Source organism: Gastrolobium bilobum, unplaced genomic scaffold (genome assembly GCF_033153095.1).
Source record: "Gastrolobium bilobum isolate Gb01-03AN ecotype WA unplaced genomic scaffold, APGP_CSIRO_Gbil_v1 utg4377, whole genome shotgun sequence".
Lineage (NCBI taxonomy): Eukaryota > Viridiplantae > Streptophyta > Magnoliopsida > Fabales > Fabaceae > Gastrolobium > Gastrolobium bilobum.
Window position 1 is genome coordinate 854,715 of NW_026895684.1, and position 71,138 is coordinate 925,852.

A 71,138-nucleotide genomic window follows, 5' to 3' on the forward strand; every position below is an offset into this window, starting at 1 on the left:
CTTGCATGGGTAACCGTCAATGGGTAGAGCAAAACATGCTAGCGGACACGTAAGCGTAAAGCGTCCAAACACCTTCCACGTAAGCCAAGAGCTTCTGCGGCTCAGTTCAACTCGCTAAACTCCAGAACCAATCAAAATCTCTGAAATCCTTCACGGCTCATCTTTTATTAGCCACGTGTCCTCTTTATCTCCACCCATTCGCATCCTTTCTTCTACTGTTTGTCTTTGTGTGTCTTCTACTTCCTCCGTTTCACTCTTTCACTGTCTCATTCGAATCCAACTCCATTTCCTTCTCATGCGCCATGAAAACTAGGGTTCGAGTTTGATCCCCTCTCTCTCTCTCTCTCTCTCTTTAGAAAGCACTGATCGATGGCTTCGTCTTCTCTACTCTTACCCGAACTCAAATTTCTTGCTCCCCAAATTACCCCCAAGCGTCGTATTTCTCTCTCTAGATTTTGCTCTTGCTGTTCCGTTTCTAGGAACTCGAGGTACAATGTTACTCTACGCACGCGAATCCGTGCCGTTAAGGAAGAAGGTGCCTTGATTGAAGAGACGCGGAGGAGCGAGTTGGACGAAAGAGTGAGTGATGTGAAATGGAGTGGCAATGGAGTTGCTGCAAGTGTTGTGAGCGAAAACGGTAGCAATGGTTCGGTTAAAGGTTACGTGAATGGCAGCTTGGGCGTTGGGGAGAGTGAGAATGGAGTTGTCAATGGAAGCTTGGTGAAGTATGTTAATGGCAATGGCGTAGCAGCGGAAGAATTTGGTGAAGCTTCGAAACGGAGGGAGGATGGGAGGAAGAAGAGGTTGGAGGAGATTGGCAAAGAAGAAGCGTGGTTCAAACAAAGTGGGGAAGCTCAGGTTGAGGTATGATTGTTCCATGTTGATTGGTGTTTTGGGCTCTGATTGTAAACAAAAATATTAATAAAAAATAGTATGGTGTTCAAGATTGAACGAGGGTGATGAAAGTGTGTTTTTTCGCAGGTGGCGGCTGCGCCTGGAGGTCGTTGGAGCAGATTCAAGACTTACTCGACGATCCAGAGAACGTTGGAAATTTGGGGATTTGTTATAACATTTATCTTCAAGGCTTGGCTGAATAATCAGAAGTTCTCTTACAGAGGTTTGTCGTTTGTCATCCCTAGATTATAATAGTTGTTCTTGTTCCAAACCATTGGAATCATGTGGTCCTTCTAAGCTTGAAGAAGCCTTTTTAGTTTTGTCTAGTAAACAGATTTCCTCCTTTAATCATGCGGATGAGATGCGCGTGAATCTGCTGAGATTGCTGAGTTAGAGTTCTTATTCTGGGGGCACTTGGGCTCCATTGTATTCCAATTTTATGAAGAACAAAAAGTTTATTCAATGTGTTAATTGTAGGAGTGTTTTCTATCAATAGTGGAAACTGAAGTTAGTAATTCTAAAACTGATACGATTTAGCATCATACGTTACATACCCCTGGGATTTCTAATATTATGTTAATCGAGTCTGCACTTGAGTAATCGCAGTCATAAACCATCTAGAAGCATCTGGGAAAGTTTACTCTTAGCCGTGAGTGTTCTCCAGCTGGTTCTGCCCTTGTGGACGACTGTAGCTTTTTTGATATTCTGGTGTATTTATTCTTACTCATTGCCACTTATTACTTATATGTTATGGACATAATTTTTGTAGAATATTCTAGAGTCTTTTTTAAAGTCTAGTCTCTTTGATTAGTGTGATGCCTCTTCGTTTGTTTTTTTTTTGGTATTTTTGTACCGTCTAATATAGTGTTGAAAGCACGAAAACCTGGAGATAACTTTTCATATGAAATGTGATGAGAAATAGGATGAGCAGTGCAAGATCTAGTACCTTTTCGAAGGGCAATAGGCATATCTAGGTTAGCTGTACCAGTGTTCTCAAGTGGATTGCTGGAACTAGGACTCGGGTCAGAATCCTGGCAGTCTAGAGGATCTTGAGGAGACTTACGCCTGCTGTAGAATTTCCCCCATTTACCGGGAGGATCTCCAGTCTCTGGTACAGTTGCTGTCCTTGTCTCCTGTACATTAACTCCCCCTGTCTTCAAAGGTAGAGGAACAACAGATGTTTCCAAGGGTAAAGGTAAGACAGTAGAATTATTTGGAATCCAAGACTTGTCTTCATTTACACTAATAGACTCCCCCTGAAGAGAAGTCAAGGGAAAAAATGATTGTGTTTCATAAAAAGTAACATCCATAGAAACAAATACCTTTCGAAGAGAAGGTGAGTAGCACTTGTAACCTTTTTGATTAGGAGGATATCCTATGAAGACACATCTAACAGACTTAGGATCAAGTTTGGACCTTTGATGTGGAGGAATATGAACAAAAACCACACAGCCAAACAATTTTGGAGGAAGGTAAGATAGAGCCCGAAAGGAGGGAAAAGAGCGGGTAAGGTAAGATATGGGAGAATGAAAATTCAGGACACGAGAGGGCATTCGATTGATGAGATATGAGGCAGTCAAGACAGCCTCCCCCCACAGGTATTTAGGGACATGCATTGTAAACAAGAGGGCTCTAGCAACTTCAATGAGATGTCTATTTTTTCTTTCAGCCACCCCATTTTGTTGAGGGGTGTTAGGACAAGAACTTTGATGGATAATACCTTGCTTGGTTAGGAAATCACCAAGAACAGAATTGAAATATTCAGTACCGTTGTCAGTTCGCAGGATTTGGATAGAAGTCTGGAATTGAGTTTGTACCATAGCATGAAAGTTTTTAAAAGTGGCTGCAGCTTCAGACTTATCCTTTAGAAGATATACCCAGCATACCCTGGAATGATCATCAATGAAGGTAATAAACCAACGAGCTCCAGATATATTTTTTTCACGAGCTGGTCCCCAAATATCACCATGAATCAATGTAAATGGAGATGAAACATGATAATCTCTGGGGGAATAAGAAACACGAGAGTGTTTTGCAAATTGACAATCATCACAACAAAAGGAACTTGGTTTTTTATTGATAAATAAGTTTGGAAGCAGCTTTTGAAGATAAAAGAAATTTGGATGTCCTAAACGACGATGCCACAACAAAACATCATTACAATCATCTGATAAACATAAAGAGTGATTTGCAAAAAATCTCTTTTCATGAGAATCTTCTTCAAAATAGTAAAGCCCTTCATCCTCTCTAGCACTGCCAATCATCAGCCCCGAATCCTGTTCTTGAAAAACACAGGTTTTGGCGGAGAATTTAGCAATACAATGCAATTCAGAGGAAAGTTTACTAATAGAAATAAGGTTGCAAGTAAGAGAAGGGACATGAAGGACAGAATTCAGAGTAATATGTTCAGAGAGCTTAATGGATCCCTTTCCCGCAATATTAGAGAAACTACCATCAGCAGTCCTTATTCGTGACTGATGATAATAAGGGGTATAAGAACAGAACAAGGTTGCATTACCTGTCATATGATCAGAAGCTCCGTAATCAAGAATCCAACGACTACAATTTTATTATTCACATATATTTTTCTTGAGCTTTTGAAGCCTGGAGGGTCACTATCTTCCTTTGAAACTGTAAAGAACCTTGGGATACACCACCCCAAAAGCTAGCTCAAAGGGTGGGAGTGCCCAAGGCTTTATAAACTCCACATTAGTTGCACATACAACCAATGTGAGACTATATATCTCAACACGCCCCCTCACACAAGAGCCCATTGGGCTTGAAGAGTGGATAATGCAACAGGCCCAACCTCCTGTGCTAAGAAATTTCACAAAGAGAAAGTGGAGGGCGGCGAGGATCGAACCCAGGACACGAGGCTCTGAACTTTTCCCAAGTAAGCAGACATAGAGACATCAAGTTGTTGAGCAGCAATAGTAGTGATCAAATTTTGACAAACGCCATAGAGTCGCTGAGTGTCATTGGTATAAAGTGACTTGGCCTGACGCCAAACAGACTCACAAGTGACGTGAGCACGGAAAATCTGCTTCAAGGACGAGTGGATGGTAGACTTGATGATGCTACATAACTGAGCATCAACCTTTTTCCAATGAGGGCGTACATCTACCGAGATGGACTCAGCCTTAGTAATGAGATGGTCAGTGTAGTCCTGTCCATCAAGCCAAAGTCGGAGATCAGAAGCCCAAGAATCATAATTGGAGCCATCCAACTTGTCGACGTGCAGCGGAACATTAACATAATTAGAAAAAACAGGCGGGTCAGCCTTTTGAGAACCCTTGGATGCATCGTGGGGTGACAAATCAGCCATGGGTCACCTGAAACCAAAAAGAACAGCAACAAAAAGCAAAGAGACACCTGTGAACAGTAACCAACAAGGGAAAGGACACCGTAGGAAACCGGAACGATGTCAAAACCACAAATCGAGGACAGATCCAGGGATGCAAGGTTACGGCGAGATGGACGGTGGTGGTAGGACCGGAAGAAACAGCCTCACGCGCCTCCACGCGCGGCTGCAAAATAACTGGACGCAGCCCCTTTGTGACGCGCGTGAGAGCGAGTGGAGAAGGATCTTCGAACGGGTCCAAGACAAACAAGACCGCCGTGTTTGGACGATCAGAACCGTGTATGGTTCGCCGGAAAAATCGCCGGAGAATTCGTCGGAGACGGCGGTCAACGGCGGTTCCGGACAGCGACAGTGATCAGAGAGGTCCTTTGACGATGTATGGACGCCGGAAATTGACAGATATGATTGTTTCCGAAAAAAAAAAAAAAAAAAATTTACTCAGCGGACAGTGGTCCACCGAAAAAAAACGCGGATTAGGATACCTCTTGTTAGGCTCTAGATACCATGTAAAGAACCTTGGGATACACCACCCCAAAAGCTAGCTCAAAGGGTGGGAGTGCCCAAGGCCTTATAAACTCCACATTAGTTGCACATACAACCAATGTGGGACTATATATCTCAACAGAAACTAATTTACTTCCTATTATACATCATATGAACTTGAAGTTTAGAAGTTGGGAAAGTTATGACACGTTGGTTATACTAGCCAGAGTTGATCCTTACTACACCATCAATGCCCAAGTTCATGCTTTAGCTTCAAGAGTTAATCTCGTTGTTGTCATGATTTTATGATATTTATCAATTTTGCCTGTTTTAAATCCCATTCCTAACAATAACAAATAAACCTATCAACATATAAATTATGAAGAGCTTTTTATTGAATTTTGAAGAATCTCAACAATGTGTCTGCTTGTTTTTTATTTGACTCAAAGATATCATTTGCAGGAGGAATGACTGAGGAAAAGAAAACCATAAGGCGAAAGGCCCTTGCAAAATGGCTGAAAGAAAGCATTCTGAGATTAGGTCCTACATTTATCAAAATTGGTCAGCAATTCTCCACGAGGGTGGACATTCTTCCTCAAGAATATGTTGACCAGTTGTCAGAACTTCAGGTTAAATTGAAGTTTTGAACAGCATTTATAAGATTATTTCCTTGCATGGAGATATTAACTTGCTTCTGTTGTGTTGCCTTTCTTATCGAATTTGGTATTGATGGTATATATTTTCCTTGGAAAAAATGAAAATTTAAACTCGCTTTTATATTTGTTCTTCTTATATTTTATTTGTTTATTGTTTGGCTTTCTATTATTGATATTCTCTTAGTTGCTTTGTAATCTACTATTCATTTATAATTTTATGGTTTGGGTTTGGGTTCAGGATCAAGTTCCTCCGTTTCCCTCGGAGACTGCTATAGCTATTGTTGAAGAAGAGCTTGGAGCTCCTGTAGGTGACATCTTTGATCAATTTGAGTATGAACCAATAGCTGCTGCAAGTCTTGGTAATCAATGTTTTATTTTGCATGTATTTGTAATAGGAAATGTGCAATCAGAGAAGGAAATGAGATTAAATGTACCTACTGTAATATTTGATTAGAAGAAAAGAATCGTGAAATATCTTGTTCTCCCAATGCAGGTCAGGTTCATCGTGCGAGATTAAAGGGAAAGGATGTTGTTGTTAAAGTACAAAGGCCTGGTCTCAAGGGTCTTTTTGATATCGACCTTAAAAACCTGAGGGTGAGTGTTACGAGTATTTAATATAACATTTACTCTTTAGTGCTGCATGCAAATTAGATATTACTTTTTGATAATTCTACATTTTCTCCTTAATTTATCTTCTTAGTAATCTGCCAAGATTGACAAGTCGTCTTCAAAATTTGAACTTTCTTATTGCTATATATTTTTCCATGCATGGTGTGTTTTTAATAATTGGATTTCCAGCCTGTGAAGATTTGCAGCATAGAATAAAACAATGATACTTGGGCCTTTTTTTTTTCCATCCAGGTTATTGCTGAATATCTTCAAAAAGTTGATCCTAAATCAGATGGTGCAAAGAGGGATTGGGTTGCTATTTATGATGAGTGTGCCTCCGTGTTATATCAGGTGATGATATTCTGGAAAGTTGCTGCTTTCTTAGGTTATTGGAGATCAACTGAAAAAATTCATATGTCTAGCTCTCCATCATATTGGTGTAACTCCATCGTAGAAAATTCAAACACTAAGATTAGATAGGAACACTACTGACTACTCATTTAGAGTTTGATTAGGTTCAGGTGCATGGGATAAGTCAAGAGGCTGGCTCTGCTCTTTGGAATTGCATATGGGGAAACTAAGGAAGTTCCTTTAGTTCATGGAAGACTTTTATAACAAAATTCTAGTAAAGATTTCTGAAGGTTATTTAAGAGACTCTTTATTCAAACAGAAATGAGATACCTGAGAATGTTACTTGAGTTATTTTGACAGAAGGGATAAGGTGGCCTGCAGTTTTACAAGTGTTAGAACCTAGCAAATATATAAATAAAGTGACTCTTACATTAATTGTGGATCCTGTTCTTGTTTCAGTATGATGTTTGCATGTGTCTTCTGTGCATCCTCAACTTTAGCTGATGCCATAACTGTAACATGAATTAACAATTTTCAGGAGATTGATTACACCAAGGAAGCTGCTAATGCAGAACTATTTGCAAGTAACTTTAAGAACTTGGATTATGTGAAAGTCCCTACAATATTCTGGGATTATACCACACCACAGGTTTAACCTTCATTTATCATAGATATATAGCAATTGTACATCTTTCCCATTTTCTTCTGATATTTTTCTAATTTATCTCTAATATAACTAATTTTCCAATGCAGATTCTGACAATGGAATATGTTCCAGGGATTAAAATAAACAAAATACAAGCAATAGATCAGCTGGGTGTTGACCGGCAAAGGTTAATAGAATTTGTTTTTTTGTCGACAAAACCACTATTGGCATGTTACCTTTTACTTCTGTGCATCTCAACAACTGATGCTTGCCTCTAAAATTCAAATTAATATAACATTCACTTTATCTTGTACAGGTTAGGGCGATATGCTGTTGAGTCGTACTTGGAGCAGATTCTATCGCATGGCTTCTTCCATGCTGACCCGGTGCGTTCTTGGTTTTAGAATTGCTAAGTAGTTATTGAGTTCTCTCGCTTTTATGGATTGTCTAGCTGATGAACTGTGTAGTGAAGCCAACATGTTATATTTACTGTCTTTGTATATGCTCTTATACTGCAATCCTCAAGCATCTATTGCCTGAGGTACAAGAAGTGTGCTACTTCTGTCATATAGATTATCATCTATTGCCTCAGGAAGCTTCTGGTGCCCAAGACTTCATCCTCCCTAGGGGTTGGTCACATGGGCATTAAAGTAACTTCATTCCCATGATGAAGAATAGTGACTGCCAAACATCCAAAACTATGCTAGAGACTCATTGAGATCTTGCCTTGCCATGTCCTCTTTCCTTTTTCTGGGGAAGAAACTGTGTGTTAAATAAGGAATTCTCATATTTCATGATTATCATTCAGGAAGTTCAATTTAATGCTTCTTCTTCTTGTGTGTAACTAATGTATACATTGTTCATGCAGCATCCTGGAAATATTGCGGTTGATGATGTCAATGGTGGAAGATTGATCTTTTATGATTTTGGAATGATGGGAAGGTATGTTCTCTATCTTTTCTGTATATTTAAAATATGGATTTAAAAACAAAATATATGGATTACAAGACAAATATCTTAAGCTTGGTAAGATGATTGCCTTATGCAATTACGATTGGTGTTGCACCTTTCAGTATCAGTCCAAATATCCGAGAAGGTTTACTCGAAGCTTTTTATGGAATTTATGAGAAGAATCCCGATAAGGTAAAGTAACTGTTTTTTTGTTGGTGGTGTCCCATAATGCCATGATTACTCTAGCTTGATATTCCATTCTTGACTCTAATTTACTTACCAAATGAAGCTTGTGCACTGATGTAGGTCCTTCAATCAATGATTCAAATGGGTGTTCTTGTCCCAACTGGAGATATGACTGCTGTTAGACGAACAGCACAGTTCTTCCTCAATAGGTAGTTTATTGAACCCATCACAAGTAGAAACACCTCCAGAGACTCAGAAGTTGTATTTCTATAAGTCAATATCATTATATGGATTGTAAATTATTGATTGCAGTACCTGCAGAATCTGCTTAAAATCATGTAAAAAGTGTTCTAGATTGGAGAATCTAAACCTTTTGGAAAAGGAAAATTTTGTTCATGATTAGGGTTTGTGCTGAAGCACCTGACTGTCCTGATTAGTTATGTTAGGAATATAGTGATATATAAGTAGGATCGGATTGCGTCCTCTCAAAGGTCTTAGGTTTGATTCTTGTTCGCGATCCTTCATTGGTAGGTCATCTGTATGTACCACTGTGAGCCCTTGTCAAGGCTTGTGTGGTATGCCCTGACATTGAAATGAGGCAACTTGCCATCCCTCTAAACTTTTTCTCACCAAAAGAAAAAGAAAGTGATATTTTTTTGAAAATTGTTACTGCACATTTGTGATTAGTTGTCGATATTTTAGGTTTATATTTTCTTCCCTTGCTAATATTTTAGGGTTTAGGGTTAGTTTTCTGTACTGATTATTTATGTCGCAATCTATTGCAATCTCTGACCTCGAGCTCTTCAATTTAATTTTCTTCAGTTTTGAAGAGCGTCTGGCTGCACAAAGGAGAGAGAGAGAGATAGCAACAGCTGAACTTGGATTCAAAAAGCCATTAAGCAAGGAGGAAAAAGTAAATAAGAAGAAAGAACGCCTGGCTGCTATTGGTAATGCACCTGGTCTAATTGTGTGTGTCTTTAGGTTTAGATTATTCGGATGTATGCATACAACAATTATTGCTGATAAAGTTGGCCATATGAGAAGATGAAAATAGGTAAGTTCTTGGAAGAATATATCGTTCCAGCTATTGACTAAAAGATACTGGTTGGTTATTATTTTATCCAGTAACTTTCATGTAGGTGGAAAGCTGTATACAATTCCATATACTATGATTTTTGACCTTACGTTGGTTTTCCTGATTGGTTAAAATGGTAACATCCATGAAGTTTGACATGACCTGCCTCAACTATGAAAATCATGCTCTGCATCATAACTTCCTTTACTTCAACTAATTGGGCGATGTGTTCTATTAGCACATGTTTGGCCGAATGGAATCTGCATCATAACTTCCTTTACTTCAACTAATTGGGCGATGTGTTCTATTAGCGCATGTTTGGCCGAATGGAATGGATCATTCCATTCGGCCATTCACATGTTTGGTTAGGTCATTGGAATGGGAATGAGCATTCCTACAATCATAGGTATAGGTACTCCATTATAAAAGTGATGAAATCCCCATTCCATTTCATCAATATGTGTTAAAAATGGCCCAGCCCAACTGGCTTACCTCATCAAGCCCAAAGTCTTTTTTGGACCTGTCTGTGTTTGCTTGGGCCCCGAAATAATGAGCTTGGGCCCTGCTGATTCCAAAAATTTGGTTGGCTAACATCAGGGCGAGCCAAGCCTATTTTACCTAAATGAATTAATTTTTCTTGTATTTTTTTAAAATCAATTATAGCATATTAAACTTAAAAATGGAATGAAGTTATCATTCCATTCCTATTTATAGTAAATTAAACATAGGAATAAACATTGCATTCCCACCCCCACCCCAATTCCCATTCCCATTTTATAAAATATCATACCATCAAACCAAACATGACTTAGTTCAATAACATTATGCAACCCATAGGCTTATCACTTACTCGTAGCATTTATCCTTTAAACAGGTGAAGATTTACTATCCATTGCAGGAGACCAGCCCTTCCGATTTCCTGCTACATTCACATTTGTTGTTAGAGCCTTCTCAGGTAAATATTAACGAGTTTAATGTGTTACTTTGCATGTGACTGCAAGGTAACAAATAAACTTTTCTGCAGTGTTGGATGGCATTGGAAAGGGCCTTGACCCCCGTTTTGATATTACTGAGATTGCCAAACCGTGAGTACTGTCTCCATAGTTTCAATTTTTTTAAATTCTTTTTCAACATTATAAGTTTTAGGTTATATGTTTTGCATACCTAACACAACTAGTCTTCCTGGCCTTGTAGTTATGCTATGGAGTTGTTAAGATTCCGTGAGGCAGGAGTTGAAGTTATCCTAAAGGCAGCCCCACACTTGTTACCATGCTTGAATTCAGTCTAAGAATTGTGACTTCCTGTCTCATATCCTTCTTCTCAATGTACAGGACTTCAGAAAGAGATGGGACAGACAATCTCAAGCATTTTACAACTTATTTAGACAGGCTGATAGGGTTGAAAAGCTTGCTGAAATCATCCAAAGATTGGTCTGAATTGGATTTTCTTTGATATAATTTGAGTTTTTTATTTGATTTGTATTATTTGTTTGTTCTGGATTTTTGGTATTCTAGATCACAGCTCGCTACACTATATTTTTCCACAGGAGCAAGGTGATCTGAAGCTCCGAGTCCGAACTTTGGAATCTGAGAGGGCATTCCAACGAATTGCCACTTTTCAGAAGACAATAGGGAATGTGAGTGAAGCCAGCCTATAGTTTAGTGGAATTATAAGCTTACTTGTTTCTTGGGATTTGGTTTGAGTCTATTTAACAATCTGTAAATGTTCATAATTTGTCATTTTTTTTTAGCTTTGCAAGGCCTTCAAATTTATTGTCTACCGTAAGCAAATGTTAGCTGTTGTGTGATCACACATGCAATGGCAACAACTCATTAAATTATGTAAATGACAATGAATTCATGTGCTTGCAATATACTTACCTGCTTATACATGATTGTAGTTATCTTTTTATCACCTTTTAAAGAAAATAAAATAAAATGGGGACATTTGTGAATGCCCTTGCATGCAGGTGTGTGTTCATATGTTGCAAAGGCATGAATCAACATTTTTTAACATACATTTAAACAATCTCATATTTTTAATTTCTCCCAAGATATTTTAAGTGAATGATGGATGTATATAGTTGACTCTTGACACAAGTATATTACATGTATGTATGTATTGTAAAACATGTTTTTGTATCAACTCTTCTGGTAAATGTATGATATTTTTATATGACCAAGGGCAATAAAAACTGTTGGGATGATGCATATTCATGTTGCCTTTTTGTCGATTAACAGGCAGTAGCTGCTGGTAGCCTAATAAATCTTGCAACAGTTCTGTATCTTAATTCAATTAGGGTAATCTTTTCTCATCCTACCTGTCTTTTTCGTTGTGATTACCCAGTCAATTAATTGGTCGTCTAGTGGTACATTCTCATTCCTCACTTGCATGTTATCTTTTTCAGGTGCCTGCCGTCATAGCATATGTTTTTTGTGCAATCTTTGGTTTTCAAGTTCTTTTGGGCATTGTGAAGATCAAGAAGTTAGATGAACGGGAACGATTGATTACAGGAACTGCATAAGCAACTACTAGGTGAATGATGCTCTATTTTTAAATTTTTTTTTTATGATACGTAGTATATTCGTCCTAAGATAATATGCAAAGATGTCAATTAGGTAGTCAAGAAGATTATTCCGCAAATTTTTTACATGAAGGTTTTTGGCCTCATTATGGTGTGTGTTTATGCCTGGTGACCAGGTGGCTATGGGTTCTATTTGGAGAAACAGCCTCTCCTTCACAGGGATAAGGTTGTTCACATCTTACCCATCCCAAACACAATGACGGGAGAGCCTTGTGCAATGGGCTGCCCTTTTTATGGTGTTGTTTTATGCTTTCCCCGCCCATACTAGTTAGGCAGCACACATATGAGCCTCCTCAGATTGGATCCCACGGGAACCTCGTGAATTGGGCCACCCTTTTATTTTGTTTGGTTCTTAATTTGAAAATTGATTTATGGAGTACGAGAGTAAACATCCAACTTGCAAACTTTTAGATGTGAGAAAATGTTACTTGATGGCATCACTCAAGTATTAAGCGTACTGTGTTCTGACAATGGCTAGTCAAGTGTTAACGGTCACCACCTTATAACAGAATTAGGCACTTGTGGGTAATAGGTCTTTTTTAAGTAAATATGAGCATCCACTGGTCCTTGAACAAAGAGAAAGAAGTAACTGGTAACATTCTTTTAGCTATGCTTTCTTTTTGATTTTAGTGTTATGATGGCCTTTGGCATAGTTCTTGTAATGGAAGACAAGTTCTCTTTCGTTTTCCACTCTGGAGAGAAATGAAATGTGATGCTATTTATTTAAGTGCATGCTTTCTGATGTGTGCCCTTAATTTCTTGTCAAGGTATATCTATGTGGATCTATCCATTCTAGTGTCTCTATCATATTATATTAAGAGGCTTTAGTTTTTTTGGCACTTTTCACCATGGTATGTAAGATACCCGGGTATCTCAAATGTAGGGAAATTCAACAAACATCATGTTGTGGTATAATAATTAAAAATAATTGTGAAAATTCTTGGATTTGTTGACATCATATATTCTCATGTAATATGATGTTTGCATACCAAATGTGAAGTTACTCGGAAATCTTACGTACTGGCATGAAATGCTTATTTGCAGAGGCAGTTAAATAATTGAGATACAACTAGAGGGTTTAGCTGTAAATGGTTAGACTTTTTTAGTTAATACTTTGCAGTTCCTTTTGAACACAGTTTTAGGGTCCTTTGTCATGCCCCATGCCTAAACTTATTTCTTTTGTTTGATTTCGCCAGTTGCAGATTTAGAATTGACATGTAGCTCAAGTTAAGGTCAATGGTTACAAGTCAACCTCTAGAGCATCGAAAGGATTAGGAGCTCAAAGTAATAGCCAACATCCTGGAAGACATCAGCATGCGCAAAAAAACTTTCAACTGACGGACGTGCTGGAGGCTTCTGTACACTTGATTACATTGCTAAAAGGATGGGGCTCTGACGTAGCCAATTGGCTAGCTACACTTTTTGTAACATAAACCCACCAACCCCCCTCCGCCGCCGGCCCTCCCCTACCCCTATAATATATTCTCAAATAATAGTTTATTAGTGTTTTTGTACCTCATATCCGTAAAGTAAATTTTATATGCATATGTTATCAAAAAAAAAAAAAATTATATGCATAAGTCTAGGGTTTATTGTTGTATTTACCATATGGTATGGTATAGCTTATTAGCTTCCAACAAAATTTGACAGTGGGAAGCTTTGCTTGTAACTGACGAAAATAAATTTGTCCAATGAAAATGCAAATGTAATTATTTGCTATCCATATGTTGGATTTAAGTTGCCCATGAAAATACAGTCTTTCGTGGTTATGCCTAGTGTTTCTTGTTCTCAACGCCTAACTTCAGGTTCATCATTGTGCACGCATAGCTTCTTGAATTCGAGTTGCCGGTTTAACGCGTCAAAAATCTCTCTGTAGTCTATCTTTAGTTTTTACTGTTTGCTATTACTGGCTCCCTGGGCTGTAACCCTAAAAAGAAATTATTTTCTTATAGACTTGTGCCTTTCATGGATGCTCTTCCTGAAATGTTAAATATATTCTCCCCAAAAAAGAATTTTTTTTCTGTTAAATGTGTACTTAATGGTATATGTCGACATTATACCCAAAGAATAACGATTGAAGTGATGATCAAAGCATGGAACAGGATATGTCAAGGAAATCCCTTGGTAATGGATCGTAGCTTGCTGGCCATCTTCCTAAAATATGGCGATTTAGTAAAACATCCACATGGGCATGTTCTGTTAGCTTCAAAACAACTGGTTTGACTTTGATCCCTGGAACCTGGGTCATATTAGAAATTGTGTATTCTTCCGAACAAATACCAACCTTCAAATTGAAGTTCTCAAAAGACAATGGTTTCCGGTGTCACGGTCTACCATTGTGATTTGTTCTTAGCACACACTTTAGGGTTAATGGGATTTTAAGATATTCTTATATAACCCAATTGAGAAGACATGCATCACATTGTTCATCAAGTCAAACTCAACTTCAAGATGTGTGTCGGAAGAAGATAATTTTGTTTCCAATCTTATTCGTTCAAAATATTAAATACTTGCTATGAGTTGGGAAGATATTTCAAAATCATTGTGGAGGACTCAGAAATAGTTGGAATGCAATCTCAAAAAAGGTTTTCTTCTCTAGTTTTTACAAGAGAGCACAAACTGGCCCACAGTGGTGATCTCATAGAAAAATACGAGTAAACAATAAATGAAAGAAGCTTATAGATCCTTTACAATTTCCAATATGGCTTGGTAGCTTTAAAACATCATCCAGTAAAGGAATACGGATTCACATAAAAAGACAAGAAATAAAACAAAACCGTGTCATCTAAGGTAAAGAGTTGGTATAGACATAATCTTCATTTTCGAAAACAGTTTCTTTCGACCCACCAATTCCTTCCTTGCATTCACCCCTTTGCTTTTCACAGCCACCTCTTCTCTGCATAATAAAAATTCCAGTTACTCCAAATTAAAACTTCGAACTAATGCATTTCGCATCTCATTTTGAAAGACGATGTAAAAATTTCATTACAATTGTATTTACTCCCGTAAATTAAAAGCAACCAATAACAATAATATCAAGAGGTAGATATATAGAGAGTGAGACTCAAACTCACAACAGTGGCAGAACTTCCAGAACCTACAACTTCTTCGTTGATAAGAGCTCCCCCTTGAACAACATATATGACATTGAAGGTGAATAGTAGAAAGAGAAACAAAGCAAGTATCGAGAGTCTCATTGTATTGGACCTAGCTAGCTAGCTTGAGACCTGTTTTGTCTATATAATGACATGTCCTATATAGCAAAGTAGGAAGGACTAGCTAGTACTATACATTATTCGGTAAACTATTTCAGCAAAGGCAGAAAGAGTTATCTACATTATGGAAAAATATTATCTTTATGCTGTAGGAGAGTATTTTTCTCTCCTACACACACATCGACTTCCGTGTTGCTTTTTTTTCTTTTTTTCTTTTTCTTTAAGTGAGTGGGTCCCACTCATAACTATCTCTATGACATAAGAGAGCTTCTCTTATGTCACATGAGATTAATAAAGCCCCTACATTATTATATTGGTTCTATTTTTCTCCTTTTTTTTAGATAAGTATCTCTAGGGGTGTAAATGGGCTGGGCTGGGCTGGGCTTTGGCCATCCTGGCCCAAGCCTACGTCAAAAAAAATTCAGCCTATCTGGCCTACTGGCCTATTAAAGGCTTTATCTGTAGGCCAAGCCCGGCCCATTTTCAAAAATAAGAAAGCCTGACATGGCCTACAAGTCTTGTAGGCCTCCCACTATATATACTAAGCAAAAAAAATAATTGTAGTAAAGAATGTTCCATTCATGCATGCACTAGTACTTCTCATAAGAAAAAAATGACAAACAAGAAAGAGTCAACATAATACCTCAGCTCTAGAATGTATATCATAGAGGAATAAAGTCAAAGAAATGGGAAAAATAAGAAAAATACAATTACTGGATGCTGAAATAAAGTCTACAAGAGAATGTCATTCATCTAAAAATCTTTAAACCACCATCAAGACAAGGGAAAGAAGAGTATTATTGAAAGATCATCATTAGTAACATCATAATCCAGCAAGGTACCCATTGCTCCATGGTATTAAGCTGCAACAACATGTAAAATTTGGAGACATTAGACAAGTTTTCCTTTCATAAAATAAAATAGCACAAAAAGTAAGAGATATTGGTATTTGGTACTTTGTGTCTTTGCCACATAAAATAAATATTATTTTATTATTTTATTTTAATAAATTAAATAGGCCAGCCTACAAGGCTGTAGGCCGGGCTTGACAAAATTAGCCTATGGCCTATTTATTAAAAAAGCTTTTTTATAAGCCTAAGCCTACTCTACTTTTCTAAAAAGCTGGGCCTGGGCTGGGCTTAATGTAGGCCGGGCCGTAGGCTGGGCTGGGCCAGCCTGGCCCATTTACACCCTTAAGTATCTCTACCATAGACACATAATGTGATGAGCTTACCATTCATTAAAAAAAAATGATGGCACAATTTTTTATGTGAGAGTAACATGAAATAGTTATCTCATCTAAAACGAGACAATAATTTCTCTTATTATATTTATATTAACAGAGAATTGAAGTGTTAAAATATTCACGCGACAGCATTGACGAGATGTTGATACTTGATATTATTATTTATTGTTATCATTTATATTGAATCAAGAGTGTTTCAGCATTCTTCTTTGACCTGTCTCCGGATTCCTCAGCAAAAAAGCTCGACCCTCGAGAGCTAGGTTGGTGTTTTCTCACTTAAAAATACAAAGCGAGAAGAAGATTGTAGATTTGTCACTTTGAACCCAAATTGACCCTGAGGCCTGACGCCACCTACCTACCCACCCTCTAGGGTTTCAAAACCCCCCGAAAATATAGTCCGAACCGAAGAGTCAAACTTTAATGCATATTTTGAGAGTATTTAATTTGAAATTTAGTTTAACTAAAGCCTTTTTTTTCTTTTACTTTTTTTTTTAATATTATTTGGACTCTAAAGTTTGATTTCATAGAGGAAGAAGTCATAATTATCTTTTCTTTATCATTATATTCCCTTAATATATAAATAATTAAACCTAAAAAATTGTGAAATGATAAATTAATGGCAAAGAGACTCTTTTAGAAAATAATGCCATTCATTCTTTCCTTAGGGGGTGTTGGTAAAAGAGTATATTTTTTTTGTGCGCGGAATTATTATTTCCAAAAATATAGTAGCAAAGTAAATTTTTATGGAATTTTATCAAAAAATTATTTGATAGACTAAAATATTATTGAAAATATTAGCTCAAGATTACTAATTATATATTTAGTTAATTATCAAATATTACCGAAAATATGGGATTATTTTACAAAATTACCATCAAAACTTTTGCAATTTAAAATTAAAATAAATTTTTTACATAATCATTCAACATTGATGGGATGCTACCAAAAGTGTTCATTTTGTATTTCTCTCCTTCCGACGTTTCATCTTGAAAGAGAAATAGTGAAAATCCATAAGAGGAGGTAGTTGACGAGATGCTTCTGATAATAATAGTAAAAGAGACATAACGTTGCAATTACATGCAAATCAACCGAAAAAAGGTTGAATTGTTTGAGAAAAATTGAACACGAAGTAAGTGATAGAATTCGAAGCAATTAGGATAGAAGACGCAATGATAAAATGAACAAATATAAGAATGATGTAGAGAGCCATGCCGGCGCCGGTGCTGACAAAGAAGTTGGCGATGGGGTGAACGATGACAACGAAGGCATTGACGGCAATGGTTATGAGCAACTGGATGGAGATGATGGAGTACACTTTTCGGATGAAGGACCACTGTAATTTAGGGCTCTCAAGCATCATCAGGTATAGAGGCCTCGCCCCGCTCTCCACATCTGTTTTCATGTATGCCTGATTCCACATCATTAGAACTTCGATCTCAAAAGCTTTTCCTCTGGGAAAGATTCTTTCATGAGAATGTAACATCCCAAGGGCTAGCAAGGGCAGGGAGTGATCGCCGGTGCAAAAAGTTGCACAGACAATGAATAGCTCATGCCAAATCTTGCAGTTGAGGTACATGAATGAATCGAATCAACACCCGAAAGAGAGAGATTCAAGAGACTGTGCAGGTATAAGACTGTAGAGTTGAGGATAGATTATAAGAATTAATTAATACTACATATACTAATAAGATGCATCTATTTTTCAGTAGCCCGAAACAGAAGAACTCCATAGTTAAGCGTGCTTAACTTGGAGCAATTCTGGGATGGGTGACTTCCTGGGAAGTTTTTCCAATAAATATGTGAGTGAGGGCAAAGCACGCTAAAAAGTCTCATGTTAGTTTGTGGGGACAATCATTAATCCTTGCAAGTTGCCGGACGTTACAAATAAAGTGAAGAAAACTAAAGAAAAACAGTAACTGCATAAAAAGCAAACTCTTAAAAAAAATTAGGGTAATGATCTTTTAGGTTGATACAAATTTGACCTGGTTTTTTCTTTTTCTTTTTCAAAATACAAAGTATTGTAGTAAGTTGTCACAATCTCACCTTCTTTATCGTCAAGTTATTGTATGATTTCAATCGATTCAATTACCAGCTAAAATAGAAGGTTTAGCTCAAATGGGAACTAAATTGAATTCAAAGAATTGGGGTTTGGAGGTTGGAGAGCTCCTAGGAATTTGCTCTTGTTTAAGCAGCTCTATTAGAACTAAGACATGAATTTATCGGTATTATTATGTATTAACTGCCTTAATAAAATTAATAATTATCACACTACTGTAGTTGCCTGGACTGGACTAAGGCCTAGGGTATGTTGTTGCTTACGTTTCTTCTGCCTCTTGCGGGTTTTGGTATAAGAAATCGCATTTACCATTTTTGTTCTTTCATTGTCATCTTCATTTCAATAAATTTCAATTTGTCCTCATCGATGCCAAGGACTATCTTTTTCTCTGATGGTACACATGTACAGAGGGAGGGAGTGTATTGGATTAGGATTTTAAAAGACTATTTAGAATTGGAAGGATTTTAAGTACTTTTTTTACAATCAAGATTTCATAAAATTAGATTTTAATAAAATTTATAAGATTTGAAAGAACAATATGAATTTATAAGATTTTAAAAAATCATATGAATTTTTAACAAATATTCAAAATTATAAGAGTCAATAAACAAAATAACAAAGAAATGCAATGATGTTAATAAAAAAAGTAAAACCTAATATAATTTTCTCAATCAGTAAAACATAATATATTTTTTAACAGACATTCAAAATTACTAAGCAATAGCTCTCCACATATCTAAAGCTATACTTTACTAGTCTTCCACACATTAACATTTTCTCGTTTCTGCTCTTGCGTTTGATCAATGAGTTAAAAATTATCTTCTTCATTTGGTATCAGAGCTATGCATATATGATTATAAGATCCAATTGTTTTTTATTTATTAAAAATAATTCTAAGTTTTCATAGAGAACCTAAAGTTCATGATAAAATTTCGTTTGAAATTTTTTGCAATTGATCTTGGAACCTTGGGGTTTTTTTTTGGGTAGTCTGCAAGGTAACAAACACCTGTAGAGATCAACTCACAGCAAATCTACGAATCCAAAAAATAGAAGAAAAATCAGCCAAATACAGCGGCCAAACACCAGCAGGTGGAAAGGAGAAAATACATAAATTGTTATCTAGATGATGATCCAAAGGATATTTAGACAACCAATCCGCATAGGCATTAGTCTCTCTGTATGAATGAACTAGTCTTACTTCCCAGTCTTTTGTAACCATGTTTGAATGCGAGTCACTAGATGAGACTCTCGAACTGCTCCTCCATTATTGGTGAGCAAAGTGATAACAGAACTTAAATCACTTTCTAAAATAATATGTCTCCAACCACCATCCCAAGCAAACTCCAAACCTTTGATGACTCCCCATAACTCAGCTACAAAAGTTGTACATTTGCCTATATGATACGTAAAGCCTTGTAACCAATGGCCAATATTATTTCTTAAAATCCCACCACAAGCAGATACTCCAGAACCTCTTCTAGCTGCCCCATCTGTATTGACTTTCATCCAGCCATCATCTGGAGGAATCCATCTTATCAAATTGCACGACTGCTCCCTTATAGGCTTCATGCTCAACTTATTTGACCAAGCTTGAGAATACTCAGCAGTTTTCTGTTCAATAGCTTGATATTTATAGGCTACTCTATCTACCTGATCACCATGAACAATACTATTTCTCCAAAACCAAGCACACCAAATCGTTACTGCAAAAACAAAGTTCCAGGGTGAATTAAAGCAAGCATAAGCATCATACTTCATATTCAATAAAAGCCAGTCATCCAGATCCAAGTTGAAAAAATTATTAGCCAAATACGGATCCAACAACTTCCTCCAAACTTCTTTGTTCTAAGTGATGAGAGTTTTCTAACCATATATCATATGCATGTTTTTATTGAGTATTTTAAGAAAATTTCGAATATGAATTTTGGGTTTTATTACATGAAAGTTTAGAAAAAATTTCAAATTATTTTCAATCGATACATTGAAACCTTACATTGTTGTGGAGCTTTTTAAAAACAAGTTTTTAGTTGTCTATTGATACAAAAATTGTTTGAAATTATTTCCTATAGCGAATGAATTTCATTCATGAATGCATTGTTACAAAATATAAGGTTCATATTATGAAAGTTTCAATCTTTCTTTAAGGGTTTCATTGATGCAAAATGAAAATTGGTTTAAGGGTTTTAATTCTCCTGTTGTTTTCTCACTGTTTTATGTTGTTTTTAATACAAAAATCACATCTTTTGTGCCAAAAAAAACCGTGACCCATAACTTGTAAAATCATTTTTTAGACTTACAAAAACTCTCAAAAATTGCTAAAAAATCTGCTGTTTTGAGATGTTATATTAGAATCTTGTTGGTTTGTTGTCTCTGAATTGTTTTGTGATAAAAATCGCTCAAAAATTTACTATTTTTTGAGCTTTGAGGAAGCTCCCACGACGAAACCCGGTTTCGAGGGTCAACCCGTCAAAGGAAGAAAAAGACACTCAATAGAGAAATCTTAAGGTTAGGGTGAGATTGTGAGATAGGCATCTTATTTATATTTCTCACAAAAAAATCCATACAAATAGAAAATTCATTAAAATCTTTAGATTTTTTGAATACCAGAAGATTGCTTTTCCTTGTTTAAATCCTGATTAAATACCAATGGATTTGGACAGACTCTAAAATAATCTTTTAATATTCTAATCACCATGTGACTTTGTTTCAATCTTTTAAAATCCTAATTAAATATCAATAGATTTTTTTTGTCCACAAATAATCAATTAAAATCCTTTAAAATCTCAATTCAACAACCCCTAATGTCAACTTTAAATGCTTATTATACTTATGCTATTTATAATGTTAAATAGAATACATAACATCCTATTTGGGTTTCTCGTTTTTCTAACAATTTTATTTGCCTAACAAAACAAGGGAAGGGCATTAACAATCAATTAGTATTATTTTTAATGTTAATATCAATCAATTTCACCGTTAGATCAATTATGTTGATCTAACAGTTATATTTATTTACATCTTTGTATAAATATGATTCTCTATATTTAATATGAAAACATTAAAAGGAAAAACTAGTGTTATGTTGTAGAAAAATTCTTTGGTCATGTCATTTAGACAATCAATTGTGAGGACCATTATTTTAAAATAAAAGAAAAGTAAAAGAATTGACGGGTCCACTTTTACGTGTATGTAGGAAAATTGATTATGTCATGTGAAAGGAGAAAAATATTACCCAACATTAAATATGAAAAATCATAATGATATAAAGTTAAAAATTAAATATGATGAATTATAGCAATATAAAAATGAAAATAAATATAACACGAAGATAATCGATTTCCATTAACATTAATAATAACAACTATCTCACGAAACAATGTTTCTCTATGTTTTCATTTCAGTATAGTTATGCAGTATGCACACAGTGCTTGTGCCTCCCACGAACAATTCAGGTGCCAACTTCACCCACTACTTTCCCAATTTGACTTGAGGTTTTCTTGTTACTCATTGCTCCAACCATGAGAAATGGTCAGCTATTGTTGTGTTACTCAATACATGAACAGTTCTTCAAATTTCTGAACCCTTGCCATGTGGAACTCGAATATAAGACAAGTTGTGAATCAAGGGCATGCCGAAAAAGCCCTTGTTCTTTTCCGCCAGATGAAGCGAAGTGGCGTTACGCCCAATAATTCCACCTTTCCCTTTTTAGCAAAAGCATGTGCCATACTTTCCCATCTCAGGAACTCCCAAATCATCCATGCCCATGTTGTCAAATCTTGGTTTCAATCCAATACTTTTGTGCAAACCGCGATGGTTCATATGTATGTTAAATGTGGTCAGTTGGAAGACGCGTACAATGTATTTGTTGGAATGCCCACGAGGGACATTGCTTCTTGGAATGCAATGCTGTTTGGTTTTGCTCACTGTGGCTTCCTTGATAGGTTGTCATGTCTAATACGTCAGATGAGGCTTACTGGGATTCATCCTGATTCAGTCACTGTCTTGCTACTGATTGATGCTGTTTTGCATGTGAAAAATCTCACATTTTTGAGTGCAACACATTCTTTTGGGATTCGAATTGGAGTTCATATGGATGTTTCTGTGGCTAATACTTTGATATCTGCATATGCCAAATGCGGCGACTTGTGTTCGGCAGAGATGGTATTTGATGAGATTGACAGTGGTCTGAGGTCTGTTGTCTCCTGGAATTCTATGATTGCTGCATATGCAAATTTTGAAAAGCATGTCGAGGCTGTTAATTGTTACAAAGGGATGCTACATGGTGGGTTTTCCCCAGACATTAGCACAATTCTTAATTTGCTTTCATCATGTGTGCAACCTAAAGCACTATTTCACGGTTTGCTAGTACATTCTCATGGAGTCCAGTTGGGTTGTGATTCTGATGTGTGTGTGGTGAATACTCTTATTTGTATCTATTCCAGGTGTGGGGATGTTCACTCTGCAAGATTTTTGTTTGACGGCATGTCTGGCAGAACTTGTGTTTCATGGACTGTAATGATTAGTGGTTATGCTGAGAAAGGATATATGAACGAGGCATTGATCTTGTTTAATGCAATGGAAGCTACTGGTGAGAAACCAGATTTGGTTACTGTGCTTGCTTTGATTTCAGGTTGTGGCCAAACAGGGGCACTTGAACTTGGAAAATGGATTGATGATTACTCTATTAATAAAGGGTTTAAAGATAATGTTGTGGTTTGCAACGCACTAATTGACATGTATGCCAAGTGTGGAAGTTTTAATGATGCTCAGGAGCTTTTCTACACGATGGCTAACAGAACTGTTGTCTCCTGGACAACCATGATTACTGCTTGTGCTTTGAATGGAGATGTTAGAGTTGCTCTGAACCTCTTTTTTATGATGGTGGACATGGGAATGAAACCAAACCGCATAACGTTTCTTGCTGTTCTCCAAGCTTGTGCACATGGAGGTTTACTCGAAAGAGGACTGGAGTGCTTCAACATGATGACGCAAAAGTATGGCATAAGCCCTGGTATAGACCATTATTCATGTATGGTTGATCTTCTTGGTCGTAGAGGACAACTGAGAGAAGCTTTAGAAATTATTAAAGGTTTGCCTTTTGAACCTGATGCTGGCATATGGAGTGCATTGCTCTCTGCTTGCAAACTTCATGGTAAGATGGAGATGGGTATGTATGTGTCTGAACGGCTATTTGAATTGGAGCCTCAGGTTGCAGTTCCATATGTGGAGATGGCTAACATATACGCATCATCGGAAATGTGGGATGGAGTTGCAGCTATAAGAAGAAAGATGAAATATCTTCAATTGAGGAAATCTCCCGGACAAAGTATTATTCAAGTGAACGGGAAATCTTCTATATTTACAGTTGAAGATAGAGATCACCCTGAAACCTCGTATATATATGATATGCTAGATGACTTGACTTCTCATTCTAAGCTAGGACTACTAGCTTATTCAGAGGAGATTTTTCAACAAGAATGGGAGTGAAGCTATTTGCAAAGAAAGACTGGGAATGTAGAGCTGTGTGTAAATACCGATTTGGCGGATTGATTCGGTGCTAATTTAAGGTCTTTCTAGTATTTCAAGTATGTATGTGTTCAAGAGAAAAGGAAAAACGGATCTTGCACGTAAGCTAAGGCAGTTTTGTAGATTGAGCCGCAAAGCCAGAGATATTCTGCGTAGTAGTAGGTAAATCTTATATGTTTGTGTTGAGTCACACACAAAAGAATATTTTATCTTTTTCCTTAATGACGAGGAGGAAAGGAAAAGATAATATATTCTTCTGTACATCTTATTCAAATCAACCTAATTAAGCATAAAATGTGTGTATAAAAGGAATACAACCTTTTGCATTGATAGAAATTATTATTCTTAACGATGAGAAAGAAGGGAGAAGATACTATATTCTTCTTTCATCTTATTCAAGATATTATAAGCATAAAATAAAATGTTACTATTGCATACCCCCCCCCCCCCCCCCCCAAATCCTCCCTCTCATTTTGAAGGCGATATATAGGAATGGCAACTAGATGCTTGGCCCTGGGCTTAGTGAGGCCAAACTCCTCCGTCATGTCCATATCTGTTGGCTTCATGTCATTGGGTAGCTTCCAATCAAAGCAATGCACAAGTTGGGCCACCACTAAACGAACCACAGTTAGACCCAATTGCAATCCGTTGCTTCCCTCAAATCTCTCTGGCCAGAACTTCTCTGGCTCATTCCAAGCACTTGGGTCTCGCATAATTGCCCATGCATTTACTATGACCCTGGTTTGTTTAGGTATGAAAAAATCTCCAACCATGCAATCTTCCATAGATTGGTGTGGTATTAGTAATGGTGCCACTCGATGGAACCTCAAACTTTCCTTTATAACCATGTCCAAATACTCCAACTTGTCCAGGTCTGATTCCTCCACCTTCCTCTTCATACCCACCACAGTCTCCAACTCTGTTTGGAGTTTCTTCATCACCCTTGGATGCTTTATGAGCTCTGAAAGTGCCCACTCAACTGATGTAGCAGAAGCATCCATAGAACCCGCCAGCATATCCTATGCCAAAAAAAAAAAAAGTGTGAAAGGATAATGTAAAAGCTAGAACTATGACGGTTGTAAGAATCAGTGTGAAGAGCCAACAAGCATGTAACTCAATTGGTATTGGTCCAACTCTTTAGGACTTTGGTCTGATCATAACGTAAATGGTTCGATACTTATCATGTTAATTTCTTCGTAAGTATTTATAATAAATATAATTCGTTTGTAGAGATCACGATGAGGATTTGCCCCAAGCTTGTCCCAGAATTGGCAACCCTATTGGATCAGGAGGTAATCTCTTTGCCTTCTTTTTGCTTTTCCATAGCCACAGATAAGTTAGACAAACTAAAAATATTACTATTCAAATCATCCAAGCTATTTGGGAGTTCTAATTGCTATGGAAAGTGTCTATCTTTGCTGCCAAAAGCAACTGGGCTTATCCATAACTAGTAAAGGGGGGGTTATATAATGTAAATAAGGAAAGTAAGAACTGTTATTCGTTGTCCTGACCTCCAACTGCAGCCTAGTATATTCCTGCGGCAATGTAACTCCAAGCTGCATGAAGTGATGTGGAACATCCAAAAAAACAGATTCTCATTAATTGTTGTGATTACGTGTCAGACAAAGTTTTTAGTTCATTACGGTCAGACAAAATTTGTAGTTTTTTACGAAGTTTTTTAGATCGCTTTTAGCACCGAAAACATCTATGGCAGGTTTACGTACTTGTTAATATTTATTTTTAGTCCTTGACCTTTTTTCATTAGCCAGGTCTTTGAGGAACCCTTTGTAAGGGATATATCCACCAATGGGCCGAATGATAAATTACAATAACTGGGTCGACACCACATCTCAACCCAAAACTTTAAAATTGTAGGTTTATGGGTTTTTTGCATTTATATGATCATCACTTGGTCTATGTCTAGTTGATGTGGTACTTCGTTACAACTCATATTTGAATACTTTCAACATCTTCCCCTTAAGTATGAGACCCAACATCATGCTCCCTCTTAAGAGCAACTTATGCGAAAGTCTTTTTTTTTAAGTATTGGAGTCACACTAGCCTTCTGCGGAGGCCTTGAAATATCACCATTTTCAAATACCCAGCCCAGCTAAACCTTTGGCTCTGATATTAGAGTTGGGAATGGTACGGGGAGTCCAAAATCGTCTTTTTCTTAAGTATTGGAGTCAAGCTAGCCTTCTGCGGAGGCCTTGAAACATTACCATATCAAAATACCCGGCCAGCCAAACCTTTGACTCGGATACTAGAGTTGGGAATGGTATGGGCGAGTCCAAAACCCTTTAGAAGGGATACATCCACCAATGAGCCAAATGATAAACCACAATAAGTGGACTGACACCACATCTCAACTCAAAACCTTAAACCTTGTTCATTAACTGTCATCGGGCGCAATTGGATATGCAAAAGTGTTTAGAACGTTCCAGTTTGGAATGCGACGGATCATCATCGTTCTAATTTACCTCTTGAAGCGCAGATCTTGTGCAGAATCTCCCCGTATATGATTCCCTTTCACGAACTGCTCTACTCGACACCGCAACACGAACAAATTTCTTGAGGTTGACTAATGGCAGACCTTGCAGACTACGTCTCAAAGGGGAATGGATGGTTTGTGGTTGTGGGCACTCCATCACTATCATGGAGATGATCTTACCTCAGCCTCCTTGTTACAACCATAAAGTGAAGATCCTAGAGACTGATGACTATAAGTGTAGAATATATATGAGTTCCAACAAACCTTAGCTCTAAGCTCAATGAGCTCTAGGCTTCTTTGGCTCTTTTTACCCATTAAGCTCAATGGGGCTTTTTTAATGCAGGAGCAAAATTCAACAATCTCCCACTTGCTCTTGAGTAAAACTTGAGTCCAAAGACCAAGACTATGTAACTCATTAAAAATGCCTCATCCTGTATCTCGAGCTGAGCCTGGGGATCTACTAGCTGTTATTAATTAAGGCTCTCGATAATCAATGAATGATTATCTAATTCAGCGCTATTCCACTAAAAACCTGAACTTGAACTCCAAGATTAATTACACATGTAACACAAATATGTATCGCCCCTTTGTAGAATGTCAATAATTGATTGATGAGCTTTCTGTTACTAAATCAATTATTTATATCCTTGACTGTGATAGTTTCTCTAATCGATTACATGCATTTGCCAGTGTCTTCAATATCCAAGTTATAGATAAATCAAAGAATGAAAGCTATTTAATTACCTATATAAAATAAACTCGGGATTAAGAGCAATCACATAACTATTGTTAACTAGAGATTTGATACCTTATGACAAAAAAAAACTTGAATCAAATCTCTCTTGATCCTTTCAATATGAATTTTAATTCACACCAATATTTTATAATGATTCAGAAAAAACCATTTCATAAAATATTGTAGCCTAAATAAAGCGTCCAACTTTATTTAATAGCTAAGAACCAATTTATTAATTGTGAGAATCTATGATTATGTTCTCTATAAACGTATTCAAATGATCATCTTAATATATAAAATCTTCATCCAAACTTTGGAAACTTTGCTGACGTGTCAATCTGTCCTTGCTTCTCAGGTTTGTGTTCACACTTGACAGATTTTGAAATGTTTCTTCTTTTGGCAACTTTCAAAATTCGAATTTTTAAATTCATGGGTGGGAAAATAATTCAATTTTATGTGGTGGAAGACATCTGTATTAATGATCCACTATTTTTTGCATGGATAAGAGAAAAAGTAATAATAACCCATTACTTTTTGCATTAGTAGGTGGAAAAGTATTTAAATTCAAAATTTAAACTTAAAGGTGATAAAAGAGTTCATCATTAATATCTCACTACTTTCTGCATAGGTAATTATTAAAAAACAAAATTATTTTGTGTATAAATAGGATATGTGTTACTGGGTCTTTTCATTTGGTAATTAGCTTTTGTGCATATGTTTCTTCCCTTCTCTGTCTATTTATCTTCTTCATCTTCTTAAGTTGTTCTTCTATTTGATGAACATATAATATTTTTCATTTTTTTGTAGCACTATTGTAGAGTAAAGCTGACGGAATGATTTAGAATCACTAGAATATGAATTTCTTTACTTCCTCATAGGAAGGTATGGCATTCTTCTCTTTCTTTCTTTTTTGGGTACAATTCTCTATCATTTTTCTTCTACAAGTATTTTTTCCACAACACAATATCATGAACGAGATGATATAATAAAATATCCTTACTTTTAAATGATTAAATATTTATGTTTAGCCTTCATTGTCTGTGCTTTGTGAGCACCATCTCAGAATTCAACACGGTAAAAAATTCTCTTTTATCTTAAAGTCCTTATTTTTTCTATTTGTAATACCTACAATCTACAAGAGCAAGATGAGTTTTTTCTTTTATTTTTTCTGTCCATACATAATTTGTTTCTCACAGTTGTTGTTGCTCTTTAATTTATTTTTGTTCTTGACAGATATGTTTATCGTGGTGGTGAAAATGATGAGTTTGATATCAATGATACTACTTCGACCTCTTAAAACCATCATCTATTTCTTTAAAGGATGTTCGAAGTGTGTCTGATGCTATATTCAAAATTAAAGTAACTCAATAGGTGTGAAAAAATTTCAACATTCTTTGGTTAGGCAAACAGCTATATTCTTCCATTATTTTTTATATCGAAAATTGTTAAATCTATTAATAATATAGTCGGCAAACAACTGTATTATTCTACTATTTTTTGCATCGAAAATTGTTAAATTTATTAATAATATTTATTATTATGTATATTAGAATTAATTATTATACCATTATGATTAATTACTTTTTTTTACAAAAATAATATAAAGCAATAAATTTGTTTTTTTTTTTGATAACAATAAATTTGTTTTTAATGTTTTTGTTCTTGGGAAGATTTGGAAGTTATTATAAGATATTGACTTCATTATTACATTGGAAGTTCAAAGAAGGATAATCAAATACGAGTGGGTGTGTTGGGAAAACGCGCGCATATCGCTACAGCAACGAAAATTTATATATATATATATAATACTTATTGCACAATAATAAATTTCATATCTTCTTTATTGGCAGTTAGGTTTGAATTAAAATGTAGATATATATAAGGGTAGATTGAATTAATTTTAAAAATAACGTAAAACTGTTACGTTTTCCTAGAATATCCAAAATTTAAAAAAAAAACTGTTACTGTTACTTATTGCACAATATTTATTATGTACAAACTTCTATGCATGTTTTCCTTTATTTTTTGCGTAGAAAATTTTTAAGCCTATTAATTTATTATTATGTCTATTCGGAGGGAAAATTTTTAATACCTAAAATTTAAACTTTTTAAATTTTAATTTTGAATCTGAGAGGTGGAAAATGATTCAGCATTTAATATTGTCCACTACTTTCTGCGTGGGAAATTATTAAGCATATTAATGATAGTTATTATTACGTCTATTGGGCTTAATTATTATACCTATTAGAATTAATTATAAAACTGAAAAAAATATATGTATAAAATAAATTTAATTTTAATAAAAAAATATTAATAAAAAAATATTTAAAATTATAAAAATATACTTTAAAATAAAGTAAATTAAAATCTTAACTTAAAATAATGATACAAAAAGCAAAAAGAATTCGTACAATATATATACTTAAGATAAATATTTTAAATGTATATATATATATATATATGTATATAATATAAATTAAAAGAGAAAAAAATTATTTTTTAGAAGTATGTATAATTAATTCTATTATCATGTTGAATTTTAAATTTTAAAATTAAATATATTAGAAAGAAATCGAACATTCATTCTTTTGATGTAAGAGTATAATTAAAACAATTTCCTATGTCGTGAATGATTACCTATAAGCTATTACTTGGAGAATGTGCATAGACTTCTATGCATGTTTCCCTTTATTTTTTGCATAGAAAATTGTTAAGCCTATTAATTTATTATTATGTCTATTGTGAGGGAAATATTTAATACTTAAAATTTAAATTTTCTAAATTTGAATTTTGAACTTGAGAGGTGGGAAAAGATTCAGCATTTAATATTGCCTACTACTTTCTGCGTGAGAAATTGTTAAGCATATTAATGATAGTTATTATTATGTCTATTGGGCTTAATTATTATACGAATTAGAATTAATTATAAAACTGAAAAAAAGATATGTATAAAATAAATTTAATTTTAATAAAAAAATATTAATTAAACGAACAAAATATTTAAAATTATAAAAATACACTTTAAAATAAAGTAAATTAAAACCTTAACTTAAAATAATGTTACAAAAAGCAAAAAGAGTTCGTACAAGAAACTTTTTAAAAAATACTTAAGATAAATATTTTAAATGTATATATATATATATATATGTATATAATATAAATTATAAGAGAAAAAAATTATTTTTTAAAAGTATGTATAATTAATTCTATTATCATGTTGAATTTTAAATTTTAAAATTAAATATATTAGAAAGAAATCAAACATTCATTCTTTTCATGTAAGAGTATAATTAACACAATTTCCTATGTCGTGAATGATTACCTAGAAGCTATTACTTGGAGAATGTGCATAGACTTCTATGCATGTTTTCCTTTATTTTTTTGCAAAGAAAATTGTTAAGCCTATTAATTTATTATTATGTCTATTGGGAGGGAAAATATTTAATACTTAAAATTTAAATTTTTCAAATTTGAATTTTGAACTTGAGAGGTGGGAAAAGATTCAGCATTTAATATTGCCCATTACTTTCTGCATGAGAAATTATTAAGCATATTAATGATAGTTATTATTATGTCTATTGGGCTTAATTATTATACCTATCAGAATTAATTATAAAACTGGAAAAATGATATGCATAAAAATTTTTAATTTTAATAAAAAATTACGAATTAAATGAAAAAATTATTTAAAATTATAAAAATATACTTTAAAATAAAGTAAATTAAAATCATAACTTAAAATAATGTCACAAAAAAAAAATTGTACAAGAAACTTTTTAAAAAATACTTAAGATAAATATTTTAATGTATATATATATATATATATATATATATATGTAATCATGTTGAATTTTAAATTTTAAAATAAAATATATTAGAAAGAAATCAAACTTTTATTCTTTTGATGTAAGAGTATAGTTAACACAATTTTCTATATCGTGAATGATTACCTAGAAGCTATTACTTGGAGAATGTGCACAAACTTCTAAGCATGTTTCTCTTTATTTTTTGCATAGAAAATTGTTAAGCCTATTAATTTATTATTATGTCTATTCAGAGGGAAAATATTTAATACTTAAACTTTAAACTTTTTAAATTTGAATTTTGAACTTGAGAGGTGGGAAAAGATTCAGCATTTAATATTGTCCACTACTTTCTGCATGGGAAATTATTAAACATATTAATGATAGTTATTATTATGTCTATTGGGCTTAATTATTATACCTATTAGAATTAATTATAAAACTGGAAAAAAGATATATTAATGGCAGTTAGAGTTGGCAAATTCCGGGCCGAGCCCACCCAGTGCACCAACAGTTTTTTTTTATTCTTATGTTTATTGTCTAATTATATAAAACATAGATAGATAATAATCTAGAAGTAACTATAAGAAACTTTTTCTTGTGGATAAATATTAAAACCTATTACATGCCGGTATAAAATGCTGACATATATGTGTGGCAAAATGGGTTCACCCGATGGGCCGGCCCTCCCCACCCGCCAAACAGGCGAGTTAGCCCGACCAACATATTTTTTCGTTATGTATACTGTCTAACTATAGAAAACATATATAGATAGTAATCTAGACGCAACTGTAAGAATCTTTTTTGTGGAGATATAAAAATCTATTAAATGCTTATATGAAATGCTAATAGTTAATGTGGTAAAATGGGTTCAGCCCGGAGGGCCGGCCCACCCCGCCCGCCAACACTTTTTTCTTCCTTATGTTTACTGTCTAAATATAGAAAACATAGATAGATAGTAATCTAGATGCAACTATAAGAATTTTTTGTTGTTGATAGATATAAAAACCTATTACATGCTTATATAAAATGCTGACAGTTAGAGGTGGCAAAATAGGCTCCGGGCCGACCCGCCCATGCTCACCAACACTTTTTTATATCTATTATTATGTTTATTGTCTAACTAAAGAAAACATAGATAGATAATAATCTATTATGTTTATTGTGGATAAATATAAAAATATATTACATGCTGATATAAAATGCTGACAGTTAGAGTTGGCAAATTAAGCTCGGCCCGGAGTGCTGGCCCACCCAACGCACTAACAATTTTTTTTTATTCTTGTGTTTATTGTCTAATTATATAAAACATGGATAGATAGTAATCTAGAGGTAACTATAAGAAACTTTTTCTTGTGGATAAATATAAAAACCTATTACATGCCGATATAAAATGCTGACATATATATGTGGCAAAATGGATTCGGCCCAGAGGGCCGGACCACCCCGTCTGCCAACATTTTTTTTTCTTATGTTTACTGGCTAAATATAGAAAATATAGATAGATAGGAATCTAGATGCAACTATAAGAATTATTTCTTTTGTTGATAGATATAAAAACCTATTACATGCTTATATAAAATGCTGATAGATATAATTTTTTTTATTCAGAATTTATCAGAATTGCAAGCGTAGGTTGGACTATCTTTAATTTACCTTGATGTTAAGCACAATATGTCAATTTTTTTGTTCTTCGTATGATGCATGATTTGAATCTATTATAGACATCATTTGACATTACACTGAAATCAGTTTATCAGAATTGTTCTTTTCTTTGTGTAACACATATGCAATAAACTATTATTTCCATATTCTATGTCATTAATGTAACCTTCTTAAAGCCTTTTCCAGACTACTATCAAAATTAACTTACGACTCTTTTACATATTTTTGAGTTATTGTGCGCTATAAAATTCCAAATAACAATCTAATTTAAATTTTATGCTAATTTTTATGAGACAAACAAACCAATTTTTTTTTCTCCGTGCATCGCACGAGTAATCAACTAGTATCTTCTACAATTGATCCAGAACTTATTCCAATGATATTATAAAGTCGTTGATAGTAAGGGTGTTAACGGGCCGAGCCGAGCCAAGCTTTGGTCTTAAAAGGCCAAGCCTGTATTTAAATGTGTCAGCCTGACCAAGCCTGTTACCTGTTATGAATATAATTTCAGCCTGTGGCCTGTCTTATTTACAAAAAAATAAAAGTTTGGTTTTAGCCTGTTTAAAAAAAGTAAGACAACAAAAATTTATCCAAACAAAATATATAATCAACAACACTAGTAATTTCATAAATATCCATAAATTTAATGTATATCCAAAAATATAAAACAAAATCATTCAAAAAGTCTTTTTAATTAATAAAATGGGATGGGGTTGAGGAGAGAGAGAAGGTTACACTACAAAAATTATCACAAGTAGTATAAAAAATATAAAATAAAAATAAAAATTAATATATTAGGCCAGCCTGAGAGGCTCTAAGGCCGAGCTTTTGAATTGGTGCCTGAAGCCTTTTTATTAAACGAGCTTTTATACAAGTCCAAGCCTGATTCCAACAATCAATTTTAGACATATAAGGTCAGACCTTCACGAGCCGAGCCAAAAGCCTCTGTAAATCCCCTGGCTCATTTAGCACCCCTAGTTGATAGCCACATCATAATGTATAAATGCCACGGAAATATCCAAGTATGAAGTGAAGGCATCAGCTCATTATCATTAGAATAAGTTGTTACACCAGCTCACCAATCTCTCTCTCACAACATTTCTTGAGCAGTTAAATTAACAAGTTGTTAAAAGTCTGTTACAATACAAATTCTTGTCCAATAGTACATAAAATTACATCATATACCTAAGTTTATAACTTGAGGCAAGAATTTATGTAGCACCGATATCGACATGGGACACGTGACACGACATGACACTCTGACACGTTAATTTTAAAAATATTAAATTTCGACATGTTAGGACACGTTTTAATATTAAATAATATTTTTAATTTACGTAGTATATATTATATTTAATATTCAATAATATAACAAAAAAATAAAGTTAAACTTATAATACCCATCAATTTTGTAAAGAAACATAAGATATCATAAATATTTATATTAAACTCAATAAAATTGTAATCTTAATCCAACGAATCTAACAGTTAGAACTAAAAACGCAACACAATACAACATTTGAATCATTTTTTGAGTTTCTACGACGCATGTTGGAGTGTTGGAGAATGTCGGAGTGTCGGAGAATGTCGAAAAATATCAGACATGACACATCAAAATTTTTAAAGTATCGGTGCTTCGTAAATAAGATTCTCTCAAGATTGGAGAACACAATCAATAAGCTGGCCAAGCAACCCAGACTTCCACACGCAAAAGTGATCGAAGCACCATCTCTAAGGAATCATGACACTGGTGTCACGCCCACCAGAAATGTCTCTTGTTAAGAAACGGATCGGTTTAAAATAGAGAAAATAGAAAAGAGAGAATAAAATGGCACATATACAAGACACAAGTATTTACGTGATTCGGTAGTGTGTCTACTGTACGTACATGCAAAAACAAATCAAAAGTATATATTAAAATGAAGTAGAGTACAAAAAATGAAAATAACTCAAGCACTCAAACTCTGATTCTAATATCCCCAATACACAAAATTAGATACACAAAAAAAAAACCTATTGGAATAGAAGTGATTAATGTTGGGCTTCCTCCTTCAATGCTAAGCCCAAGCTCTTTGAGGGGTTTTCTAAAAACCCTAACCCTAGATCTCACCTCCTCTATATATTTATTAGTTGTGAGTGGAGGCTAGGTCAAGTGAATGAGAGAGAAAAATTTGAGAGATAATTATTTGATTGTTTGAGTAAAGCTTTATGCTTTGCATTTGAGAGATCTCTAGAGAGAGTTTAGGTGAAATATTTCTAAGGTAGTTTGATTATCACCATTGTTGTTGAGTTAACCACCACATTGGTGTATTTGATTTTTTGTAACCATTATTTTCATAGTGGATTTTTTGATTTAGACTAGGGGCTCGTTTGTATTGCCTTATCAAGAAAGTCCTTTTATCACTTCCTTATTTAAAAAAAATACTTTCTATAAAAGTTATAGCTATTTAGATTTTTTAAAAAATATTTGATTTTTGAGAAAAAATATTTAGCTTTCGACTTCTGCTTTTGTTAAAAGCTAAAAATTTTTGCTTTCGAAAAAAGTAGATTTTTGGGCTTTTTCGAGAAGTGCTTTTTTTCTTCTTAAAAAGAGCAGCTTTTGAAGAAAAAAAGCTCATCCAAACGGGCTCTAGGTCCCGTGAGTTTTTACTTCTTCGTTGAAGAAGGTTTTTCCACGTTAAATCTGGTTGTGTTCTTCCTCTTCTCTCTCCTATTTCGTGTTTACGTTTTGATTTTTCCGTTGCGCTGCTCGACCTGGTGAAATTCAGGGCGAGGTATTGTCGAAATCTAAGATCAGTATCTTGTTGATTGACTTTTGCACAAAAAAAATCACTGAGTCAATCTGAAGGAACCGATTAGTTCCCAACAATTAACTCTCATACTCGGTGCTTTAATGAAGCTGACGCCTATATATAGTTGAGGAGTCGACAATTTCTTTAAGGTAAAGAAATGTTCTTATTGGACCACAATATAATTGTGGTTGTCTGCTACACCGAAACCTTCTTATTGGACCAACCATTTTGCAACTTGTGCTGCCAAGTGCCAACAATATTGTGATTTGGTTTTCGGCTCTTTGCTGCAAGTAGCGGTGAAAGAGAAGCAGGTCGGCAAACGTCCTAATTTATATCAGAGTCGGCATATTATATATAATTAAATATAACAGATTTTTTTAAAAAACCTATTTATTAGGGTCTATTTGGATGAATTTTTTCTCTTTTCAAAAAAAAAAAAAACACATCAAAAAATATCCGTTTGAATGTCTACTTAAAAAAAAAAACAGAAGTCAAAAATCAAATATTTTTTTTTTCAAAAATCAAATTTTTTAAAAATATCTAAATACCTTTAACTTTTATAAAAAGTACTTCTAAAATAAGTAAGAGTAAGACATAAAAAATACTTTTTTGGAAGCCCATCCAACTGGGTTCTTAGAAGGCAGATCATAGGTTTTTTTTTTACATGTTGTGCCTATAAGCCTTCAGGCCGGCCTATATCATATTATTTATTTTAAATAAAATAAAATAATAGTATTCATATAATACCAAATGGTGATAGTTCAATTAGCACATGTGAGCTGAGTAGGTGATGGAAGGACCTAGGTTCGATCCTTCACCAATACTACCTTTGGGAGTGACATAAGATTTATATCAATATCTTCAGTAGCATCAGAATCAATATTTAGTGCTGGAAGAAGAGTTATTGATGTCTATCATTCTAACTTGGCTGAAAATATCATCCAAGCTTTAATATATGGTAGAGATTGACTACATAATAAGTATGACTTTGAAGAGTTATTTTAATTTACATAATATGGATTGATTTGTTGGATATGATGAAGTATGTGTTGTTTAGTTTGGACATCTTGTTTATGAAAGTGACTAATGCAGATTGTGCGAAGTTGTTGTTGTAATTCATGATTTTGTTTGAAAGTTAAAATTGTGATTTTTGTTTTAACAACAAGATTTGAGTATTTTGTGGAATTGATTCATGTTCCGCTTGAAAGTTAAAAATTAACAGGTTAATGGAGCAGATAAGGCCATTTGTTTTTTTATGAATGGATCAAGCTAGACTAACAGTTAAACTCAGGCCATTTGTTTTTTTTATAAATGGATCAAATTAGACTAACAGTTAGACTCACGTCAAATTAATTAATTTTTTTTTACATAAACTTGAGTTTTTCATAACAAAGATCAACTTAACCCAGTCCACTTTCATCCCCAGCTGCAAGTGATGCCGCTAACCCATGTGCAGTGTGGTTGTACAAATTGTGAACATGTGCAGTGCGGCTCCTGCAGCAACATGTGAACTCCTGCAATCAAGTGATAATAGCAATGGCACAGCATCTCTTTTTCATCAGCTGCACATAGAAAAACCAAGCAATGAAAAGAAAGAGGGGATGAAGAGATGGAAAAAAGAAAAAGAAAAAGAAAAAAGGGCTCAATAGCTAGCGAGAATAAACGAGAAAAATCATAGCGCGGAGGAGAGTGAGTCGAGGAAAAGGGTTATAGAGGCTCTTATGTCTCTGCCCAAATTTAAACGACAACGCTTTTATAACATAACCACAGTTAACAGAGGTAAATGACAACAACTAAACAAAACCACTTTAGAGTACAAAGGGTTACATTTCATAATGAAAATAAGCTATTATGTATATTGGTTAAATTTTAATTAGACACATGAAAAATCATAATCATAAATTCATACTAATGACACCTGGCTAAAATATCTAGTTAAGATATAAAATATGCATGATATACTATAATATATATAGAGAGAAGAAGAAGAATCTTTTCCATTGATAGAAATATAATTCTTGATAATGAAAAGGAAAGGAAAAGATAAGATATTCTTCTATACATCTTATTGAAATCGACCTAACCAAGCATAAAATAAAATGTTACAATTAATTTTTTTTTTTGCCTAATCCCTTTCTATTGGAAGGCGATAAGTAGGAATGGCAAATAGATGCTTGGCCCTGGGCAATGTGAGGCCGAATTCCTCTGTCATGTCCAAATCAGTATGCAACATATCATTTGGTAACTTCCAATCAAAGCAATGAACGAGTTGAGCCACCACTGAACGAACCACAGTCAGACCCAATTGCAACCCGGGACAACCCCTTCTGCCAGACCCAAATGGTATCATCTGTAAGTCACGTCCTCGTATATCTATGTTGCTTCCCTCAAATCTCTCTGGCAAGAACTTCTCTGGCTCTTTCCAAGCACTTGGGTCTCGCATTATTGCCCATGCGTTTATTATGACCCTCGACTTTTTAGGTATGAAAAAATCTCCAACCATACAATCTTCCATGGATTGATGTGGTATTAGTAGTGGTGCCACTGGATGGAACCTGAGGCTTTCCTTTATAACCATGTCCAAATACTCCAACTTGTCCAGGTCTGATTCCTCCACCTTCCTCTTCATACCCACCACAGTTTGCAACTCTGTTTGGAGTTTCTTCATCACCCTTGGATGCTTTAGCAGCTCTGAAAGTGCCCATTCAATTGCTGTAGCTGAAGTATCCATTGAACCCGCCAGCATATCCTGTACTAGAAAACAAAAAACAAGTGAGATTCATAATAACAGCTATTTGATTTGTAAAAAGTAAGAGAAAAAGTTCAACAATGTGATTCCTTTTACCAACAATACGGCTTTGATATTGGGGCGTTCAATAGAGTATTCAGATACTTCACTACCAACAAAGCCTAACATGACATCCACGAAATCCTTGATCTTGTCTTCTCTGTTCTCTGATTGCATATGTTCATCAATAATTTTCTCAAAAAAGTCGTCGAAGATTTTGTGCACTAACTTGAAGCGCTTAGTTAGCCCTTGAAGATCAAGTTTACCGATGTAAGGAATATAATCACCTATGTTAGGTGCTGCTGCTAAATGCATTGCCTCTTGCATCACAGCTTTGAATCCCTTCTCGTCCAAGTCCTTGTCCATGTACTTCTTCCCTAAAATCATTCTACAACTCATGTCTGCACTGAGTGATCCAACCTTGGCACTGATATCAACAGCAACTCCATCTCTGGCTTCTTCTATTAGATGATTGATCAATAAGTCAAGCTCTTCTTGCCTCATGTCTCTGAAGGAGTTAATTTTAGTATGGCTCAGTAATTCCAATGTGCACATCTTACGCATGTTGCGCCAATAAGAACCATATTCACCAAAGCTCAAGTTTCTTTGTTCCCAAGCTATGTACTTTGCAGCTTCAACGGGTGGTCTACTAGCAAAGACAAGGTCATGGGTCTTCAGAAACTGTTCAGCAGCTTGGGGTGAAGAAACAACTATGGTTGGCACAAAACCCAAGCGCAAGTGCATGATGGGTCCATGTTTTTGGGCTAGTTGGTGAAGATCACGATGAGGATTTGCTCCCAACTTGTGAAGGCTCCCCAAAATTGGCAAACCTATTGGACCAGGAGGTAATCTCTTTGCCTTCTCTTTGCTTCTCCATAGCCACAGAGAAGTTAGAAAAGCTAAAATAATTGCCATCCAAATCATCCTTGCTATAAGGGAGAGAGTTCAATTTGCTATGGAAAGTGTCTATCTTTGCTGCCAAAAGCAACTGGCTTCTTATCTAAAACCAGTAAAGGGGGTTATATAATCTAAATAAATATGACAACTGTTCCAAAGTGATGTTACGGCCCAATATTTGATGGTAAGGGCTTTAGTGTAGTGGGGTTGGGAAAAAGAGGAGAGAAAGACGCAGACGAAGACGAAGAGAAGGGCAAACTCACCGTGCCATTATTATTAAAACCGATCGGTCGGGTCGACTCGGGAACTGGTCATATAATCGGTTCGGTTGAAGCAACGGATCGGCCATGCATCAGAACCGGTGTGACCTGGTCCAACCCAGCCGGTTTTCATGAAAACCGGTGACCCGGTCGGTTAACCGGTGACCCGGCCCAGTCCCAAAAAATAAAAAAAATTCAAATTATTTATTTTTTCAAAAATAAATAAATCATAATGTACATATTTAAATATTTTTTTACTTATTGACTTATATAAGTTATGTACCAACAACCTTAATATTATTTCAATTATGCACTATCTAAAAAAATTTGATTTGATTTATAGTTAAAGATATCGTTTTTTAAACCTAAAGCCTCGTATCATGATCATTATATTTTTGTTTGATCCTTTATTGAATAATAATATGTAATTTATTTATTTTTATATTAAAATATTTGAAATATTTATCATTTTTTTAGATATTCGAGTATGTTTATAATCTTTTAATATAAATTATAAAATTACATAGAGTAAACACCTTTTTTGGTCCCTGGAAATATCTACGAAATCCTTTTCAGTCCTTGACAATAAAAAAGGACCAAATTGGTCCCTAACAGTATGCAAAAAGGGCCACGTTAGTGACGGAGGAGTTGACATAAGGACTAATGTGGCTCTTTTTTTATAATTTTAGGGACCAATTTAGTCCTTTTTTATTGTCAGGGATTAAAAAGGATTTCGCAGATATTGCCATGGACCAAAAAGGATGTTTACTCAATTACATATAATTACTGAGTCATACGATTGAACCAGTGACCTACTGATTAAACCAGTGATCCAGTACCTCGACCAGGTCAATGACGAGATCGATTTTAATAAGATTGGCCCGTGCCATAGCATATATATCTAGGAAAGAATTGTAACTATGCCTGCTGAAAAATGTTTTCTATTATAATGCGGTTAAACGTGCAATCAAAGCAATGCATCACCATTCTCGTATGTGATCAATATGGTACCTACTATCACATCATCGGTCCCGCACCTCAGCTATGCATCACGTTACTAATCCTGCAGACTGGTACGGGACTAATTTCGCATGCTGCTGAGATGTTGAAAGTTCCGTATCAAAATCGCGGTTTCTAAATGAAAAAGTAAAAAATTTCCCAAATTCATGCTTTTATATAATTAGTGTCTCTCTTCCTCGTATTACAATATCATATCCAATTGAAAAATCATAATCATACAAAAGTATAAATAAATATAAAGTATTAAATATAAAAAATCATAATTATACCAAAATAGAAATAAATATAATCGTTGGATGAACATAATCGATCTAACGGTAAAATTGAATGGTAGTAACATTAGTAGTAACACTAATTAGTTGTTACAATATTCTTCTCCTAAAATGAATTATGAAGAAAGAAGAGGAGAGAGAAAGGGAGTGGGAGGCATCGAGGAAAAAGAAAGAAAAAAATAATTTATTTTATTTCACAAATTTCTACCGTTGAATGAGATTATAATTAACGGGATTAAAAAGGCTAATAAGTAGAATAACCTATTCTAAAATTTATATAATAAGTTTCATATCGTTCATGTACAATTTTTTTTTAATAATATAACACACATGTCAATATATTTTTTATTCTATTTTATTTTTCCAAAGAAACAATGCATAAAAATAATATAATGTTTTTGGTGCCAAATATCACCGCTCTATTATTAAAAACGTAGGCCAAGCCAAGAGAGGTGGTCCGTCTGCAGTGTTAGTGAGAGAGTTCCCGGGTATCACTACTTTCTTTTTTCTTTCTTTTTTTAATATTTTAATCAGTTGATTATTTTATGTTTAGTTTGATTTGGAGCGAATATTAGAATTGAGATTTTAAACTTTTTACAAAGAGAATGTTTAGTAGAGGAAAAAAAAAATTACCAGAAAAATAATTACTAGCAAAAAGGTAAGAAAGTAAATTTGGTAAGAAAGTAAATTTGGTAAAAAATTTAAAAAAAATTATTTGATTGAGTAAAATATTACTAAAAAAAACACATTGAAAGTTGCAAGTTGCACTATGCATATGTTGCATTTTGTCATTTACCCAATTTTCTTCCAAATACTATGTTGAACGCATAATACATATGTTGCTTTTTTACATACAATTGTCAATTAAATTTTTTTATCTCTTCTACCAAATGTAGACAACTGAGAATATGTTACACTTTGGAAAAATTTGCAAAAATCACGAACCAAACACCAACAAAGACAATATGATGAATAGAGGTTGCACTACTTTCTAGATACTACTACACAACAAATATCAGTATGTGGCTAAAGTAGGGACAAGGTGAGGACTAAGCTAAGCCATCCAAAGTTTTTTTTATGGATCTGATTAGGTGGGTACGGGCAACATTGAACAGTGGATGGCACAGCATTGTTTAACGTTTTCATTTTAGAAGAGAAGTCCCGCACGGTTTTGAACTCATGATCCCTAATTAAAATCCTCAAACGGCTGCTTGAGTGTATAATGCTTTGCGGAATATATACCTCCAAGTTTCATGTAAAATGCCAGTCAGGCAAAAAAAAAAATTAAAAATTATAACTTAAATAATAAATTTAAAATTAATGTCATGCTCAAATGTTTTATGTAACTAATGCAAGCAATTGCATTTAATTTGATGTGTAAATAATTGCGCATTAATTTGGATGCAACTCATAAGAGCTTGCTATATGACATTAAGGGCAAGCATGATTCAATCTGAATTGATTTTTTTTTGTTAAACTGAACCTAATCAAGTAGGTTTAAATCGATTTCAGTTCCAAGAATTTAACTATTTTATTTTATATAAACTAAATTTATTTTTCTTGAATCGGTTTATGGTTCAAAATTAATTTATGATAATTTTATGGTTGGTTTCAAACTAATTCAGTTATACAAACTATAATGGTCATGACAGAATGAACAAGGATTTAGAGTAGTTACATCTCACAATAATATCTTTATTCAATATCAAATAACCAAATAAACTAGAATTCACAATGTCCTTAAATAGTTAAGAAAAAAGAAAATAGCTAATTACAAAATTATCCATACAAAAATAAAAAGAAAAAAAAATAAAATAATGAAAACTACTCCGAAAGTCCAAAAAAAGTTGGTGCTCATCATAAGCCGCATGAGCCTTAATCAGAAGATCAATTCCAAGGATTCGGTTAAATTTGAGCTCATTCCTAGATGGTCACCCTAAATCATTACCAATTTGGTTACTAGATTTCAATAATAAATTGTATATTACACAGATGATCACCTTTGGTGCCACATGGCATGCTCTCATTATCAATCCGATCACTAACTCTCGATAGTAGATTATATAATACACAGAAGACCACATTTAGTATTACAAAAAAAAAAAAAAAAGACCACCTTTAGAGCCATGTGGCATCCTCTCGTGAGTTGCACCAAACTGGTGTACTACTAGTTCCGCATTAATTTGGATGTAACTGATTATATTAATTATGAAAAATATCTAAAAATAATATTAATTCTGTAATTTATTATTTAAATTGTAATTTTTAAATTTTTTAACCTGCCAATCGTAATAAATTTGGAAGGGATGATCTCATATGCATGATATGAGGTTAAAGGATCCCACTTTTCCAATACAAATATAACATTAATTCTTATCCTTTGCTAGACCCTCTCACACGGCTACTCTTTTCCTGACAAATAGAACGTAGAAAAAAGCAAAGCAGAACAGAAAAACTGATCTCTCATCAATTGATGTGATTACGAGTTAAACTGTGTTTTGATTCAATACGGGTCAGACAAAGTTTGTAGTTTATTACAAAGTTTTTTAGTTAGCACCATGAAGATCTGACTGGATGCAAACCCACTTATTAATATTTATTTATAGTCCTTTAACTTTTTTTATTAGCCAAGTATTAATAAGTGTTAAAATCCTTCCTTTACCTTTTTTTTTTGGCTATGTTTGCATTGTATCATTCTAGATATATTTACAATTTTGGATGATGGGCAGGACATTAAGAAATGTCATCAATGTGGAGTGTGCTTAATTTTATAAATTAATTGCTAAAGTGTAATTGTACAAATAAATTAGCGTGGCATAGTGCACTTGACCCATTTTTTGTTTATCGTTTTCCTAGTACACGTGATTATGATGTTGTTCAAAATGGATTTCGGGATTCTGATCTCGTTTATGAGCGAAGAGTGATGAACTTTTATTTTTATTTTTAATTCGAAGAGTGATGCTTTAGTTAGATATTTATCTTGACACATTTTCCCTGTTCCTTAAATGCAACCATTTATTCGAGATTTATTTCTTCTTGTCAATGACTTGATTTAATCCATTACCGCTAAAATTGGATGCTTTGAGGTTACTCGAGAGACATCGCGCTTCAAGAGTTCAAGGGTCTGATTCAGGCCACCTTAAACGTCGCTATCGCGGAGGTCCGCTATTAGCGAATAAAAACACACGTGAAAAAGGAATGAATATGCAATTTCCACAAAATTATGCGGCATTTGACCACTTCAACAAGTTTCACGGCCATCTATTAAAAATGGAAATAGATCCTATCATCATGTATCATGTCTTAGTTAACATAATAATATTACGTGAGATAATTCTAATTATTCATAGATATATCAATGATGATGATCTTATCATTTCCTATTCTAATATTTTTTTCTCTTTCATTTTCTGTCACCATTGATTTATCTATGAATGATTAGAATCCTCTCACATAATATGATCATATTAATAAACACATGAGAAACATTAAAAATATATTATATCTTACTATAATAAGTTAGTGCTTGCACTTACATGGGTATTTCCGTGGCATTTACATGTTTAGATGTCGTATTCAACGAAAAATAATATTATTAATGCAAATTTAAAAATAAATTACCCAAACAATATAGACATAAATTACTTTTCAAAATAATGTAATTAGTATATAGGTGGGATGCCCAACCGTTAAGTGATGCAATCAGTTGAGTCACGAATACACCTTATGCGCAACGGAAATGGATCCTCTTATGTGTAATTTAACATGATCATGTCATATGAGAGGATCTTAACCATTAATAATTAAATCAACGGTGATGATTGTGTAATTTTTTATCCTTATATTTTTTCTCTCACCTCTCTTATCACCATTACCTCACTCATGTATGGTTATGATTGCCTCACATGACATAATCATGTTAATTAGCACATGAGAAGATCCACTCTCATGCACAACTAGTTATACACCTCCCTCGTGCATAATTCACGAGATTGTGTCACGTGTTACACTCATGAGTAAAATTGGTTTGTTTAAAAAAGAGTAAGAAGATTTATATTTATCTTCATCAATCATAATTTGATAAGTTATTTTTATTTTCGGTAAAATAATTCAAATTGTTTTCACCAAAAATACAAAAAAAATTAATTATCAAATTATAATTAATTGTAATGAATTTATTACCATAGATCATGATTTGATAATAATTTTTTTATTTTTCAGCAAAATAATTATTTTTACCGAGTATTTGAAACTTTTTTAAAAAAATTACCAAAATTGGGAATCAACTGGCATGGGGTTATTTTAGTTTAACCATAATTTTTTATTTTTAATGAAATAATTAAAATTTTCATTTATTTAATATTTTATTTTGTTAATTATTATTTTGCTAAATAAATATTTATGATGATAAATAATATTTACGTAAAGTGAATGAATAAAATTGTGTGATAATAAAATTTGATACAAAAACCAAGGATCTGCACGATCCTGTGAGTTGCGCTTCAAATCCCGTATGCCATGTGATGTGACTATTGTATACTATCTTAAGTAACTTATTACATTATTTTAAAAATGGAAAATATAACTCTCCTTTCACCTAAAATAACTTATCTCATTTTTTCTCACTTCGATTTTCGCAACCTACTTTTTTCTTCTTTTTCTTTTTTCTTACAATGGTGGGACCCACTCATTTTCTCTCTACCACATAAGATAACTATCTTATGTGGAAAGAGATTAATAAAACCCTTTAAAAATTACAGGACATTAACCGCATTGTTCCTTTTTTGAACTTTTTTTTATAGAACACCTCCCCGGCGAGAAATTTTATCATAATTCCACGTCTTTAAACTGGTTATAATTGCCAGCGAGTTTGGTTTGTCACATGACATGTTTCCTGAGGGGTTCAAACTCACTGCCAGCTATAGCGATTATGGTAGTCAAAGTGTTTAGTTTTTTTCAACAAAAGTATGACACGTGACAGACAGATATAAACTTGTTGTTAGTGGCAGCGAGTATAGTCTGACGAGTCAAAAAAGAACTCGTTTCCACTGACAGTGAGTATATGTCTACCTGCCACATGTAAGAAACTCGCCAATAGTCCCAACGAGTTCAATGCTATATAATCCCCCTTCCCTATTTCATACTTCCATATGTTCAGAACATATAATCCGTACGTTCAAACTCGCTAGTTTTGTGTTTGTATTTGTCAATGTTACTTCATCCTCCTATTCTTTTGTTTTAATTTTTACAAAATGAGTAACAACAATCATTCAATATTTGCTTGTGTACTACAATGAGGGGAAATATTTTAGCCCCAATGGCTAAGTTTTTGAAGATGATATGAAAATTTAATATGAGCCCTCGATGTAGTTACAATGATCTGAAGAAGTTTATATACAAGAAGTTGAGATTACAACGGGATCAATCTAAGTCTCAGTTGACTGCTAGATGTGCTTCGGGTAAAGAGAGTTGGTCGAGTTCCCGTGGAGATTGTTAAGGATATCACGTTAGCAGTAGACGCATTTCAAAATGATTGAGACTTCACATTTATTGATCTGTATATGGAAGTAGACTTCGATGGACCTTCTAGAGCATTCCTTCCCTTCATTTCACTCCATCTGGTAACACTATGTGTGCAGTCCGTGTATTAACTCATTATGGTATTAAGTGCAACATTAATAATTAAGAATCAAGAATGAAATTGTCTAACTTTGTTACTTATAGTTTTAACTTCATAAATTATTTACTTTGAGAAATATAAGTAATATTTTTTTAAGGATTAAAGACCTTTGAGTTAGTTTTACATAGTTTCAAGCTTCACACAATTTGGAGCTTTATAGCTCAAACAATCAACCCAACAAATATCAAGATTTTACGACAAATAAAGTAAATAGAATTCTGACAACTTTGATTTCTCACCAAACTAGAAACTCGTTTGCTACCCAAAAATTCTCAAACTTGGACACATGAAACTATACACCTGGGACTTTAAAATGATATATAATTTGCCGCGTTTGTTTAAGAAACAAAGGAGATATGACTTTTACAAAAACTGGCATAATCCTGACATTATGAATTCAAACATGGGCCGTGTTTATTTCGTTGTCGTGCTCGTGCCAACATGGCTCTTAAATACAAAAGGAATACAGTAGGAAAGATTTACAATTTAAATTTTGAATTTTTGCTGACAACTAATTATAATCCTATAACTATGCTGACAATTAATTATATTCAATGCAGAATATTGACATATTAATTATGTTCACAACTAATTCTGATCATATGCTGACAATGCGAAATATTAACATACTAATTATGCTGACAATTAATTCTAATCCTATGTTATCAATATGCTGACAACTAATTGTAATTCTATCATTACGTATATATTAAATGCAAAATATTTCCTAATAACTTCCACCAACTCTAATGTTTAGGGATTAAAGCTCATATAGGATGCGGATGAGTTTCGTGAAAAAAAAAAAACATGAGAGAAAGAAAGAAAGAATGATAGGAAGGAGAACCTATTTGATGTGGAGAATTGAGTTGCATACGTTAAAGAAGTGCTGAGTTGGATGGTTTTGGGATCGAGGTCAATAAATTCTCATGATACCGATTACTAATAGTAGCTTTTGCAAAAAAGAAGTGGAGTTAAAGGGCCATAAAGAGAGTAAAAGTTAGAAATAAAATTTCTTTATGCCTATGTTTTTGTTCAAAAGTTAAATGGTATTCAATAGTGACGGGGAGATTATACTTACTATATATATTTTTTCTTAATATTTCTTATGTCATTGTTGGATAAAAATTAAATCAACAATTTTCACTTAATGTTATTTTATATTCGTTGATTTAATTTTGATTTAATGATAATAAAGTTGGTAGTAAGAAAAAATGATAGTAAATATAACCTATCCTATTTTTACGAGGAGCGTTATTCTTACAATCTCTTTTCGCTTACAATCTCTTATAACCTATTTTTTCACTGTTGATTTCCATCAATCCAATAATTTATTGAAATTAATAATTAATTAATAAATATGACATAATAAATTATAATCGTTAGATTGAAGGAAATCAGTGATGAAAAATAAGTTATAAGAGATTGTAAACAAAAATAGATTATAAGAATAATGATCCTCTTTTTTATTATTATTAATATTATTATTATTATTAAAGAATTACAGGAAACTGGCAAAAAGAAATCATATAAGTCGGAACTGTAATATTCTAACTATCTTTGACAAAATGGCAGGCGATGGTACAAATTATAATAGATCTTACTCGTAAAAAATACTTTTTTATATAACAAGATAATAATGAGAGAGGATATTTATACTATCACTATTGTTTACTACCATTTCACTATCATTTTAATATTTATGTAGTCCGAGGATTATACTAAAAATTGTTTTTCTTCTCTCAGAAGTTTTTAAAAGATCATGGGTTAAAAGGTGAGATGATTAAAATGGTAATAGATTGATAGTAAAAAAATTCAGGGATAAGAATACTGTAACTCTTATAATTATAAGGAAAAAAATGTTTATCCTTTTAAAATGACATAACTTATATCATTTCACTCTCACAAAGATATGAGATCTACGTCTTTATTTATTTTTGTGCACTCTCTCTTTCCCTTTATCTATCTTTTTACTCACTTAAAATAACACAATTTTACATTCTTTTAAGAGTAAATACCATTTTTAGTCCCTCGCAATATCCACGAAGCCCTTTTCAGTCCCTAGCAATAAAAAAGGGACAAATTGGTCCCTGAAATAACAAAAAAGAGGCCACGTTCATCATTCCGTTAACTCCCACCTAACGGTGCACAGTTGGCACGTTAGTTTGCTGATGCTGCTTGGATGTGGGACACCGTGGAAGACGAGACGACGACGTTTTGGTCACTGTCAAAACCACGAGGGCCATTTTAGTCCCTGTCAAAATGCACGATGACGTTTTTAGTCCCTGACAAAAAGCACGGGGCCCTTATTGGTCCTTAACCAGAGAAAAATAGGCAGATGACTTCATTGCTTTTCTATGCAGTCCAATTTTGCAAAACAGAAGTGCATTACATCAGAAACAGAAGTGCAGTCCATTTGTTCATCACAAAGTAATTAAACTAAATTTCATCACAAAGTAAAATACTCCTTGGCATTCTATTTCAATGAAGTTTGTGTTTCTAACTGAAGTTTTGACCTTATTAGCGATTATTCATTTCTTTTTCAATGCTAATTAAGCTTTCCACTTTGTTAAAAGGGATTCTTGGCTCTTGCAAACAGCTTTTACGATCCCTAGAATACTATGAACTGCTTTAATTCTCTAAGTCTGTATAAGACATAGCGTTATGCGATTTACGAACAATATCTTCAGTATTGTAGCATTACAATTATACTATTTATTTTCTATAAAAGATAATTGCATGATTGTTGATAATTAAATACAGAGAAAAATCAGAGAAGAAGCCAGGTAAATGGTAAATGATTGTTGATAATTGCAATGCATGACAGTTGACTGTACTGCAGTAGTTGGTAGTTCTCAGCCACATGAAGGCAACTTGAGAGGAAGCAGCCCACCTCCATCAAATCCACAACAAGCAAATGAGTTGTTGAGTAATGAAACAATGAATGCAGCAACCAGTGGCACACGAAGTATATTATTGGCCTTCATGAACACACCTGATTTTAGGCCACCAAGGCCTGCCTCAAGAAAATGACCTGCTACTGTATATGACCTGAGAGTAGTGCATGAGCCAACTGAGAAGGGTTTATTATTATATGACTGACTTTTTTTGAAAATTCTGGCCATTATGTATTTGGAGGCCTTATTATGTCAATGTTTTTTTTGTAAATTCTGGCCATATTGTATTAGAGGCCTTTCTTTTAATTCGTGGCAGTTGGCTTTATTTTGTAATGCACTACTGTACATCCATGTCTTCAAATATAATGATACTCAAATCATGTTCCAGCTATTATGTTTCACAGGGTTGATGAATGTTTAAGTTTACCATTTTTGATGTTTTTAACTAATATACGTAGTTGTAGTTCTTGTACATCCATGTCTTCTAGTTTAACAAATTGGACTGCATACAAATTCAATTTAATGTCATGTTCCTGTTTTGCAAAATTGGATTGCACTCCTGTTTCTGATGCAATGCACTTCTGTTTTGCAAAATTGGACTGCATAGAAAAGCAATGAAGTCATGTGCCTATTTTTCTTTGGTTAGGGACCAATAAGGGCCCCGTGCTTTTTGTTAGGGACTAAAAACGTCCTCGTGCATATTGACAGGGACCAAAATGGCCCTCGTGGTTTTGACAGAGACCAAAACGTCGTTGTCTCGTCTTTCACGGTGTCCCACATCCAAGCCGCGTCAGCAAACTAACGTGCCAACTGTGCACCATTAGTTGGGCCATTAGGTGGGAGTTAACCGAAGGATGAACGTGGCTTCTTTTTTGTTATTTCAGGGACCAATTTGTCCCTTTTTTATTGTTAGAGACAGAAAAGGGCTACGTGAATATTGCGAGGGACTAAAAAAAGTATTTACTCTTCTTTTTTATGACACATGTTTTTCCCTCATTATAAACATAGTATGATAAACTTCATCCATCGCACTTTCCTGCAACTTTTCCGTAACACCAGACCCCCTTGGTCCGAGTTTCATAAATCAAAGCCGGGTTCTCGGGCCTTGGTAGTTATCTCTTTGGGCCCAAATCAAGAAAAAAAATGTTTTTTTATGAAAAGCATCGACGTTAATGGCCCAGCGACACCCTCTGCGTGTGTATGTGTCTCTGTAAATTCAATCGATGCTGTCTCACTCTGTGCAACTCCACCGTGTTCCCATGTCTAGTCTTTATTGTTCTTCTTCTTTTGCAAATTGCGGGAGTAACAATCCACGTTTGGCCCCACTGACCCGAATTTCATGTGGTTCGAGCTCGACCCGTTCGAAGGCAAAGAGAACGCGCGACAAATCGGAAGCTCAAGAGCTGGTTCTTTTACTCACGCGCAAGATAAGTGACAAAGAGCCTTTGTTGAAGACACTGAACAAGTATGTGAAGCTGGTCAGAACCGAGCATTGCTTTTTGCTCTTTGAAGAGCTTGGCAAATATGATAAATGGTTACAATGCATTGAGGTCACTTTCCCCTTCTCATAGCTCTTTAACTACTCAACTTTTTTAATTGTTGACAATATCTTATGATTTATCAAAATGGGTGTCCGATGAGAGGAAAAATCTAATTTAATTTTTTTTTGCCATAAGATTAATCTCGTGTTTCGTTGCCTCCAATTTTCATAGAATTTTGGGAATCTAGTTTGTGGGATGCAACTTAAATTTGTTTTAACTTTTTTAGTAAACATCATATCTCATTATATCCTTCATTTGTAGGTCATATGTAAGGGAAGCTTGTGGTTGGTATACACTGACATTGGATTAGGGCAAATAAAAAAGGGAAAAAAAAAATCATATCACGTTATAGAACATAGTAGTATGGATTAAAATAAGGGAGCATGACAATTAGCACGGATACAGTGTAATGAAAATGTCAATGGTTGACTCTACCTCACTTAAAGAGTTATGATATTTGGCATTCAGGTTTTCAGATGGATGCAGAAACAACGATGGTATATTGCTGATAATGGAATTTACTCAAAACTCATATCGGTTATGGGGAAGAAAGGCCAAACCAGAATGGCTATGTGGCTTTTCTCGGAGATGCGAAATGCTGGCTGTCGCCCGGATACTTCTGTGTATAATGCACTCATTACAGCTCACCTTCATTCAAGGGATAAAGCAAAGGTTTTGGCCAAAGCTCTTGGCTACTTTGAGAAGATGAAAGGAATGGAGCGGTGTAAGCCCAACATTGTTACATACAATATTCTTTTGAGAGCTTTTGCGCAAGCTCGGAAAGTGGATCAGGTGAATTCTTTGTTTAAGGATCTTGTCGAGAGCATTGTTTCGCCGGACATTTACACGTTTAATGGTGTGATGGATGCGTACGGAAAAAATGGGATGATCCGCGAAATGGAATCAGTGCTTGCTCGAATGAAAAGCAATCAGTGTAAGCCTGACTTGATTACCTTTAATTTGCTGATTGATTCATATGGGAAGAAGCAGGAATTCGATAAGATGGAGCAAGTGTTTAAGAGCTTATTACGCTCCAAGGAGAAACCAACACTTCCTACATTTAATTCAATGATTTTGAACTATGGGAAGGCACGGCTTAAGGATAAAGCAGAAAATGTTTTCAAAAAGATGACTGACATGGGTTACAGACCGAGCTTTATCACACATGAGAGTCTCATCTATATGTATGGCTTCTGTGATTGTGTTTCCAGGGCAATAGAATTGTTTGATGGGCTGGTTGAGTCAAAAGTTCAGATAAAAGTTTCAACCCTAAATGCTATGCTTGATGTTTACTGCTTAAATGGTTTACCACAGGAAGCAAATTCACTATTTGAGAGGGCAAGGAGTATACAAATATTTCCTGATTCATCAACATATAAACTTCTTTATAAGGCTTACACTAAAGCCAACTCAAAGGAGCTTCTAGATAAGTTGCTGAAGCATATGGATAAAGATGGTATTATCCCTAATAAGAGGTTCTTCTTGGATGCTCTGGGTGCTTTTGGATCTTTACCAGCAAATTCAGGATCTGCTGATGCGGCAACAGATTCAAACAACCCCCGAGATTTTGCAAAAGCTCAGCTAGAAACATAGTTGGCAATTCACATCAAGAATTTAACTCATCTGTGACTTGCATACAAGCAGCACAGTTCACTTGTGAGGTGGTATGTTAAATCACTTTGCCACCACTTCTCCATCATTCCATTTTTCATCATATTGATTCTTCTGAGGAACAAATTTTCACTTGGTCTTCATATGACATCATTTTTTTTAACTTTTCTCAAATAAATAGTATAATAATGCCGTTTCCTTGAAATTAAATTATTCATCTTATAAGATGCAACTCCTCTGTTCATGTATTAACCTTCGGGCCCGCAGACTTGCTGTTGGCTTTTGCATGATAAGCCCTGAAGAATCATGCTTAGTTACCCTAAACCCTAAACCTATTAATTTAAGCAAGTACATTTAATAAATTAGGAAGTCACAACAATGAATCTTGAGGAAAATTAAGGCATTTCAGAATACTTGGTAAAATTAACTTCTGGTGCTGAAATTTAATATTCTTAGTACAAAAAAAGAAAAGAATAAGTAATGATATGTGCTTATTTGCCATGGTGGTAAACAATGTTTCATTTCTAGTCTATTGCCCTGTTATGTTTGGTAAACTATAATATGTATAAAATTGTCTATTGTGTATCAAACGAATATTGTTTTAAGAAATAGAGCCTAAGTGAGGAAATTTTGGGCCTTGCATGTCCTTCCTTTAGTCACTTGCGACAATTACCTTCATTCCCGTTTGTGGTGAATTTGATTGGCTTGCTGCTATATCTCCCACGCTCACAATTCTCTATTTTTCGTAAGAAAATGTTGACATTTTCCCTTTTCACTTTCAGTATCTTTATTTTTTTTTGTTTTCTTAAGCTGTGTCTGTTCGTTCATCTGAATATTTTTTTTCTTGTCTGTTGATTGCAAGTTTGCCAGTTGCAATTTGCAAATGAAGCACTGAACCCATTTAATAAAGTTATATCAACAGAAATATAGACATAGAAGGTCCTGTTATCCTAGGCTCCATATGTAGTATATATTATATTCAACTAGTTCTTGTCTGAAATGACTAATGCTTTCTCTTGCTGGTGATGATGCAGCACCAGATGACAATGGCAGCCAAAATGATGTTTTTTATGATATATTTTAGTTTTATAACTGCATGAAAATTTATTTTCTATCTCTTATATTTGAAAGAATTTGTTGGGGATGCTTAACCCACTCACTTTCTGGTTCAGTGACATGTTGGAAAGTACTAACAGGAGTTCTCGATTGATCATAAATGACTTTCAGGTGTGTAGGTTTCACTCACTTTTAGACTATTTTATTATTTAAATGTTTGGCTGTGACAATTTTTAATTGGCCCCCAAATACCACCGCCACTGCGCCACACATATCCATGAGTAACATAGCAACAATGAAGAGACAATAAGATTCTCAAAGCCAAAACACAAATCACAACTCTATTGAAGGATAATAAAATATTTATTCTTTATTTATCCCCTTTGTTGTCTTTTTTTTTTTTTATATAAATAATTATGGACTATTTTCCTTTGATCTTTGGTAAGTTGGATATTATTTTGGCAAATTGGTTAGAATTTTATTTTCCCTTGGCTTCCTGAATAAAATTTGTGTGGCTTCGCTTGTCATGAATGGTTCATTTTTGTTCATAGGTATAAGGTATTTCATGTGCATTGTCCCCATCTTCATGGCACTATGGTCTTTGAAGAATGTATTAGACCGAACAACAACCAAAGCTAGTTTAGTTGATAACCAATCCAAACGAGAAGCTGCGGCAGCGCAATGAGCACATCTATGATTTACAAATGAAATTTTCATCAATGATGTTATTGATTGAACAATGATCATACTGATTCAATTTGATATCAAGGCTAAAAGGTTGAATTGTAATGTTTTCTCCACAGTACTGAAAACAGTGGATTAATAAAACAATTTGTCGAATAAAATTTATTGTGTTAGCACTTAGGAACATTTGAATGATTGGACTTCTTTAATTTACAACAGGTATGGTTCGGTTTCTAATCTGATGCAGAACAGGTTATGAACAAACATGTATGGTTCGGTTTCTTATCTGATGTAGAACAGGTTATAAAGACAATTGTTCAGCCCAATATAGTGAATGGCTCTATATTGTTACATGCAAAATGTATCCTCTTAGGTGTTAAATAATATAGTTATGTCATGTGCGAGATTTTTAACCATTGATGTATAAATTAACAGTGATGATCTTATAATTTCCTATTTCAACATTTTTTTATCTCATCCATTATCATCATTAATCTACCATTATATGGTTAAAATTCTCTTACATGGCAAGATTATATTAAATTATACCTGAGACAACCCACTGCCATTGTTACCTCTAGATGATTCTGGCCACGTTTAAGATCCATTTTATGATCGCATAAAGTATATGCAAGGGAGTGCTTTATTATTATTATTAATAATTTTTTGTATAAATACTTTTAAATTTATATAAAATTTGAAATGTAGATTAATCTTTTTAAAAATGTCTAAAATTTTAAATAAATAGTTGATGAAAAATTGAATTTAAATTTTAAAGAAAAATTAAGAATGATATATGTCTTTTTTCAAAGAAAAGCATATGAAAAGATTAACTAATTTTGAAGAAATTATTCTGATGTATACAAAAGTGAATTGTAATTTTAATAAACCATTGTTAAAAAAAATGTTTAAAAAAGAATGTTTGAACTAGATATGTACACGATCACGAGTTTGAGTCCCAATCATCAGTGGCGGAGCCATTTGAAAGGTAGGCACCACCTAATTTTTTAAAATGGTATAGATTTTCTTAAAAAAAATTGATATAGCCTTTATATTAGTTGAATTTTTAAAAACAATACAATTTTAACACCACCTAATTTTAGTGGCTGAATCTTTTGGCATTATCTAATTTTTTTCTGTGGCTCCGCCACTGCCAATCATACCAACAAGTTGATATTAAGTTTAAAAAAATAAATAGATACCTGCATTTGACCAAATTACAAAAGTGAATTAGTAAAGTTATAGTCATGCTGTCCTTAAAAATTCAGTGATCCCGTAACGGTTAAGTTGCCACCTTACAACTGTGTATGCAACCACACGAGCCAATAAAATCTTACAATTTAATCTTTTAAAAATTAGATGAGACTAATGTGTAATAGTCTTATTTCTGGCCCAACTACTAATTATGTTATTTGGTTTGATCTGACTGAATTATGAAATTAGCAAGCTGAGTTAATCAAACCATAACTTAAATATTTTGCTTGTTCAATTTTTATTTTATTTTTAAAAAAGTGATTTATTTATAAAAAAAAAAAAAAAAAAAAAAGAGTTGGGGGACCATGTCATGGTTGACAACAGCTAGCTCCGATATTTTAACTCCACTTAAGCCGGCAACAACATTATATATATGATTCTTTCCCAAACTAGTTTACATGGAAATCTTCCAAAGATGCAATTTTGACATTGGGCCACCGCATAGTGGTCCTTCATTGTCTTCAGTTTTTAAATTTTTCCCCAAAATTAGTCAGTCTTTGCAAAATTAAAATCTGGGTTAAAATATGTATTGGTTTGTCAATTTTCTTCAAATTCAAATAGCATGTATTATTTTTGGGTTATTTAACGCAAAAACAATAAAGAAAATGAGGAAAACTTAGGGGGAAAACGCTTGTTGCCGAAAGGTCTATGCGTGCAACCAAAACAAAAACAAAAACAAAAATCTACACGTTTAATCAGGTACACTCTACGATAAATGATTTTAATTAATAATTTATTTACTAATGATTAATATTTATTAAAAATCATTATCAATCATGAGTAGTTTATTATTCAAATATTATTATACAGATAACTAAATAAAAACATTTCCAAGTTAATTACAAAAAAAAAAAAAAATTCCAAGTTACTATCTGTCTCTGTCTTCTTCTTTTTTGTCTTATATTTCTTTGCACAAAACCATTTTACATATAAAAGGCATGAAAACACACACCAGCTTTATGAATTATTGACATGAAAAACAAACAATTATGAATTATCAACTGGTAGGCGATACGAAAATGTTTGGTGATACATTGCGACTACATTATGCTTGGTGAATTCTAAAAAAACTAACCCTAAAGAAACAAATTTTCGGTGCAATATGAGGTAGGTACACGTACATCCTTAAAAAAAAATAAGAATATGGAAGAAAATAAATATGAAGTTAAAAATAATACATGATAAGATCGCTGACCTAATGATCAATCTTCTATATCTATCGAATAATGCGTTGAACCTGTTCCTGCCAACAAAGCACAAGAATCGAGACACGTGATGATCCCATTATCTCATTCGGTGCAAGTCATGTTCACGGAGTTGATTTTTTATGTGAAAAATATTATGCGTTCACGTTATTTGATCATAATTATTCATTGATGATGAGAAAATAAAAAGAAAAATATATAATGTTTAAATCAGTGATTGTGATCAAATAACATGACTCACGTAATTATTTTTTCACATAAGAATATCCACTTCCATCGTAACATCAATTGCCACTGCCACATTCTCCTAATTTTGTCTGTTTAGATTGCATGTGATCTTTCTTAATGAAGTAATATTCGAGGCCTTGTGTTTGGTACGAGAGATTTTTTTTTTATCAAAAAAATAAATTTGTTAGAGAAATGATAAGAATTTTTTTATCCTGGATAAATTACAAAAAAATATTCGGTTGGCCAAAATTTTGCAAAAAAAGTTGGATTAATTTTATGGATGCTATGTTTGGTTAATGGTAAAATATTGATGAGAATGTGAATAAAATTATCAAAATAAACTTTATTTTTTTGAATATGTCAAGTGAGTCATCATCAAATGTTGCTTTTTTTTGAAAAAAAGTGAATCAAATGTTACTTTTTGAGAATCAAAATCAAGGAAAAAAAATATACCAAAGGTTAAGTGGGAAAAAATTTGCCTTTGTGTAGTTCAAAAGAAAAATATCGGGTAAAACAATTTGCTGACATTTTGTTCACAATACTCATATCAAACATGGTAAATAAATATTCTCTACCCCACTTTCCCACCATTCCATACCAAATACTCATACCAAACATCTCCTTGATTTTTTACAATAAATTATTAAAAAGTTAATTTTTTTTGTATTACAATTTGAGATTTTTATTTTAAATAAAATACTTTTACTTGAAAATTCGGAAAAAAAAATATTTAACTTGAAATATAAAAATAACTTAAACACGTGGCTTAAATATTTTTATGTAACCACGTGAGTGGGCGTGATGGTTCAGCATCTCGTCCCTTAAGCAAGTGGTTGGGGGTTCGAACCCCAACTCTTGTGAATGGAAAGCATTCTGTGACCAGCTCTTTACCGCTTTGTGCGCTGACCCGGGACGAGGGACTAATCTCATGACTATCAGCTGTGAGGATACCCGGATGTAATCTAAAAAAAAAACTTTTATATTAAAATTGAAATCTTTAGTTGGTCAAACTTCTCATCCTTAATAGATGTGTTTCAAAATTGGAGTCCTTAATTGCGTATCACAGTAGAATTCAATTTCGTATAAATTACTATTACCAACTCTCTTTTCGTTTTTCTGATTTGGATAAACAATCATTTATTGTTATGTATTTTTAACTGTAACTAGAATCTTCTGGCAGGAATTACTTGTTATCGCGACTTGGATGTCTTTCAACAAATGTTACTCACTTATTACTGCTCTTGATTTTTTTTCTTTTTTTTCCCCTTCATATCTTGAAATAGTTATTTTTCGTCACAAGTGCTTTATTGCAAGCTTAGACCTTTAATATCATAAAAACCTCTCAACCAATAAACTTAGACTTTTTTTTTGTAACACAGAGGGGCAAAACTCCAAACAAAACAAAAATTACACGACGAGATAATTAAAAGATCTACAGAAACATCCTCAAGAAGGAGCTTTAACAAAAGAGGAGGTGGAGAATGATAAACAATAAGATTATTATCATCCTCAAAATGCCTAGAAGCAAATCAGTGAGCACATGTGTTGTTCTCTCTAAAGGTGTGGACCCAACGAACATCCCAATCTTCAGCAAGCCACTTTGTGAATACGGGAAACAACCTGAGAATTTTTGTGATTATTGATATCTCCTTGAATAGTGCTGATTGCAATCTCTGAGTCATATTCCAACTCTAATCTCCTAGATCCAGTACCCCAAGTCATCTCTAAACCTTTGAGTATATCCCAAAGTTCTGCATCTAGAGGATTACATAAACCTAACCTGAATGAGAATCCACCTAGAAAAGCACCATTGTGATCTCTAATAAGGCCCCCACAGTTAGCATACTTCCTAGATAGGGATGAAGCACCTACCATCTGTATTAATCTTCAACCAACCAAGTTCAGGACGACACCACTTAATAGGTTGTTGGACACTAGGGTTACTGCCAAGAATGCTTCTATTCTTTCCTCTTGCTTCAATTAAGTGCGCAATAAAATCAGAGATTACAAACTTGTCATTGCTTGGTCTCCGAAAGCTATCATCATGAATCTGAAGATTACGCCAATTCCATAGATGCCAACAAGTAGTAAAGAAAACATCTCTCCAATCAACTTGGTTTTGATGATTCCAACCCTTACTGACATTCCTGATGAGCCAAGCCTGTAGGTCTAACGTGAAGAAATCGTTGGGAACCCTACTTCCAAACCAATCTATCCACAAAATTTTGGCTTGAGAACAATCTAGAAAGACATGGATGAGTGTTTCTTCACCGTTGGGACAGTTAATGCATATATTAGGACCCCCATTCCACTTGCATGTGCGACTCCTAACTAGAAGTTTATTAAGGAACGCCAGCCACATCGTAGTCTTGATTCTTTCTGGACCCTTCCAGTCCCAAATCTTCTTCCAAGGAAAATTCCTTTGAGAATGTTGAAAATTCATCAAGTTCATGTAGGCAACCTTAACTAAGGAAGATGACACATGATTCTGACACCAAACTAACCTATCCTCAGTATTATCTTCCAAAGCATCAGGAATGCAAAACACCTTAGAGATTAGATCATCATTTAGAAATTGATTCATATATTGAATATCCCAGGTACCCTGCTGAAAAACCTCTGCTAAAGTTTTATGCAATTCCAAATCAGGAATGTGATTAGGAGCTAGATTGCTTAGATTGTCATCCAGATTCAACCAATTATCTACCCAGAATTTAATAGTCTTTCCATCACCCACCTCCCAACGAAGACAAGCTAAAAAATTATTCCAACATTTAGAAAGGTTTCGCCAAAGTTTAGAATCATAAGGCTTAGAACTTATCTCGCGCCTCAAATCTTTTCCTCTGCCATACTTGGCTCTCAAAATCTTAACCCAGAGCTCATCTTTATCAGTTAGGATTTTCCAGGTCAGCTTGTGTATATAATCCTCATTTTGTGTACGCAATCTGATAATACCAAGGCCTCCTATTTCCTTCGGTTTATACATTGTGTCCCAAGCCACTAAATGAGCTTTATTAATACCCCAAATGAAATTACGTTGAAGCTGTTCAATCTCATCACACACAGATGTGGGAAGAAGACCATTTTGCATATGGAATGAAGGAATAGCACCAATCACTGATTTAGCCAGTGTGACTCTCCTTGCAAAAGAAAAACTTTGGTGCTTCCAGCCATCTAGTTTCTTTCGAACCCGATCCATTAGAGTAGCATAATTTGTTTTCAAATCTCGCCCTTGCCTGATAAATGAGCCCAAGTATTTACCAATACTACTTACTCTTTTGAAACCAGAAAGCACAGATATTGCATCCGCATTTGCATCAGATGTATTGGGAGAGAAGTAGATGGTAGACTTATGAACACTTATACTTTGACCAGACATTCTGCAAAAAAGATCTAAACACTCCATTATTACCTGCATTTGCTGCACCGAAGCTTCAGAAAAAAGGACAATATCATCTGCAAACATGAGATGGGAAATTGTTGGACCACCTCTACACACTCTGATCGGTTTCCACACACCACTGCCAACCCATTGAGCAATAAGATGAGATAACTTTTCATCACATAAGACAAAGATATATGGGGATAATGGATCACCCTGACGAATTCCACGTTCAGGAATGATAGTTTCGGTTAAACCCCCAATCACAAGCACTTTAAAAATTATTTGTTGTGATAGATGCCATAATGAAACCATCCAAGATGGAAGCTGGATTTCAGAGATAACCTTATGAATAAACGACCAATTAAGTTTATCATAGGCTTTTTCTAAATCAATTTTAATGGCCATAGCACCCATCTTAGCTTTAAACTTAGTCATCGAATGAACAATCTCTTTTGCTGTAATAATGTTGTTACGTTATAATTTGAAATTTTTAATATACTCTTTACCTAATTTTCATCTTAATCACAATTTATATTTATTGACAATATTTTAAAATATAACTTTATTAATATGAGTATTATGACCTTGACCTGATACTTTAAACTTTTAGGTTGAATGTTGTATTATATGTTACAGAAAATAAATATTTTTATGAGAATTCCTCCATTAAAGACGTAATATTGTTCGTTAATCAATTCTATTACATTTAGAATCCCATTTTTTTAAAAAAGATTACAAACTGAAAATATTATTGTAAAATGAATTAATTATCCAAAAGTAGATGATCACAGTTCACAGTGACATTAAATTGCGATCTCAGACGAAACTTAAAATTAATTTCAAGAGTTTGAATTTGAATTTTAAAATTACTTTACGAGGAATTTTACCAAATCATTGTGATAATTGACTTGAAATTACTTAAACAATTGCTTTTTCACAAAAAAATATAAGTTTAATTTGGACAAAATTAAAATTGACGCAGGTAGACTAAATGGAAAAAATATTTATCTTTTAAAATAACACAACTTGTGTCATCTCACTCACAAAGAGATGAGACCCACATCTTTATATTTTTTTGTCCACACTCTTTTCTTTTTTATCTATTTCTTTCTCTCATTTAAAATGACATAACTTTACATTCTTTAAAATGATACACACTTTTCTCACTAAATATATTCCTAAAATATATCCACAATCATATTCCAAGAACTATCATACTTTATAAAGATTTAATATTATGCAACAGATTGGCTTAGCCGGAGACAAATATGTAATATGTTAATAAACAAAGGTTAAAAAAAATGGAGAAAAAATATTTGTCTTTTTAACTGACACAACTTGTATTATTTCACTCTCATAAATAGACGAGACTCTCACATCTTTAAATTTTTGTCCATTTTTTCTTTTATGATCTATCTTTTTCTTTTACGTAAAATGACACAAATTTACATCATTCGAAATGACATACAATTTTCAAAAAAAAAAATCTATTAACGCAATTTTCAATAAAAAGAAAAATTGAAGTAGTCCTGTAATTAACTGTTCTAAAAGAAAGTATTATTTTCATTTTTTCACATTGCTGACACCGTGACACGTATATATATCCATATATAGTACGACATTTAAATTAGCAGATTCTTGTTCACGTGACGTGTTTCAACTTTCAATTGAAATATCGTAATCTGCAAGATAATTACTTTTTAATTGTTCTTCAAAATCCGGAATAATAATAATAATAATAAATGACGACATTAATTGGAGATTCCATTAACGGACGCGAAACAAAGACATACTTCATTTTCATTTCAGCATAAAAAGGTGCTATTAGCTAGCAATGGCCATGCACTCTCACTCTCACGCTTTCCTAAGCTGAAACGCTTATAATTTCACGTGACTAGTGTGTGAGTAACCCAACAAAAAAAGATTCCAATTGAGTTCACTGAATTCAGATACCAATCCTTCATGGCTGCGATGCAAGTGCTACGCAAGAGATCCAAGTCCCTCGCATCCTACACTCGCACCTTTTCTTCTTTCGGAACCTCCGCCACTGCCTCCCACAAAGTCGTTACGCCGCCGTCGCTTCCGCCGTTCGATCACCAGCCTCAACCGTATAAAGGACCATCGGCCGATGAGGTCTTCGCCAAGAGGAAAAAGTTCCTGGGTCCTTCCTTATTCCACTACTATCAGAAACCTGTGAGTCTCCAAAATTAAAAGCAACCTTATCATCCTCGAAACTTTTGTTTTTCCCTTTTATTTTTATTTTTTAATGTATTGGTCCTATAATGAAAAAGTTTATAATGAATTGATAACGCAGCAATTAAATATGACAGTTTGTAATTAACTTCTGGCAACAACTTTTCTGATGAGGCAAAGATTTACCATGATGTTTTTTTTTTGTTCGTTGAAGTTGATGCTTTGAGTGAAGTGAAGTCAATATGGGGTGTGATGAAAAATTAACGATGTGGATTCAGTTCTGATGCTTCAGTGTGGTTTATGGACTATGAATGATTGGTTTCTGATTTAGATTTTAATTATGTATATATTTAGCTCAATATTGTGGAGGGCAAGATGCAATATCTTTTTGATGAGAGTGGGAGGCGTTATCTTGATGCTTTTGCCGGGATAGTTACTGTCTCTTGCGGACATTGTCATCCTGAAGTTTTGAATGCTGTGATGGAGCAGAGTAAACTTCTGCAGCATGCTACAACCATATATCTACATCATACAATAGGTGATTTTGCTGAGGGACTGGCATCAAAAATGCCTGGAAACCTCAAGGTCAGTTTTCTATTGATTATTTGTTTCTAGATTCTTACTTCAATTCTATATATAGTGAACTTTTTTTGTAAAATATTATGATGACTGTAAGATTTCATAATGCCTCTCCTTCTTGAAATGTCATGTTTCTAGCACTAAGTCCTTATATAGTTTAACATTACCATGCCTCCAAAACAGTGACAGTTTCTCCATGTCATTATTTATATTTTATTTTTTTTCTTCTTTTCCTTGTCATTATGCCTTCCTGCTTCATGTCATGCATTCATTGGAGAAGCAAAATGTTCAATTTTATAATGTGCTAGATTTCATTCAATGTGCAACATAATCATCAACTTTCAAATACACAATTTGAAATTGCAGGTTGTTTATTTTGTAAATTCTGGATCAGAAGCAAATGAATTAGCAATGCTGATGGCCCGTCTATATACTGGTAATCTTGGCATGATTTCTTTGAGGAATGCATATCATGGGGGGAGTTCGAGTACAATGGCTCTGACCGCTCTGAACACTTGGAAATACCCAATACCAGAGGTGTGTCTGTATATTTGATCACAATATTTCAATTGGTTGGTTGATCTTAGAGGGCAATTTTAAATTTCAATCAGAATTATAAGCTGCAGTATATATGTATACCACCAACTACGGCAGTAAAACCTGTGAGCCCCTTTTTTTAAACTCAATAACTATTTCGTGGTTGCAGCTGTAGTAATTTATTTTCTCCTCGACGTGTTTACTCACCTGAAGAAGGAATTCAAGATTCTGAGAACCAAATTTATAGTGTGCTTTTCAACATAATCAACTTTGGTCAATTTATTTGTCTCTTTTTGACTTTTTTTGTCTATTATGAGGATTCAGTGAGATGATCATAGAAATTAGATAAACTGCAATTTGGAAAACTTTCAAATCTGTAACAGAAATACTCTTTCATCATTGATTTTCTTTGTTCAGTTTTTTTATGCAGAAACAAATCAGCAAAAAATTATATTTGCCAGTACTAACTTCAAGCTAGTCCAATTTTAATCATACCATTGTGGATGTGGTATTCGTATTCATTTTTCTATTCAAGATGGTGCAATATAATTATACTCAACATTGTTTTAAACAATATAGGGCGAAATTCATCACGTTGTGAATCCAGATCCATACCGTGGAATCTTTGGCGCAGATGCTAATAGTTATGCCAAAGATGTCCAAGACCATATTGACTATGGAACTTCAGGAAAAGTTGCTGGATTTATAGCGGAAACAATTCAGGTACGTATAATCTATAATGTTTAAGATTTAAAGCGGAATTTTGAACACTCCATTGGTCTATTTTTTTGTTTAGATTTTACTCACTGTTTACTCTAGGGAGTTGGAGGAGCGGTTGAACTGGCACCTGGGTACTTGAAACTTGTCTATGACATTGTACACAAGGCTGGTGGTGTTTGCATTGCTGATGAAGTGCAAACTGGGTTTGGCCGCACAGGAAGCCATTATTGGGGATTTGAGACACAGGGTGTCATTCCTGATATAGTAACCATGGCAAAGGTCTATACCATCATCTCATCTGTCTTTTTTTACTAGTTCCTCAAACCTTGACACCTTAATCATGCGTTTGAAGTGCACCATCATTTGTCTCTTATGATGTTCATTATGTATCTATATTTTTTAAGCATAACTTCATGTTATGTTCATTATGTATGCATATCTTTTCAGTATAGCTTCAAGTTTTTCCTTTAATTTTTGGCTTAAGATATTATGTTCTGTTATCTTTTCACCATAGTATATATTTTATTTTCTGCTTTCTTTTCATTCCTGTCTGAATATATATTGTTCTGGCTTTTGAACTTTCATATCTTCTGTATCAGGGTATTGGCAACGGTCTGCCATTAGGAGCTGTAGTTACAACTCCAGAAATTGCGAGTGTGCTGGCCCAGAAGATTCAATTTAATACCTTTGGCGGTAACCCTGTATGTTCTGCTGGAGGACTTGCAGTGCTCAGGGTTCTTGATAAGGAGAAGCGTCAGGCTCATTGTGCTGATGTTGGTTCTCACTTGCTTGAGCGTTTGAGATCGCTTATGCAAAGACATGAAAGTATGTCATCTTGAATCTAACATCCTATAAATAGTTAGTTTTTTCTTTTTGTAATGCACCTATTTTATAGCATGTTTGCACTTTCTAGCTATCTACATACATGCTTTAATAGTCAGAGGCGTGTAACTGTGGGTTGAGGGGCTTTCATTACTTGATGTGGGTCAGGGATTGATATGTTAGAGCCAGTATGGAGCTATATCATGTTGCTTCAACGTTGTTGATTATTCTCATAATTACTATATAATGTGCCAGTCATTGGAGATGTGAGGGGAAGAGGCTTAATGGTGGGGGTAGAGTTTGTTACGGATCAAAAAGAGAAGACACCAGCAAAGGCTGAAACAGCTGTTTTGTTCGAAAAACTTAGAGGTAAGACAAGAATCATTTCATGCATATGACGTCTTCTTTTTCAAAATATCTTCCAAACATTCTAACCGTTTACTCGCATATGAATTGAAGAGCTTGGTATTCTAGTTGGGAAAGGAGGACTGCACGGAAATGTTTTTAGGATTAAGCCACCAATGTGTTTCACCAAAGATGATGCAGGTATAATTTTGTCCTTGCTCTCTTAACTGGGATGCTGGTTCTAGATTCTTTCTCGAACCCTTCTCCTACTTAAATGTTATTTTACTGATCGTTCTCCTCTTGTGCAGAATTTTTTGTGGATGCCTTGGACTATGCTATATCAAAGTTGTGAGATGATTATGCATCCCTCTTGCATGGAAATGATATCCTTGATAATGGAACCAAATTGCCACAAGGCAGCACAACTGACAAGTTTTTAAATTTCAGATGTCACTATGAATAATGTAATGCTCACCCCGATGCTAAGAGGGGGTTCTTCTCTTGGACATTATTGTATATAATTTTGGGTTTCACAACATCATAGAGCTGCATTCAATCTAAAGAGTAGTGTTAAATCCATAATGAAGATCTTATAATGAGGTCAAGTGGAGCTCAAAAGTAGAGGACAACTTCTTAAATTGGTTAAAAGTGACAAATTACACTAACGAATGTGACACGCATCTAGACCTAAAAAGTCTATGTCATCGCTCACTTGAATTTCTAATATTCCCTCTCTTTCAAGTGTGAACCCAAACTTTGTATGCTATCCCATCAAGCATTTGCCTTTCTAAGTATTCGTGGGATTACCTAGAGTTAATTCTTGGTTAATGTTCACAACATGGATTAGTCATAAATTTGGGCGCCAACCATTATTTTCAAACACTTGGTCCAGTCAAAGCATTGGTTCTATTTCTACTCATTAGGCAATCAGGTGAATCTCAAAAGTAAGGGAGATCTTAATGGACTAACTAACAAATTGCGACTGTGGGTTTGATACAATTTTTTGATCCAATTTTTTTTTTTTTCACTTACATATACTCAACTCATTTTTAATCAAAGCGAGATTTTAGATATGTCAAATTTCAAACACAATATCATACAACATATTTAGAATTTTAAGCTAAAGTTGAAAGGTGAAGAAGACAAATAAATGAATTTATATCTAAAATAAGAATAGCTACGTCTGCTTAGTAGTTAGTACATAACAAATCATGAAATCAATGACAGGCAAGAGTAACTTTACTCAAACTGCACCAATAAAAAATTTGTCTCGTGTAACCTGTCGGAGTTCTCACTTCCAAATATAATGCTTTACTTTGTTTTATGAAAAGACTAACGATAAACGATTTAAGACAGTGTTAATATTCTTGTTCTATAAGATGTGGAGTAGTGGTCCAATTTAGCACGGCCGAGTCAACAAGTATAAACGCTAACCTCTCAAAAAGTATACTCTGTTGTTCTCTTTGACAAGAAAATAAAAAAAATATTAATGGGAAGTTTATTGGAGGACGAGTTGGTATAAGATGGAACAAGATTTTAAAGAAACTGAATCAACATCCTCTACACATTCTACATCCTGAAATTGCCATGCTTTAAACCATCAAACCCAATATATTATTTTGTAGGTACTCTGCTCAATGAATTCAAATGACTCGATAGTTTATTGTTTTATCCAATGTCTTTGTTTAACTTTGTGTTTGGCTTTGGCATGTTTCTTATGTGTTTTTTTCTATAGTGCAAAGTGTTTAAGGACATTCTAAGGAGAGGACGATGAGGCTAAAGTGAGGGTCAGACAAGAAGAAAATGTCGTAGAGTCACTAAGAGCAACATGGCTATTCGAAATTTTTAATATGGTTCATATCACCATGGTCCTTCTATTAAGAAATTGACTCACGAATTAATTTTTTTTTCTCCTTCTCTCTTCTCTTTCCTTAACCTTTTCTCTCTTTTTCTCACCTCCGCCCCATCAATTTTTTCTTGGGTCCGGAGCACACAAAACTAGCTCGGCTATTCGTTTGTTATCATTGACATGTGGCAATAGTGATAGAAATATCTATGGTACTACTGCTGTACTATTCACTCAATACATCTATTCAATAAAAAATGAAGAATGACTGTCAAGTTTGTATGGAAAGGAGAGAAAAATATTTTTTTTTCCAAATGTCACTTGTTGAATGACAGATGTACCTACTACAGATGTACAGAAGATGATCTCAATAGTGATATGGTAATCCGTTTGTCCATCATAACTTAGCAAAGACATGTTAATGACTAGAAATAAAATTGATACTTTAAAAAATGAGGGATAAAAAACTAAACCCAAATTAAAGTCATATTCAAATGGAAAAATAGTGTCACTATCTTTTCTTTGCTTTTTATATCACTCATAATTATCTTTTTGATCCGAGTAACTTCCCCCATATATGCCTATAAATTTTGAATGTTTGAGTATGCTACGGGACTAAACCCGAGTGCAAGATGGATCAAAGATTAAGGTTTTATGCCCCTTCTCAAAATAGCATTGGTGGTGATCAAATGAAGTTCCTTCACTCAGTTCCTTTCCACCAACTGAGCTGCCATCGTTGAATAAAGTGTCACTATCTTTAGTTGCTCGAATATTTACCACACGAGCTTCTGAGAGCACGTCCTTAAAAGGATAAACATGTCTAGAAAGAAAAACGCAGCTGTACATTATACACATTTTACATGACCAACTTCCATAGAGACCCGTCACACACACCTAATCATATTTACTACTTCTCCGTAACACAAGACTGCAGGAAAAATTGTAGCAGCCAGTATAGATCATAATCATGATCATGGTTTTTGATTTATGCTGCGCTACTGATATAATAACTATTTTTATAACTACATAAATATAATGTTTCAAAATATAACTACATAACAATTGTAAAAATATTTACTCATGAGTGGGATGATCAGCCCAAAGTTTGCTCAAGGCCCGTAGGCGTTGAAAATATTCCCCAAAAGTAAGCAGCCATCGAGCATTCTGACGTATGCTTAGTATTCGAGACATTTGCTGCAAGGTTTCTTGTCTTAGATGATCAGCCTGTTTCACATAAAGCTTGCTTCAATTTTCTAATAGCCAACCTAAACTTTTCTAAAGTGGAAATGGTTTGATAGCATAGACATTCTTACGTACACTTCAATGAAACCAATGTTCTTATATTGAATTACCCTTAGACACGTTAGCTTGGATCATCGTTGTTTTCAATTAACTATATATTTTGAGACTTTTTCATTATCAAAATGTAAAAGTTCTCATTGGTGATCCTAATTAATATGTTATTTATAAGTACCATGATAAGTCCATTTTAAGGTATGTAGCATGTATTGACAGAAGTGAATCCTCTCATGTGTTATTCAACATGACATATTATATGGGAGGATTTTAATCATACAAAAGTGAATCAATAGTCATAAGAAAAGAAAAAGAAAATATATTGGGAGAAGTTGCAAAATCATCATAGTTGATTTGTTTGTTAATAATCATGTTAAATAAGACACGAGAAGATCTATTTCCCAGCATGTAACTGATAAACATAGAATTTACACACTAACTTATCACGTAAAATTTACACGTAACATGATTCACTTCCGGGAACGAATACATGTTGGGAATTCTGAGTGAACATTTTTTTTTTTTCTTTTTTTTGGGTTCATGCAAAGAACATTTACTCAGCAAACATACATATATTTCTTTTTCTGTGTTGATATTAAAACTAGTATAAAAAAATACAAATAGCAAGGCATCCTTTGATTGACATGACATGGAATGAAAAAGGTTTTATTAAATTGATAAGTAAATGGCTATGAATAAAGTGAAATACATTACCTGGTTGACAAAGCTTACCAGTGCTTCTGACCTCTCCATTACAGTAGCCATATGAGGAATGTAAGTTCCTTCAACAAGTTGTCCTGCTTCTACAGTTTCAGCAAGCATTTGCTGGAGTTTGTTCATACCTTGTGAAAGGGCATCTTCTGCTTGCCGGCATGATTTTTCAAGGCTACAGGCATCTAACCGTTCTTCCTCTGTCAAGGGTTCACACAGAGGGACCAGAATCTGCAATAATAATAGCAATAATATTGGTATTACTAGCTTACATTATGCCATAGTAGAAATATGGCAACAGAAATAATCCCCAGTTTATCATGTATCCTAATAAAGGTATGAAGTCAAGACAAAATCTAAATATCAACTATAGTACAAAAAGCATTTCAGAGTCAATCACTGACACTGAGTGATAACCATTTAAGTACAAAAAGCATTTCAGTAGATCTTGCTAATGTATAAAAACTGTAGTAAATTACTTCAGTGTCAATTTGCCTATATTCTCTCAATGAATCAATAGGAGATTATTACTTAAAGTGCAAAACAAATTGCAAACTTGTTCATTAGTAAGCATCATGTGGAATGGCTTACACTAAGGTTAAGTACTGAGATACATAAAAATACTAGCACAAATTGAAAAAATTGAAAAAATAAAGCAAACCATCCAATCATATTTTCAAATAATAAAGAAACTTCCCTCCTCCCCTCTTCCGGTGATAAATGTGAATGTGTAATGTTTCTCACAACAAGCTTGCATATATAGATTAATAGTGACATTTATATTGTTACTACATCTGGTTACAGAACCCACAAAGCTGTATGGGCAAACATCCTAGTTTTTAGTACAAATCAAATTCAGATTAAATGAATTCTTTCATTGTTTAGATATCAAGCATCACCTTTAGAAGTTCAGAGGGGCGAAAGCCTCCAATCCACAAGAAAAGTCGTTCAGTTGTTGTTTTCCACAAACCAGACATAACATAAAAAACATCTGCTTTTGCAGCAGCAGATTTCATGCAAAAGAATTTGAAATAGTGGTTCATTATGCCATCTACAAGTGTTTCCAGCTGTATGTCATCGATATGAGCACTTAAAGCACTTCTCAATTCCAAGATTTGTCTATTTTGCTCTTCTATCCATTCTCCATACTCCATCTTAAAGGTTGTTATTCCTGTAAATTTTGTTTTGACCACAGAATAAAATTAATTTTGAAAATGAGAACATTAAATTACCGAGATATGAAATAACCACATTTAACAGGAAAACTCGAGCAGTGTCAAATCAGTATCTAGCACTAGCAGATTAATAGCAACAAACAAACCTGAATTTTCAGAGCCAGCAAAACCCAGATTATTAGAACCCAATCCACCATCAATACACAATCCCTGCAGTTTTGTTGCCTCAAGAGATTGACAAGAGAGGGAATAAAAACAAGTAGATATTGAACAATATAAAGTGATCCATAGCAGAGACTAGTAGTAATTGACTCAGCTTCACAGCACCTGTTGTCTAACATGATCTACCTCTCTCTCTAACTGCATCAACTTCAAACGACATGATTCTAACTGCTGCACATAGGCCTATAAGGAAATATCAGAAATCACATGAAAATTAGTACATCTAAACACTTGTTGCATGTTTGGTAATTGGTATATCTTTCAGTGCATAAACCTTCAAACCTTTTTCCTTAAACGACTCTTACGAGCAGCCTCTCGATTTTGTGCAAGACGTCTTTGTATCTGCATGTTTCATCATGTTAAATTCCCTTTTCTTTTCTTTTTTCCTTTTTTCACCGAAAATTAAGAAAAACATGGTCTTACCTTATTAGTAAGTTTGTTGGCTTCTTGGTCATACTTCGTAGGTGTTCCCAATATCCCATGAGAAGCATCCTTTGACTGTGTATTAAACAGCATAAAAGAAAACAGTTAATAGGCAAAAGTAGGCATTATCATTTGCAAAAGACAAAGCATAAATTTGATAAACCTGCA

The 71,138-nt window shown here is 34.0% G+C and overlaps 7 protein-coding genes across 17 annotated transcripts in view; 4 read left to right on the plus strand and 3 right to left on the minus strand.

Moving 5' to 3' along the window:
* Nucleotides 1-234: 234 nt before the first annotated feature.
* LOC133290347 (protein ACTIVITY OF BC1 COMPLEX KINASE 8, chloroplastic) lies at nt 235-13,519 on the plus strand. Of its 4 annotated transcripts, none has more exons than XR_009748647.1 (22): nt 235-864; nt 982-1,117; nt 5,201-5,367; nt 5,633-5,753; nt 5,888-5,988; nt 6,256-6,354; nt 6,893-7,003; nt 7,108-7,187; nt 7,317-7,386; nt 7,869-7,942; nt 8,074-8,143; nt 8,258-8,346; nt 8,960-9,084; nt 10,087-10,167; nt 10,237-10,297; nt 10,407-10,461; nt 10,544-10,642; nt 10,759-10,848; nt 11,453-11,512; nt 11,620-11,747; nt 12,841-12,887; nt 12,993-13,519. XR_009748647.1 is itself a non-coding variant. In XM_061488420.1 (21 exons), the coding sequence occupies exons 1-20, from the start codon at nt 370-372 to the stop codon at nt 11,734-11,736; spliced, it is 2,301 nt and encodes a 766-aa protein (XP_061344404.1). In that variant the 5' UTR covers nt 235-369; the 3' UTR covers nt 11,737-11,747; nt 12,993-13,519. The 4 variants fall into 4 exon arrangements, 2 of the variants coding, with proteins under 2 accessions (XP_061344404.1, XP_061344410.1); XR_009748653.1 differs by having other exon boundaries at nt 12,999-13,519; XM_061488420.1 differs by lacking the exon at nt 12,841-12,887.
* Nucleotides 13,520-21,838: 8,319 nt separating this feature from the next.
* Nucleotides 21,839-23,948, plus strand: LOC133289953 (pentatricopeptide repeat-containing protein At4g19191, mitochondrial). Its single transcript, XM_061488001.1, is given in 1 exon segment — nt 21,839-23,948. A coding segment is annotated over 1 exon segment (1,962 nt). The 3' UTR covers nt 23,801-23,948.
* Nucleotides 23,949-24,234: 286 nt separating this feature from the next.
* Nucleotides 24,235-26,487, minus strand: LOC133289962 (cytochrome P450 71AU50-like). Its single transcript, XM_061488007.1, has 2 exons — nt 26,320-26,487; nt 24,235-24,858 (listed from the first exon to the last, which is right to left on the minus strand). Exons 1-2 carry the CDS (start codon nt 26,485-26,487, stop codon nt 24,235-24,237), a joined length of 792 nt encoding a protein of 263 aa, XP_061343991.1.
* A 10,918-nt stretch (nt 26,488-37,405) lies between these two features.
* On the minus strand, nt 37,406-39,196 carry LOC133290688 (cytochrome P450 71AU50-like). The gene is made up of 2 exons (XM_061488817.1): nt 38,172-39,196; nt 37,406-38,075 (listed from the first exon to the last, which is right to left on the minus strand). The coding sequence occupies exons 1-2, from the start codon at nt 39,036-39,038 to the stop codon at nt 37,452-37,454; spliced, it is 1,491 nt and encodes a 496-aa protein (XP_061344801.1). The 5' UTR covers nt 39,039-39,196; the 3' UTR covers nt 37,406-37,451.
* A 10,989-nt stretch (nt 39,197-50,185) lies between these two features.
* LOC133290598 (pentatricopeptide repeat-containing protein At4g39620, chloroplastic) lies at nt 50,186-54,548 on the plus strand. Of its 4 annotated transcripts, none has more exons than XR_009748692.1 (4): nt 50,186-50,687; nt 51,147-52,342; nt 53,462-53,516; nt 54,249-54,548. XR_009748692.1 is itself a non-coding variant. In XM_061488710.1 (2 exons), the coding sequence occupies exons 1-2, from the start codon at nt 50,361-50,363 to the stop codon at nt 52,269-52,271; spliced, it is 1,452 nt and encodes a 483-aa protein (XP_061344694.1). In that variant the 5' UTR covers nt 50,186-50,360; the 3' UTR covers nt 52,272-53,028. The 4 variants fall into 4 exon arrangements, 1 of the variants encoding a protein (XP_061344694.1); XR_009748691.1 differs by lacking the exon at nt 54,249-54,548 and adding an exon at nt 53,897-54,194; XR_009748694.1 differs by lacking the exons at nt 53,462-53,516; nt 54,249-54,548 and adding an exon at nt 53,897-54,194.
* Nucleotides 54,549-61,978: 7,430 nt separating this feature from the next.
* LOC133290455 (alanine--glyoxylate aminotransferase 2 homolog 1, mitochondrial) lies at nt 61,979-65,819 on the plus strand. The gene is made up of 9 exons (XM_061488537.1): nt 61,979-62,294; nt 62,649-62,879; nt 63,240-63,410; nt 63,990-64,133; nt 64,230-64,409; nt 64,730-64,955; nt 65,208-65,321; nt 65,412-65,498; nt 65,606-65,819. Exons 1-9 carry the CDS (start codon nt 62,064-62,066, stop codon nt 65,647-65,649), a joined length of 1,428 nt encoding a protein of 475 aa, XP_061344521.1. The 5' UTR covers nt 61,979-62,063; the 3' UTR covers nt 65,650-65,819.
* A 2,014-nt stretch (nt 65,820-67,833) lies between these two features.
* Nucleotides 67,834-71,138, minus strand: part of LOC133291300 (transcription factor TGA1-like) — a 3,761-nt gene continuing 456 nt past the window's right edge. Inside the window, exons 2-8 of one of the 5 annotated variants that reach the window (XM_061489577.1) lie at nt 70,971-71,047; nt 70,830-70,889; nt 70,653-70,730; nt 70,472-70,535; nt 70,050-70,321; nt 69,154-69,381; nt 67,834-68,367 (exon numbers count right to left, since the gene is read on the minus strand). In XM_061489577.1, the coding sequence (XP_061345561.1) occupies nt 68,218-68,367; nt 69,154-69,381; nt 70,050-70,321; nt 70,472-70,535; nt 70,653-70,730; nt 70,830-70,889; nt 70,971-71,047 (929 nt within the window). In that variant the 3' untranslated portion in view covers nt 67,834-68,217. The remainder of the gene's footprint in view (nt 68,368-69,153; nt 69,382-70,049; nt 70,322-70,471; nt 70,536-70,652; nt 70,731-70,829; nt 70,890-70,970; nt 71,048-71,138) is intronic. The other 4 variants (XM_061489552.1, XM_061489560.1, XM_061489569.1 and 1 more) reach the window with 4 other exon arrangements.

Excerpts from the sequence above, each read along its gene's own strand:
- LOC133290347 (XM_061488420.1), top strand. The coding sequence starts at position 370 with ATGGCTTCGTCTTCTCTACTCTTACCCGAACTCAAATTTCTTGCTCCC. Across the intron at positions 10,168-10,236 it reads TGTTGTTAGAGCCTTCTCAG|TGTTGGATGGCATTGGAAAG; the intron begins GTAAATATTAAC and ends ACTTTTCTGCAG. Across the intron at positions 10,298-10,406 it reads ATTACTGAGATTGCCAAACC|TTATGCTATGGAGTTGTTAA; the intron begins GTGAGTACTGTC and ends CTGGCCTTGTAG.
- LOC133289962 (XM_061488007.1), bottom strand. The coding sequence starts at position 26,487 with ATGGAGTGCCCACAACCACAAACCATCCATTCCCCTTTGAGACGTAGT. Across the intron at positions 24,859-26,319 it reads CAAGATCTGCGCTTCAAGAG|GATATGCTGGCGGGTTCTAT; the intron begins GTAAATTAGAAC and ends TTTTTGGCATAG.
- LOC133290688 (XM_061488817.1), bottom strand. The coding sequence starts at position 39,038 with ATGATTTGGATGGCAATTATTTTAGCTTTTCTAACTTCTCTGTGGCTA. Across the intron at positions 38,076-38,171 it reads ATATCAAAGCCGTATTGTTG|GATATGCTGGCGGGTTCAAT; the intron begins GTAAAAGGAATC and ends TTTCTAGTACAG.
- LOC133290598 (XM_061488710.1), top strand. The coding sequence starts at position 50,361 with ATGCTGTCTCACTCTGTGCAACTCCACCGTGTTCCCATGTCTAGTCTT. Across the intron at positions 50,688-51,146 it reads AATGGTTACAATGCATTGAG|GTTTTCAGATGGATGCAGAA; the intron begins GTCACTTTCCCC and ends TTTGGCATTCAG.
- LOC133290455 (XM_061488537.1), top strand. The coding sequence starts at position 62,064 with ATGGCTGCGATGCAAGTGCTACGCAAGAGATCCAAGTCCCTCGCATCC. Across the intron at positions 62,880-63,239 it reads AAATGCCTGGAAACCTCAAG|GTTGTTTATTTTGTAAATTC; the intron begins GTCAGTTTTCTA and ends TTGAAATTGCAG. Across the intron at positions 63,411-63,989 it reads GGAAATACCCAATACCAGAG|GGCGAAATTCATCACGTTGT; the intron begins GTGTGTCTGTAT and ends TAAACAATATAG.